Source organism: Phoenix dactylifera, chromosome 2 (genome assembly GCF_051530095.1).
Source record: "Phoenix dactylifera cultivar Ajwa chromosome 2, Ajwa_hap1_PhDact_Kaust_v1.1, whole genome shotgun sequence".
Taxonomy (NCBI): domain Eukaryota; kingdom Viridiplantae; phylum Streptophyta; class Magnoliopsida; order Arecales; family Arecaceae; genus Phoenix; species Phoenix dactylifera.
The window spans coordinates 45768621-45840186 of record NC_143191.1 but is presented as its reverse complement, the minus strand read 5'-3'; the positions used below and the strand labels follow the sequence as shown (position 1 = coordinate 45840186).

At 44.7% G+C, this 71566-nt stretch overlaps 3 protein-coding genes and 1 long non-coding RNA gene across 5 annotated transcripts; 2 read left to right on the top strand and 2 right to left on the bottom strand.

Moving 5' to 3' along the window:
* The first annotated feature begins 15841 nt into the window (after positions 1 to 15841).
* Positions 15842 to 17488, top strand: LOC103699556 (transcription factor IBH1-like 1). Of its 2 annotated transcripts, none has more exons than XM_026801920.4 (3): positions 15842 to 15983; positions 16276 to 16833; positions 17067 to 17488. In XM_026801920.4, exons 2-3 carry the CDS (start codon positions 16281 to 16283, stop codon positions 17078 to 17080), a joined length of 567 nt encoding a protein of 188 aa, XP_026657721.4. In that variant the 5' UTR covers positions 15842 to 15983; positions 16276 to 16280; the 3' UTR covers positions 17081 to 17488. The 2 variants fall into 2 exon arrangements, with proteins under 2 accessions (XP_026657721.4, XP_089785213.1); XM_089929087.1 differs by lacking the exon at positions 15842 to 15983 and adding an exon at positions 16085 to 16137.
* Positions 17489 to 19865: 2377 nt separating this feature from the next.
* Positions 19866 to 33534, bottom strand: LOC113461430 (uncharacterized). The gene is made up of 3 exons (XR_016399501.1): positions 33477 to 33534; positions 20110 to 20191; positions 19866 to 19969 (listed from the first exon to the last, which is right to left on the bottom strand). It is a non-coding gene; the product is annotated as an uncharacterized LOC113461430 (long non-coding RNA).
* Positions 33535 to 36319: 2785 nt separating this feature from the next.
* On the bottom strand, positions 36320 to 45555 carry CER3 (Fatty acid hydroxylase superfamily). Its single transcript, XM_008806680.6, has 11 exons — positions 44946 to 45555; positions 44618 to 44838; positions 44285 to 44517; positions 43899 to 44118; positions 42330 to 42451; positions 40633 to 40889; positions 40419 to 40526; positions 37479 to 37685; positions 37264 to 37374; positions 36989 to 37162; positions 36320 to 36794 (listed from the first exon to the last, which is right to left on the bottom strand). Exons 1-11 carry the CDS (start codon positions 44994 to 44996, stop codon positions 36639 to 36641), a joined length of 1860 nt encoding a protein of 619 aa, XP_008804902.4. The 5' UTR covers positions 44997 to 45555; the 3' UTR covers positions 36320 to 36638.
* Positions 45556 to 54283: 8728 nt separating this feature from the next.
* LOC149768358 (uncharacterized) lies at positions 54284 to 56126 on the top strand. The gene is made up of 2 exons (XM_089929086.1): positions 54284 to 54841; positions 54924 to 56126. Exons 1-2 carry the CDS (start codon positions 54662 to 54664, stop codon positions 55836 to 55838), a joined length of 1095 nt encoding a protein of 364 aa, XP_089785212.1. The 5' UTR covers positions 54284 to 54661; the 3' UTR covers positions 55839 to 56126.
* The last annotated feature ends 15440 nt before the right edge of the window (positions 56127 to 71566 follow it).

The window sequence follows — 71566 nt, the reverse complement described above, 5'->3', positions numbered from 1 at the left end:
CTCCTTCGGCTCAACCGGCGTGATCATCCTCAGGCCAGATTTGAAACACAACATATTTGGCGCTAAAGGAAGAGCCTGAGTCGTGATCATGAGGTTAAGAAGTCACGGAGCTCCGAGTGCATCGAGCAGCCGGGCCCCACTGCCCAGCCGCTCTCGCCAAAATCTACCCTCTGCGGGACCTGCGCCAGCGGACCAGGTTCCGCAAATCTAGCCAGAACGATTTGACTTGCTACTTCAGCAAGTCCAGATGCTGACCGTAGCTGTTCAAGGCCTGCAATGAAGCGGGGCCCAATCCGTGCCCCCTCTCCGTGGGTGCGAGTCTGTGGAATGCCACCTGCAGCGCCGATCCCCTGTAAGACACCATACGGTGGGCGAAAGGAAGCCCTTGATCTGAGTGGGGGGCATTTGTGAAGTCATCCCTTGAGCTCGGCTCGGGATGCCCTGCGGGGTCAACAGGGAGTTGAGGAAGAGCACCTCCCTTCGCAGGAATCTACAAGAAAGCCCCTGATCTGAGTGGGGTGCATCTGTGAAGTCATCCCTTGAGCTCAGCTCGGGATGCCCTGCGGGGTCAACGGGGAGCCAAGGAAGAGCACCTCCCTCCGCAGGAATCTACAAGGAAGCCCCTGATCTGGGTGGGAGGCATCTGTGAATTCATCCCTTGAGCTCGGCTCGAGATGCCCTACGGGGTCAATGGGGAGCCGAGGAAGAACACATCCCTCCGCAGGAATCTACAAGGAAGTTCCTGATCTGAGTGGGGGGCATCTGTGAAGTCACCCCTTGAGCTCGGCTCGGGATATCCTGCGGGGTCAACGGAGAGCCGAGGAAGAGCACCTCCCTCCGCAGGAATCTACAAGGAAGCCCCTGATCTGAGTGGGGGGCATATGTGAAGTCATCCCTTGAGCTCGGCTCAGGATGCCCTGCGGGGTCAACGGGGAGCCGAGGAAGAGCACCTCGCTCTGCAGGAATCTACAAGAAAGCCCCTGATCTGAGTGGAGGGCATCTACAAAGTTATTCCCTGAGCTTGGCTCGGGATGTCCTATGGCGTCAACAGGGAGCCAAGGAAAGGAACCCCCATCCATAGACTTTCTATAAACCATCCCCGATTTGAACGGGGAGGTGGAAAGTTCGACTGCAACCTAGCTCGATTTCGAATATCCCCTTTAGGGAAACCCCAAAGTTGGGAACCGTCAGAGTTCGCAACGACCATTTGTGTTGTAAGTATCCTAAGCTACAATGCGAGAGCTAAAACTCCGCCCAAAGCGCCTGGCGCGCACTAACCGACGAGCCTGGGGATAATGGATCGCAAAATTAAAAGCGGACGCCAATCATGCAAACTTCGGCGAACGTCCAGCACGGTTCCTCCCGCATCGGCGAGTATGAACCTAAGCAATGCGGTTCGGTTTCTTTTAAACGATCGAACGTAAGGCGGAAAAAATCAAATACATGATCAAGTCTTAAAGGCGGTACCACGCGAATCTGAAGTTATAGAAGAATTAAAGAAGGAAAAGTTTACTTCATTAACACCAAAAGGTGAAGGGCCAAGTATAAAAAGAATTGACCTCAAGGTCAGACAAAATATAGAAGGCCTCCCCAATCACCGACTCTACGAAAAACATATACCTAAAAGGCCTACCCGACCTATCCCACTTCGGATCAACGACGGGAGAGGTTTTGCTCTCAGCTTCAGTGGCAGGCGCCGTTGTGGTTTTCACAACATCTCCAATAAGGTCCACCACCCCAGTAGTGGATCCATTCGCCTCGACGTCATCATCCAAACATGGGTATAAGCTACTGAGGTCGACCCCGGGACAGTCTCTAGGCTTGGTCCTGGCAATTGTCGAAACCACGGACCATGGCATCAGCCGCCACCTCCGCCATTTCATCTATGTACTCCCTAGACTCGCGGAAGTTCTGAACGGCCCTCGAAACTTTCTCCTTAGCGAGCCGGTCGAGCTCCACAGCCTTCTGCTCGAGAGCCTCGGTCTTGCGCCCCTGATTAGCCAACGCAAACTCTAGTTCCGAAATGCGACCTTCAGCCGTCGATCGCACCTGAAGAAGCTCGGCCTCCATCTTCCGGGCTCGGGCGAGCTCCGTCTCGACTCGAGCCTCAGCCTCCTCTCTCCGTTGCTTCTCAGCAGTTATTTTTGACCGCAAATCCTCAATCTTTCTTCGGGAGTTGGTCGTGGCAATCCCTAGTATGTCGACTAAGTGCATCACTTGGCACAAAAGAACAAATGTAAGGCGAGGTCAAATACTTGCAAAAAAAAAAAAAAACCCAGCAACAACAATATCGCTTATCGAAACGACGGTGGAGTAGGATTCGTCAACAACTCCAGGTAGCCCGAGCTCCACCAGCTCGGCCCGATCGCACTAAAGTGAGGCCCAACGCACGACTTCACTCGATTGCAGCACCCTGTCATCCTCAAACAGCTAGCAATCAGGGCGAAATGGCCTCCTTCCAGACTCCGGAGGGATGGGCTAAACCTCGAACGGGGCTACGGTCGTAGAAGAAACCCGAGCTTTAAGCCCATTTTCAGGCTTGGCACCCGGTGAAGGTAACCGAGCGGCTCTCTTAGCGCCGCAAACCTTGGCAGGCGATGTGGCCACCCGCTTGCCCGCAGCCTTCCCCGCCACCTGCGGTGGCGGCCTTACCCCGAGTGGAGTAACCTGCTCGGGCTCAAGCCTAGCAGGTTCCGCAATGACAATCCCGAGACGGTGCCTCTCGGCGCCAGGTCCCGAAGCAGCTCGGGCTTTCTTCTTCGGCTCCGCCCGAGCTCCCTCAGAGGCTACCCCTTTGCTGCGAAACTTAGCCATTAAAGTTTCGGAATCCCAACGCATCCCTGCAACCTCTGGCAAACGAAATCCCGTCAAAATTCAATGATAAAAGAAAAAAAGGAAAGAACAAAATAAACATTTCGCCCTTACCCCTGGGATGGGCCGAGCTTAAGCCGACGTTTATAGGACTTCCTCAGTGAGCAGGTCAGGAGTCTTGGAGTTTCCTCCAAGCCGAGCAACGTGTCTAAAGTCGCCTGCTCGAGCTGTGACAACTTGGGCAGCCTGTTATTGACAATAACTCACGGCGTGTCCCAGACCGGCTCAAAACCCCATGGCCGCTCGGAGGAAATGAAGAAGAACTTGCGCTTCCACCCGTGGATGGGGGAAGGCGCACCTTGGAAGAGCGAGTGGCTTCCCCGAGGAGAGAAATACCACCACCCTTTGCCTGCAGAGTTGGCCTTCAGCATGAAGCACCTCCGAAAGACATTGACCGAAAGAAATAAATTATGTGCGAGGCACAAGACAAGGAAACCCACTATCATCCTCTATGAATTCGAAGTGAGCTGCGCTGGGACTAAGTGGTAAGTCACCAGGAGCTCATTCACGAATCCATGCAAGGAGAATCTCAATCCCGCTCGGAGTGTATCTATATACACCCCGATCCGATCCTTCGGAGGATCGTCGATGCGACCCCCGGTACCAGGGAGTTCCAAAGTGAACCTTGAGGGAATGAAAAACTGTCCCCTGACATGAGACAATTCTTCCCCGACCATACAAGAACTAAGACCATATGGGTCGAGGTTCCCACCAAGCTCCGCTTCCTCCGATGATGAGGAAACTCGAGCTTGAGACGGGCCTACGCCAAGCACTAGAGCTCTCAAAGGTGACCCCATTGCCTCGCCTACAGTAAAGGAAAAAGGAAAAGATCTCTGAGCAACCCACAAAGGGTAAAGACGCCTATCTAGGGGACTCACCAACAGTGCCGGCTCGAGCCTTAGGCGACTGAGGCGGTCGCCTAAGGGCCCCGGCCCAGGAAAGGCCCCCATCGGAAGATGCTGCAGCTATACAAACACTCATTCCTTCCATTCTCGTCTTCCCCCCTTCATCTTCCACTCTTATCTTTCATCCCTTCTCTTTTTTGGTTTTGGTCTTGGTTTTCCTTCCCTCACATTACTCCTGATCCAGCTAGGCCATCGGGAAGAAAGATAGGGGGATCGGAGATGGACTTCTTGGAGGGTGGAGATTCTTTTAATTTTCTCCTCTCGGTTTCTTCTCCCCTCTTGGGTGGTAGAGAGAGAAAAGGAGCTAGAGGGAGTTGAATGGCTGCTGTGCTGTGATGTTGCAGTTGCTGCTTGGGTACTCACTTGAAGGGGAGATGGTGGGATGGGACTTTTATTTATTGGATGGAGTGAATTTCCCATAATGCCCCTACTTTCTCTTATAGAGAGGTGCAATTTTTTTATTACCTTGACAATGAAGTGGCATGAGATAACCATTTCCTATTCGGCTTTTGCTTGACATGGTAAACACTATTGTCAAGCATTATCTTAGTTAATTAATCAGTTTCATGGCCCTTCTTTTCGAGCAATTACTTTTATTTACTTTCATTTAAAAATTATATTAAATTAAAAAGTTTTTTTACCTATTTTTATTAAATTTATATATCTTTATTGAAATAGTATACTTGATAGCTATCTATTTCTATATCATTTTTTTAAATATTTTATATTTATTAAAAAAAATTATTATTAAAAAAAAGAGGCCTCATTCATTGGATTTGCCTTAGGCCCCCAAATGTATTGGGCCGCCCCTGCTCACCAAGGAAAGAAGATGGAAAAAGGTCCGCCGGAAAACTCCGGATTACTCCGTGAACCTTCAAAGAGGTTTGAAAAGGAGGCGACGACAGCTAAAAAAAGGGAAAAAAATAGGGATCCCGGAGACCTCCTTCTTAGGGCTTTATATAGCCTGCTTTAGCGGCTCTGATCGGCTCCCTGAAACAGCAGGGCGGTCAGATCTCGCCACGCGGCAACCCCCGAGCCTGTCGTATCAAATCTTCCCCCAGGCTGTCATACTAAAGGATGATCATTATGACGGATGCTTTTAAAATTGAGCATTAATGAGGCCCCTCGTGTTCCGCCCAGCAACGCTTCGAAAGGGAGCACGCATGCAAGGCATTAAAGGAACTCTAGCGACCCCTTCCACTTCAACTGATGTAGCAACCCAATCCAACCCTTAAAACACATATCTACTCTGGTACGCGCATCTCTCTGCTTATCTAACTGAAGCACTGGACGATCAGGAGATGGACTACTTCCATCGTCCGAGCCGCAAGGCAGCTCGACCTCGGAAGTGGGGGGCAAATGATAGAGGAAAAAATGGGTCATCCAGCCCACGGCTAAAAGGCCGCCCAGTTTCGGCCTAGTAAACACCAACAACAATTGGATAAATCTTCACCTCGGCCCAGGGTCAGCTCGTCCTCAGAACTTCGCCGAAAACTTCACCAACTCCGAACACTCGCCGATCAAGTTCGGAGTGCCTCTAGACAAACACCGACCCGTTCCGACCAAGTTCGGGACGCCAAACCCCCAGCGATACGATCTGATTTTTGAGCTTGGGGCGCACCTCTGAGCACACCCCGGAGCCCACGAAACCGAGCTACTCCCAGTATCCGCCAAGCCGACCTCGTCAGACGCATAACGCAACTACTTAACGAGTTTGGCCTCGTCAGCGAGCGCGCCAGCGTATGAGCCCACGCCCACCTACGCGGCCGTACTCCATCACACTACCGCACCATGCCTTCATAACCGGCCAACAGCAGTCAGACGACACTTTGACTACTCTGGCCATACCCTGTTGTGACTGTCAACACCTTATCGTTCTTAAGAATGGGTCGTACCGCACGTCACCTGTCCATCTGGGTTGCACGCCACCCGGCTTAAAGCCATACCCCCTCATGATGGGGATCGACGGTACCTCCGTCACCCGGGCCACTCCACCAAGGCTATAAATAGCTCGGTCAAGTAATTCCTAAGCGGACTCTCTTTTGGCTAGGCCTACTAAACTCCACTCTATTTTGAACATCGGACGGTCCTCACCGGAACCCCACCAGTGAGGCTTTGTGTAGGTCCGCGGCCGTCACGCAGGAAGTAGTTCCTGTCTTCCCCTCTCTACACCGGCGGCTCCCTCGGCTCAACCGGCGTGATCACCCTCGGGCCAGATTTGAACCACAACAACATATATATATATATATATATATATATATATATATATATATATATATATATATATATATATATATATATATATATATATATATATATATATATATATATATATATATATATATATATAAGATAGAAAGAATGGCATATCTTTCATCGGCCTTAACCGGTGCTTGGACTTATGAAGGCAATGCCAAGATTAGACTGTCTTCCTACCAACATTTAATAGGTTACATTCATTGTTCTGAACTAAAAGCTGCACCGGATCCACCTGCAAAAGTTGTTTCCGTCCGACATACACGTGAAGCGTCTACACCCGGTTGGCCACTTGGCCAGTACCTTTTCTTAGCTCGACAAAGAAAAAACCGACCCACGTCTCAGCTTTGGACTCATTTCATGGTCCAACCAGATCCATCCGAGAGACCCATTGAATCAAAACCCACCCATCATCTAGAAAGCAAGTAAAATTACTTGCTTCAAGACCGTAATTGATGGACTAGCTTCTTGTGTTCAACATTAGAAACCAATCGCCTTATACTTTTTGGAGGACCTCACCATGGATAGGATTCTAGAATGCTTAAGCATCCATTAATTCTTGTCGACACTTATTCTTATATTAACCCCTCAAAAGTTTCTGATTACTATATATTGAGGCTGAGCTTCGATGTAATAGCAAGGTTGCTCCTTTGTGACCCGAAAATCACCGGCTTGAAACATTAAGTCTGATATTTCCCAAATCCTACGACGGCCGAGCCTTATCCATTTGGAGTGCCCTTCCTACTGGTGCGCTAATTCAATGGTTGAGACCTGATCCAGATATGTATCAAAGAGCTGGGCTCTTTGACCTGGACCTAACTAGCGAGTTTAATTGGGTTTTAGCTACAGCACCTTCACCCATTTGCAGCAGGAAAGCTACAGATAACAGAAATAGAGGAGATTTTAGTGGAATAGTTATATGAAATTGACAAGAGATGGAACAACATGGCTTTATTAGCCAAACCAAACTGGCTGTCCTATCACCGTATGCATGTCACTACCAGACACCTTAGTAACAGATCTTTTCCACATCTCTTTTATATCTTTAATTATTATTTTTACACATGTCCCTACAAGTGATTAATAGCCAAGATAGAAAGAAAGAGAGAGAGGATAAATATCTAAATTTTTGCTCAAAAGAAGAACATTAATTTTTATTTTTTAACTTAAAAAATAAAGTTGGATAATATGCATCAATAATCCATTGAGACCATGCATTGTGAAGACGGCGTAAATTGAATCCAAACCTCTTGCTTCAAAATAAAGAGATCTTACCAACTTGATCGACTAGTACCCTAGAATCGTTACCAGTTTCTACAACAATTTTGACAGCTCTCCGTGGATAAAATTTATTTATTACAATGATTCCTTTGATTTCTGCCATGCTAGCATTCTATGTGATTACAGAATGCATTTTTTTGAGAAAAAATGGGTAAGGTCTATTAAAATTTATTAGGATCATAAGTTATAGTAAAGGTGAAATTGAGATCCAAGTCACCCATTATGCATTTAAATATCTGTGGCTTTGTGCAAGGGAAGAAGACCTCTTGTCAACATTGAACTTAATGCTATGATACTGTACGTCTGCAACGGCATCTTTAATTTCAATTTTTCACCATTACTGAGAGAACAAATGCTTGCAAACCTTGAAAACTTTGATCGTGATAGACCTTATCAACATGACACTATTTCCATGGACCTCACCTAAGTCAGTGCAGGCGTTAGTGCAGTGTCTAAATTGTGAACATTTTTATGAGAAAGAGAGAGAGAATTGTGGAGTGGTAAGTGGTAACCGTGCCAGGTTCGGAGGGTCCTGGCATTTGGAAGCCTGATAAGAAACATATAAGCAAAAGTTTCGGAATGTGTGAGGGGATCAGCAGGCAAGAAATATTTGTACATAAAGCCATAAAAAAAAGAGGAGGAGAACTGTAAGATGCCCAGAAAAACACTCTAGGCTTGCAGGGAATGGTCCCCAAACTAAAGAACTCTACCCTGCTCCTCGCTTTCAATGGCATATTGGCATCCATGATAGCCGAAGCCAGCTGAGGTGCGTGCCTCGCAGACACACACCTTCAGGGAATTATAAACATGCGGATGGTTGGTGAATGGATGAGCATGGTAGAGAGTAGGGCTGCCACTCCTACCGACAATTTCAGTGCCTAACCCAATCCTGATCCGAATCCAATGATGAATGGATCATGTATGAGAATATCAAATTCACTAAAACTTTCGGATTAGGTTTGGATTCGAAGGTTTCATACCCAGCCTGACCATCTTACTATATACGAATATCTATACATATATAGCTACATATATTTACACACACACACATATACATATAGAAATACTATTATTAGTTCTATTTATTTTTTAATTGGAAAACCAAAAAAATAATGAAATGTTAGAGTATTTTTGGATATTTATATATGATTTTAACTAAAGCATATCTTTTCAAGTTTTCGTCCGTTATTATTATATGCTTGACCATCAAGTAGTTGTTGTCCGTGATTCAATTCTTGTAGCATCTATTGGATATTTCATTCATAATTTTCTAAAAAAAATAAATTGTTTAATATAATATTTGATAACCAATAAATACTTGGGCCGATCTTCGCCCAATACGGACTTGATGCACATTTTTATTATCCAAATTCGGACTCAACATGAAGAATGGGGTACCCTAAATCAATGCCTCTGCCTTGACTAATTCTTTTAATATTTTTGCTCTATTAAATTTTTCTTCTATATAGGATGAGAGGATATTATTGGATAAAATTCTATTTTTTTCTGAATGAAATACTAGTCATGAATAAACTAGTAATGATTTGTTTCTTCCAAATATATAGTTCCACTAATTGCATCTCCTCACCAACCTTGAGACCATGAAAGCATTATGACTCTCGCTCGAAGCTCGGCAAGGCCTTAATCCTTTGCAACAAGTATCTGATTCATTACAAGAATCTCTTCCACTGGTTTGATGGACGCTATGAAACATTTTAAAGCTTGAGCAAACAAAGGTTTAAAGGTACTGGATGGCTATGTCGAAGAGGGAGCGTTTTGATGGAGGGGTAGAAAGGTTTTGGGTTTTGGGTTTTGGTTTGAATTTAAAGCTATCGAGCTGTTTGCCGGGGGGAGCGTATTATCGGAGTCTTAGCGGTGTGCGTCCGTGCTCCCATGAGAACCAGCGGACCCCGCCTTTCACATGGACCACTATGTCCCACATCCTCCGCCTCCAGTGACCTTATGGTCTTAGAGAGCTCAAATACCCTCATTGCTTTAATTGATTGGCTTTTCCAATGGTAAAACTACGATTAGAAGTGGGTCGAGTATGGCTGGAGAATACTCGATCCCAACTTGTGCCGGCCTTGATATTGGACCTGGATCTAATTCAGTAGATGATCGAGTCGGTCGGATTAGGTCTATAGAAAATATATTAGACCCAGCAAGTCATTCAGATTGAGTTGGGATCATGTATCATTTAGACCCAACCTAAAATATTTGAATTCAGGTTTGGTCTACATTTCATTTGCTAACAAAATTTTATGAAGAAAATTTTATTCTTATTTTTGAATCAAATTAAAATTCGACTGCAAGAAAATTGTTTGCTAACATGGTCAAAATTCAATAAAATTGATTTTTATTTAGAACTATAATCTTCTTTAGAGGGCTAATTAGCTCAATACCTGGCCTTTCTTAATGTAAATAAAATTAATTTGAGCACTTTTCTCTTAACATAGAAAAGAAAAGTTGATTTGAAAAATTTTCTTTGGGTCAATTCAAGTTAGGTCGGATCAAAATTTATGAAATTTAGACTTGATCCAAAATATGGAATTTTGTAATCAAAACTTGCCATCCTTTTGTAATATTTCTATAAGTTACTCTAGAATTTGCAAAACCCTAGGCTAGATCCACTCCGGACCATTTCTTCCTCAGTTGGGCCATAGTGGGAAATAAGTTTGGCTAGCTCCACTTTTGACCAACCAAACACCTAAAGTAATTTTTCATAGCCGAAACTAAGTCGGCATGCACAAATATAAGCAACCAAACAAGTCTTAAAAGTATAGTCTCTTTTCTTGCAATTGTTGCTTTAAATGGTGAATATATAGAGAGCCTATTTTGTTCTAGTATTTGCTAGTTGATTTGATTATTTGTCTTCCTTCTAATCGCGAATACATTGTAGGGTTCATCATGAAAAGAATCTTTGCTCATGGAGCTATAGCCTTCATTAGAGATTAAAATCTAGAATAGAATAAGAATCATGTATTCGCAAGAATGTTAGATGATAAAGAAGCTACCAATTTCTAAGCAACGAGGAACATGATCGAAATATGCCACCGAAAGACTACCAAAATCTATTAAAAAAATAAAAATATAATTTACATAATAAAAAGAAATTGATAAAAAAAAGGGCAATGGAAGAAATGATTTTTTTGGTTAGATGCATGAAATTACTTAAACATTTCATTCAAACAAATGTAGAACCAAAATGGATGTTTTTCTGCTCATCAACGACTCTTTCCGCTAAGTTGAAACCAATCATTCAGACAGATGGGGTAGAAGCATTAGAATTCTTTTCCTAGGAATATTTTATTAATCCATTTCCTTTTGTACTCAATGATAGAGTAGTTGGCTGTTAACTAACTGATTGTAGGTCCGAATCCTGCTTGATGATATAAATAATTCTTATCCCGGACTCGGAAGAAATAGAGTCGGCCCCGGTTGACGCTGGAACCCGAGGGAAAATCAAAACCCCAGCTGAGATCGGAGCTTCAGGGAAAGCCACGACCTCAGCAGGGGTCAGGCCTACAAAAGGAGTCGAGAGCTCGGACCCTCTCCCCAATTCGGGATCCGATTTAGATAGCCGGATAGCTTCTCCGGCCTTCTGGACTTGGCCGATGGACACGGCCGCAATTAAACTAGAAGGACTCCCTCTTACTGCCAATAAAGACACCCCAACCGCCACCGCAAGAGATTGATCAGATCCGGCTTGACCAAGGGCGACGACCTCAATCGCCCCAAGCTCACTCCGCTCAATCCAGGAGTCAGAGCTAACTCTGATCTTCTTCAGCCTCCTTTCGAGCTGAGCCCCCTCCGAGGTGGCCATCTTCTTCCTATACTTGGTCATCAATGTCTTGGTGCTGAAAATCATTTCTGCAATATCTGATGACAAAAGATCTTATTAGAACTCAGCATGGGAAGGAAAAAGGAGCAACTAAGTTACTCTTACCTTCGGGGCAAGCTGGGCTCGGCCAAGATTTACTAAAGCCTCCTCACCGAGCAAGTCAGAGAGTTGTGAAGTTCCCCCAAGCCCGAGCAAACTATCTAAAATGCCCTGCTCAGATTGCAACAACTGTGGAAGCCTGTTATTTGCCGAGGCAGCAGAAAGCTCCAGGTCGGATTAAACCCCCATGACCGCTCGAAGAAAATAAGAAAAAACTTGTCCTTCCACCCATGGATAGAGGTAGGAATACCCTCAAAAAGCTTACGACCTCTTCAGGGAAAGAAGTACCACCACTCTTTGTCTGCGGGGTTGTCCTTTAATATAAAGCAACCTCCAAAGATGTTCATTGAGGGGGACAGACCATGTGCAAGGCAAAAGGCGAGGAAAACAATTATCATTCTCCATAAGTTCAGGGCAAGCTGTGTAGGAATAAGACGGTAAGCCATTAGAAGCCCTCATACGAACCCGTGTGCAGGGAATCTCAGCCCTGCTCGGAGCATCTCTATGTACACTCGGATCCAACCTTTAGGAGGGTTGATAACCCGTCCTTCGAGGTCCGGAAGCTTAAGAACAAACTCCGGAGGAATGAAGAATTGGGTACGAACCGTGCCCAAGTCCTCATCACTCAAGAGTGAGTAGGTCCCATGCGGACCCAGGCCCGCCTCGAGCTCAGTCTCTCCCACACCGGAAGAAGTCTGGACTCGGGACGAACCTGCACCGAACATCAAGGCCCTTGTGGGTGAACTCGTTGCCTTGATCACAGAATTACAAAAAGGAAGAAGACAAGAGACTCTTTGAGCGACCGAGAGAAGGATAAAATGCATACCCAAAAAGCTTGCCGACGAAGATGATCGGGGTAAAGAAGGACGATCGCTGGGGATTGTAAAATCTCTGATTTTGATGAACCATACGCTAATTGTCGAAGTGGACAAATCAATTTGGGAGGAATTCTCGGTGCAAAGGCTGATGAGAAGCTCCCAGAACGCCCAGAGAGAGGCTCAAACACCACAGCAATGGCGACCGAGAAGAAAGGAAGTAGAGGCGGAAAGGATCAAATAACGATCCTAAGGCCCTCTCCAGGTCTTATATAGCCCACTACAACCGTCTGATCGGATAGCCCAAGCGATCAGATGAGCTGAGTTCTGCCATATGGCAGGCCCCAAACGATCTCAACAATTTTTTCCGGATCGCGGCACCAAATGCTGATCATTATAGAAGGTGTTCCAGAGATCGGAATATTAATAGCTGGCATCTCGCATTCCATTAGGCGAGACGCTTCGGAGAATGGAGCACTAATAGTCGGCCTCTCGCGTTCCATCTAGCGGGGCGTTTCAGGGGACGAGGCATTAATTGTCGCCCCTTTCCATTCCATCCAGCAACCTCTTGGAAGAGAATGCACTCGTGGAACACAAAGAAGTCCCCATGATAGATTCTGCTCAGGGCAACGTGGCAGCTCAAGCCACCTAAGCCCGGCTCCGAAAACTTGACTTAAAGCTCTCAGCTACAAAATGCATCAAGTGTCCCCCACTCGGCATGCGCGTTTTCATAGGTGCTGGGCCACACCGCAGGACGACCGACAATCCGACTACTTCCTTCACCCGAGATGAAGAGCAACTCAACCTCGGAAGTGCGGGGCAAATGATGAGGGGCAAAATGGACCATGCAACCTACATCAAAACGGTCAACCAATTTCGGCCCAACAGACACTAATGCCGACTGGACATGTCCTTGGTCCGGCCCAGAACCAGCCCGACCTCAGACTTCGCCGAAAGCTCCTTCAACCTCGAATATTCGCCGACGCGCCCCGGCCAAGTCCGAGGCACCCTCCTTATTCGCCGACGCGCCCCAGCAAGCTCGGGCACCTTCTCCAATAACGCGCCTCGACCCTCAAGCTTACGGCACTTCACTGAGCACACCTCCGAGCCTGGGATGCTAGGCTGACCTCAGCATCCATCTAACCGACCTCGCCAAATGCTTGATGCAACCTCAATAAGCTCGGCCTCGCCGACCACCGCACCCATGTGCGTGCATTGCGACGCCGCCACGCCGTGCTCCGCCTACTGGCCCACGACAGTCAGGGGCAGCATCTTACCGTTTTCAAGAACGGGCTCCACCGCACGTCACAAGCAAGCTTAAGTTGCGCCCCAATTCTACTCATGATGAGAACAAGCCATACCCTGCTACGGCTGTCAATATCTCACCATTCCCAAGGACAGACTCCACCGCGCGCCATAAGCAAGGTCAGGCTGCATGCCACTTTCTCTTATGATGGGAACGGGCCATACCTCTGCCACCTAAGCACTCCTATCAGGACTATAAAGGACCCCAATAGGTAACGCCTAAGGAACTTTTGGCTAGACATACTAAGCTCCACTCTAACTTGAGTGTCGGAGGGCCCTCACCGGAAATACCGATGAGGTTTTATGCAGGTACACCGTCGGTCACAGGAGGTGGCTCTTCCTGTCTTCCTCTGTACTCTGACAACTCCCCTGACGCCTCCGGCGTGGTCACCCTTGGGCCAGATTCGAACCACAATAGGTCATGTATGACTCAAACCCAACCTAAAATATTTGGATTCAGGTTTGGTTTACATTTCGTTTGCTAACAAAATTTTATGAAGAAAATTCTGTTCTTACTTTTGAAGAAAATTTTATTGCGGAACATTTCTTCCTCAGTTGGGCCATAGTGGGATATAGGTTTGGCTAGCTCCACTTTCGACCAACCAAACACCTAAAGCAATTTCTCATGGCCGAAACTAAGTCGGCATGCGCAAATATAAGCAACCAAACAAGTCTTAAAAGTATAGTCTCTTTTCTTGCCACAGCTGATCAAAATTGTTGCTTTAAATGGTGCATATATAGAAAGCCTATTTTGTTCTACTATTTGCTAGTTGATTTGATTATGTGTCTTCCTTCAAATCACGAATACGTTGTAGGGTTCATCATGAAAAGAATTTTTGCTCATCGAGCTATAGCCTTCATTAGAGATAACAATCTAGAATAGAATAAGAATCATGTATTCGCAGAAATGTTAGATGATAAAGAAGCTACCAATTTCTAAGTAACGAGGAAGAGGATTGAAATATGCCATTGAAAGCCTATTTTGTTCTAGTATTTGCTAACTGATTTGATTATTTGTCTTCCTTCTAATCACGAATATGTTGTAGGGTTCATCATGAAAAGAATCTTTCCTCATGGAACTATAGCCTCCATTAGAGATTACAATCTAGAATAGAATAAGAATCATGTATTCGCAAGAATGTTAGATGATAAAGAAGCTACCAATTTCTAAGCAACGAGGAACAGGATCGAAATATGCCACCAAAAGACTACCAAAATCTATTAAAAAAATAAAAATATAATTTACATAATAAAAAGAAATTGATAAAAAAAAAAAGGGCAATGGAAGAAAGGATTTTTTTGGTTAGATGCATGAAATTAGCTAAACATTTCATTTAAACAAATATAGAACTAGAATGGATGATTTTCTGCTTATCAACAACTCTTTCCCCTAAGTTGAAACCAATCATTCAGACAGATGGGGTAGAAGCATTGGAATTCTTTTCATAGGAATATTTTATTAATCCATTTCCTTTTGTACTCAATGATAGAGTAGTTGGCTGTTAACTAACTGATTATAGGTCCGAATCCTGCTTGATGATTTGAATAATTCTTCATTAAAATATATATGTACATACTTATGCACATTATCTCAATAGAAAGAAAAATTGTGAATTTTATGGGATAATGAGTCTTGGTGATAGAGGGACCATAAAGATAAGAAATTGATGATGATATACATAAAAGAAAAAGCGGGGAAGGAAGAACATCGGGAAAAAGGGAGGAAAATTAAGGAAAAAAGGAGGCAGAATAACCAGGAAACAGAAACGAGGACAATATGATAACAGTAGTGATCCGTGTCGTAAGATGGCAACAAGGATTGAAAAGGATGGACCAAGCGCGCACTAGAGTAAAGACCAATTTCCACCATAGGTTTGGATGGAATAAAAGAAAGCAACGATAGTTAATCTTCTTCCATTTTGAAATTTCAGCTACTATAAGCGTACGTACCCACAGTGATACCAAAAAAAACAAAAAACAAAAAAACATTATAAAATCTATCCTCTAAGCTGAAGAGGGAAGGAGAAAAGATCACCCACACCCATCCATGTTTTCCGGATCCAGCTAACACGCTTTTCCCACAACCATTTTTCAAGTAAACATCATTTTACTTCTATTACACGCGTTTATTTCTTCTTACAACTCTCTATCTCATCCTAGCTTAAGTTAAGGCTTGTGCACTCAAGTATATTTACAGTAGAATGTTGTTCTTTTTTTTTTTTTTTGGTGTGGCTTGGGGAGGTGGGGCAAAGGCACCATGTGCATGCATGTGGTATGTCTCTTGGCACAGGGGCCTATCACCCTATATATTGCCTTTCTGCACATCCCTTCCTGTGAGTTCAACCTTTTCCTTGAAGCTTCAACTCTCTTTTCCGCTGGTTTCTTTTCCTTGCTACCCCATACATTCGTAGCACTAAGAACACTTCCTACCACCCTCCAATAACATGATCTCATGGCCTCAGTATATCCACAAGTTTATGTGACAAGAAGCCCAAACCCTCTCTCACAGGGACTAGCCGGCATGCATCTCTCAATGAGGTCCTACTGAATCAAAAGGCGTCCAATGCTTGAGCACCACCCATTACGTACAACCTCACTTTAATCCAACAGGTCAGTGTAGGAAGTTCTTGTCACAATATACTGCAGCTGCCTCTCAGTCTCCCACCCCCGTTGTGCAGTCTATATATATCATAGCAATTAACCTTAGCAAATAATCCAACAGGGGGAAAGAGAGAGAGAGAGAGACAGAGAGAGATGGTATAAGGTGACATACCATGTCTTCAAGGAGAACCAACTTCAGAAATCCTCCTAAGCTGCTAGTATCGTTTGTTTCTTTCCTCCCTCTATAAGCGACCATAACATCTATCGTTTGTTTCTTTCCTCGCTTCTTTTATCCATTCAGGAACCATGCATGCCTCTAACTCATTCACGCAAATCTTCCTGGAACACATGTTGTTGGGGCTCCAACATGGTGGAGTTGCATCCAAGAGCATGAGCTTCCTGCAGAGGAAGAGAGCCATCAAGCTCACGGCTGACGTTGCCATGGCATTTGCTAAAGATGGTGCGCAGTGGAGCCATGCCCTTATCATGAACCTGTCAAAGAAAAGTAAGAACAAGACCCTACTAAGGAGCATCCTGGGGAGTGAATATGAGAGGCTAACCAAGCCACGCCTCTCATGGAAGATGCTTAGAGCTAAGAAGATCTTGCAAAGAAGCTTCAAGGTGGACTCAAGAATAAATAACAAGGGTGCACGTCGATTGCGAGGTGTTGACGCAGCAAGTGCTCACGATGGAGCTGTTGTTACAAGGACCAAAGTGCTCAAACGCCTCGTGCCAGGAGGCGAGCACTTGGACGACTCCACTTTGTTGCAGGAAACCCTAGACTATGTCGTCTCCCTTCGAGCTCAGGTCGATCTAATGCATCTGCTTATCAAGGCCCTGAATGTTCCAAATCTCAAAAGTAAGTTGGTCAAATGCGAATTCCTCCCCTCTCCCAATCCCACTGAGACCCCATTACTTTAGCACAAAGATCCTCGGTCTTGGACGTACAGCCTTTCAAAATTTTCAAACTCAATAATCTGATGATGAGCCCAGGTCTTGTATTACAAGTCAATACTAGATTTAGGCATTGTTAAGTATTTTATTCATTAATCCTTTTCTTGACACATTCTATTTCTATGTTTTGTTACACAGATCATGCACTCTAAAGGAGCACTGCAAAAAAGTGGAGAATTCCTATTTTGACAAGTAGGCACTTACAATATTGGGGAGTTAAGGTGCCTCTGAGCAGAATTCTGTCATTAAAGACTTCAAGAGCACTATATAGACATGGAAAGTACCGTGACCATGTTTGCTTGTTGAAGCATGTTTGAGGGCTGTACGATTTCTCCTCTGCTACATTCTATGAAAGTACGGAGAATATTTATGTACGATGGTAAGCCAAACTGAATAACATGAATATTGGCTGCACATATTATTAGACTGGAGAGAGAGAGAGAGAGAGAGGGAGAAAGAAAGTGGTGGTTAGGGGCTTCAGAAAGTCCATAGACTATCTTGATGCTGTAAAAAAAGGAATATCGTGTATGAAATGTATAAAGTATAATTCCTTGGATAAAGAAGCGTATCAGAGTATCTATAAGCAAGAACCAACTGCACAAAGCATTAAATTCTCTCCTGAAAACCTTAGGCATTTTAATGGGTAATAACATGTGTATGATGGAGAAGATACTAATGGATGTAATGCCACAGAACTGTAAACATCTATGAACCGTATGAACCGTATGAAAGTATAATTCCTCAGAAACAGAAACATATTGGGTATCTATAAGCAAAAACCAATGGAATGAAGCAATAAAATCTCTCCAGAACACCTTAGGAACATACGTACAGAGAAGATACTATCAGATGTGATGCCTTGGAGCTATAAACATCAATTAACTGTTTGCACCAAATGTTTTGAATTAGAGGTCTATCAAATGAAGGAAATAGGTCTTTTCATTTTTCTCTTCTTCAAGTCTTCCCAATTCCCAATTATCTTGATAGGTATCAAGATAAGAATCTTCGTAAACTGGGCTATCTTTATAGCAGATCTCTTTAAAGTGAAAGTGGAATTCCTCCCTTGTTTTTTCCTTTCCATTCACTCGGATCTCTTTCGTTTCATCTATTTTTTCCGGATCTTCCTGTTCTTCCGAACAAAGGGAAGGGTCTTCTTCGGCGGATCCCTCTTGTTCCTGTTTAGTCTCCTTCATTTCCTCCAATATTCATTTAACCAAACATACACTCGATGAATCACAAGGTTTTCAGATCCAGAATTGATGCGAACAAGAAGGCAGGTATATGTTGGTTTAGGTAGGAATCGGGCTCGATCCTGTCTATTCCAAAGACTTTGGCTGAGCAGAATGATCAAAAAGTGTTTTTGGTCGGGGAGAACCGATGGAACTAATTAATATAGGCTTGACTCCTAGTAGAAGCACTGCTTCTTGCATGACTGCATCAAGGCACAATTAGTGAACAACAGTTGCAATTAGTGAACAGCAGTTGATGCATAGTATCCTGATGATGTACTCGGTAGTTTAGCTATCACATGATTAGATTTGAGAAGTTATCTCATGTTGTCACTGATGCTAAAGTTTGAGTAATCTAAATCACATCAAAACGATTGAAATTACTTGCGTTCAATATGAGTGGGTCATATACTAATGATGGTTAAGTTGAATCATATAATTGAATGGTCAAGGATCCCTGCCAACATTCAATGCAAAGGTGTTTGTCCCTTGCAGCAGCTGGGATTGAGCATCACCCACCCTCAGCGTTGATAGCTGCATGATCTGATTTGAGTATTGCAGTCTGCCATCAGATGCATGATAAGAATGATATTCATACAGCATTATGAACCTTAGATCAAATTCTTTCATAACTCAAATGAAGTAATTCTTTATAGGACCACATGGACCATCAAAAGGTACCATTAGGACCGCAGCCTTGAGCGGTGGACATGGGTTCTGTTGGCCCACATTTAACCTGCTGAAGGTGCTTGACTAAAATCAAGACATGTTTTCCAAGCTAAGCTCAGGCTTGAACACAAAGAAAATATGCAATCATTGGCTTTCTATTCCTCTCATGCAACTTAAACTAGCCTATAATGAAAGATGCTATAAAAACACATCGAGCAATTATCCCATTCAAAAAGCCGATCAGCTTCTACAGAACAGGGTAACTCAATTAAGAATCAAGAAAGCCTGTGCATAAAAGATGACTGCCAGAGAGATGAGGATGTTCATGAAAGTGTGTTCCACTAGTTGGAAAGATAGGATTAGTAAAGAGCATAGAAAGGTTGCCTGATAGATCAGAAATTTAGGCACATCCAATTGAAGTGGCCCTACTTCGAGGTGTGAATCACTTAAACTATTTATTCCCCACTACCCCTATATTAATGAAAGAATAGAATTTTTGACTTTGACCTTGCGAGCACCCACTCAAAATAGGGTGGGCGAACTCTTATCTCCCTGATCTCCGGGACCGCAAATTAAAAACTCATCTTCCAAAGGCCAATCAAGACAAAACAACTAATAAAATCCAAAGTAAAAGTGCTAAAAGCTTCGGTTTCCAGCTAACCCCTGGAAATGAGAAAGAAGTAGACCTAAGAGTTGTTCAAGGAATTGAAAAGGTTTCATATAATATATAGTGATTCTACTCTTTAAGAGGATTGACGGGCACAGGTAGAATTCATGGCCAACCCAAAATAGATGCGACAAGGCATGTTAGCATGGTCTCATTTTTATGTTGCTCATAGTTGCAAAATGCAACAAATAATAATTGACTGGCAAAAAATAATAATAATAATAATAAAAGGAAGCGACAGTTTATACACCTACTTTCCTCAGTATACGGAGGCATGTCCTAATAATGTCTTAGAATATAAGGCATGTCTTAGTCATGATTTTAACAATCATAAATGCATAGAACCAAACAAGGACAGACAAACAACATGGCTACAGAAGAATCACCTTCCCAATTTCATTAGCTAGTAAATGTAAAACTCAGAGCATGGTCCATAGACCAACCCATCCGTAAAGATGGTTTGAGAGGCAATTCAGCTGTAACATTACGACAATCAAAATCAATAGCAAAAAGAAAAATAACAGCAACAAAGGCAACAAGAAACAGGTAGACAAATTAGAAGACACAACAACAGGAGAAAAGATGTAGTCTGATAACGAAGGTAAAGTAAACACACCAAAGCTCAGGTCTCCCAGCATGCAAAGCAAAAAATCACTTCACCAGCAGCCTCTGCAACTGCGCCATAGGCACCACTCGCTCTGTCAAAAAGAAAGTATCGACAACAGTATTTAGCATCTGAAGAGACTCTCTGCCAAACTAAATTTTATCAAACAAGATCAGTAATAAATTTATAAAACTAACATCATTACTTTTTAGAGGAGGTCAGCGATTGAACAAATTGAACATTATCCTGCAGAAGGGGGATGTAACAGAAGATTGACATGTTACCAGAGCCAACGAGTAAAATCGCCGAAAGCAATGAGATACAATTCTGACTACAGATAAATGCAATGAGATACAATATCAAATAGTGATATACGGCAAAGACATGACACACATAATGAAGTCCAGAATGGATAACTCGATATAATTTGAGTCATTATTTGTTAAAAGCGGTTCTCTGTGTAGGAGTTAAATAGATGGGATGACTACTACAGGACAACAGAGATCAATTGGTTGAAGAGTATATCAAATTGTCAGAAACAGCTGGGTACACAAAGAGCCCTTGGTTGAAGATCAGATTGTGTCATTAGAAGTCTAGTTGAAGTTCGAAATCTGTTTGTTGATAAGAGACTGGATTACACTGTTTTTAATCTGGTGAGAAACATTCAAGGGAAATATTCATGGACCCCATTTATCCTCACCATTTTGGATGCACTAAAACATAATTGAGTCTTGCCACATGATAGATAATGGGGAGTTGGCCACCAGTTGTTCGTCGCCAGTTCTGTTGCTGAGATCACTAAAACTCACTCAGTTTATGTGCCAAAATTGATTACTTTCAGTAAGTGAGATGCCAACAACTATCTATTTTACTCATAACCACTGCAATAAACTGTCATGAGTAAGAACTATTCAAAGAAATTTATTTTAATGGCATATTAATGTAATATTTGATAAACAATTTCCAGTTACTTAATATCTCATTATATCTTTCCAAATTCTACTCCCCCACAGTGATCCAAATTGTTGATTAATCATAACTTTCTTTTCCTTTCCTCCAAATATGCATTTGCACATGCCTTTATACTAGTTTACCAAAAACAATATAGTTACTGTTCATATACAAAGTGACGGGGCGATAAAATTCAAGGCATATTAATGTAAATATTTGTTAAACAATTTCCAGTTACTTAGCTCCTCAATATTTATCTCTAATGGCCTGATCATTTTGTCTTTCCAAATCCTATTCCTCCAAAGTGATCCAAATTGTTGATTAGTCATAACTCATAAGTCTCTTTTCCTCCTCCAAAGTGATAGGATGATGAACTTCAAAGAGTATCACATTAATTAACAATATCAAGGTTTTACTGACATTACTTCGATCAACAACAGAAAGAAGGATCTATGCAATTATTTAACTGATCATCTAATAAAAACTGTCATTATAAAACACAAGCATCCTGCAAAATGGCAATCACAATTCATTTCAACATGGACTAAAATACAGTGCACCATGCCTATGCTGGTTGCAAGTCTAACTGGGACTGTAACAGATGGCATGCACAATACAAGGGTATATACCCCTGCATCATGTCTGGCACAGTATGAAATGGAAACCTCAATCCATGTCTATCATAACTTTGTACAACTTTTAGTAACAATCTGCCTCAGAAATTGCTTTCATTTTAACAAAATATCAAACAAAAGAGTAGGTTTTGACTTTTATTCTTAATCATTCTATTGTTGAACAACAAAACATAACTTTTTACATGGAATGTCTGCCTTCATCTAGCACAATATACATTCATTCTAGAAGGCATCTTCGTTTGCAGTAAATGAATAGATAAAAGTGACGTAATCAGAAGATTGCTCCCAAGGATCTAACACATACCCTCCATGTTTATCATAACTTTGTACAACTTTTAGTAGCAATCTGCCTCGTCATGCTCTATTCATCCTCACCAGAAATTGCTTTCATTTTAACACAATATCAAACAAAAGAGTAGGTTTTGACTTTTATTCTTAATCATTGTTTTGACTTTTATTCTTAATCATTCTATTGTTGAACCACAAAACATAACTTTTTACATGGAATGTCTGCCTTCATCTAGCACTATATACATTCATTCTAGAAGGCATCTTCGTTTGCAGAAAATGAATAGATGAAAGTGACGTAATCAAAAGATTGCTCCCAAGGATCTAACACATACCCTCCATGTTTATCATAACTTTGTATAACTTTTAGTAGCAATCTGCCTCGTCATGCTCTATTCTTCCTCACCAGAAATTGCTTTCATTTTAACAAAATATCAAACAAAAGAGTAGGTTTTGACTTTTATTCTTAATCATTGTTTTGACTTTTATTCTTAATCATTCTATTGTTGAGCCACAAAACATAATTTTTTACATGGAATGTCTGCCTTCATCTAGCACTATATACATTCATTCTAGAAGGCATCTTCATTTGCAGAAAATGAATAGATGAAAGTGACGTAATCAGAAGATTGCTCCCAAGGATCTAACACATACCCTCCAGGTGTACACTCTAGACATGTGCTGTAACCTAGAGGAGCAAAGGAATGACATCTGGCTTTCTAAACTTCGGGTACTTTAATTTCTACACTGACATCAAAATATACCAAGATAATTTTTTGGATGGTGATGGTAATCATCATTAAGTAACAAACAACAGCTCTAATTAGAAGCAATTGTCAATGAATTTAACTTTGGTTTCTTCCAAGGTTCGCCGTCTCAGTACCGGACCCTGTACCGGTGCCACACTAGCACAGTGTCAGTATGAAATTTTTTTGGCGTACCGAGTATCAGTATGCCACCTATATCGGATACTGGTACAGAACCGGTACAGTACGGTATACCCCGTACTACCTGGTTCAGGTTAGTATGGCATACTTTAATTTATCCAGTCAATCAGATTGCTCATCTTCATAGAAACAACTTAAAGTTTAAAATATTTAGGTTTCTAATCTCTAAAGCAAAGCCTACTAACTATATCTGCAAATACACATGCAATCTAAGGTGAATACTGGTCCTACTAAGAGCAAGGAAGAGACGTTCTGAACAACCAAAAAGAAAAAGGATAGCTGAGTTTGTCACAATATGCAAATTCAGCCAAGCAGTTAAACTGGACCACAACCATAATTAGAGAAACTTTATCCTACAAAAGCCATTGACCCCCTTTTCCCACTCCAAACAAGCTACTAATAGCAAAGACAGCTCAAAAGTATGTTTCTAATCTGCCAATCTTCCACCTTTGATATGCCATGTCTTTTTTTCTTTTCTTTTTTTTTTTGGGGGGGGGGGGGGGGGGGGGGGGGGAGGGGGGAGCACTATAGTTATAGGTATAGAAATATAAATAGAACCTCGCGCAAAAAGGCTAGTCAGAAAGTATTCTTTGGATTCATTGGCCTTGCATATATATCCAAAATTTATCTAGTGTATAACTAATATGGGATTAAACGTACGCCTGCACGGGTCCTTATATACTCCCCTCATTTAAACTCTAACATCCTCAGTAGGATAAGGGTCTAAATCCAATCAAATCTAATCACAAACATCACGATCGATCCGTGATCAATTCTATAAGGCCTGTATTACAGTCTTCCCTAGTCCATATGGCTTGGTTTGCTCTGAAACCATTTATAAATGACCCAAGACCTCACCTAAAATGACTAGGTGATATTAGCTGTATTCCATGGCCTTGTACAAAAATCTAAGATCTCCGCAGTGCACAACCGTCGAGAGACTAAATACATTCCCATACAGGTAGAAGACAAGCTTAAGGCCATCTTCTAATCAATCCCTAATTGAGATAAAACCCTATCCTCATTGTATGTTTGTTTTATATTATGACAATGACATAGATTTAGGCATAGAATTATGGAAGGTTTAGAGAAAATTCTAGGGTTAGGGTTAATCTTAGAACTTAAGAATTAGGGATTAGGGATCCATGGGGATACCTAGAAAAATTTAATTGGGTTAGATAAGCTAATTGAGCAATTATACTTATGGAATTGAGATTATGGTAGCAAATCTTACTTCCATAAAGTAAATAAAATCTATAAATTGCTAGATACTAATGTTAGTCGATTATTAATAATTAGGTGTTATTGACTTGGCTGCATTAGCATATTCAAGGTAAGTATCCCCACCACATGCTCTCTTTTATTTTTTTTTCCTAGTATGAATGTGTAAGTGTACCTATACATTATGAAGAATAAGATCGTTTATAATTCTCCTCATGTGTATATGATTTCTTATCTTGCATGATTTTTTATAATATCCAAATGTTTGATACTTTGCCTTTCTGAGGTTACTTATGTGTCAGGTCTTATCCACTGCCATGGTAACCTGTATATGTACCATCATCAACCTACCATAGATATTTAGCACATTGTTGCAGGCCACAATGTGATTCATTACTTACATGACCCATCTTGAGTCAGTAGAAGTTTGGCCAAGATGAAATATAGGATCAGCCACAATGCCCTCATACTTTTTGGCTTTCTCTATCATTACTAATGGACATTAAATTCACTCCTTAATTTTGACTAAAGATGATATGAGATCAATCAAATGATCCATTTGCACAATATGACTTCCGTAGAGAGTTAAGAACGTGAAATGAGTATCCTTGCATGTTGTTAGTAAAATTCAGAACTTGCTGATCTTTGTTCTACTTAAACGGGGGAGCGTGACCAGACCATCACCATCCCTTGCATATCTTATCATTTCTACAATAATTATACATTACTAAACAGTGACTTCATCCTACGAGCTATTCCAAAATCATTTTGTCCACCTCAATAATCTCCCAGATTCATCAGTCTTCAACACCATTATCTAAGTCAACAGTCTCAGCCTTGCAATGGATTTTCATGTTTCCTCTACTTGTCTCTGCAGTGGTATTGCTGCAAATAGCTAATCTACCTTCAAAAAGCAAATAAAAATGGACTCAACAAGTATGATCTTGCTCAAAGTTCTGCAATAAGTTCTAGCATCTCCCAATAGGGCCAGTGCCGAGCAGAACCTGTTGATTCAACAGAATAAGAGAGGGAATGGTTCTACGATCTATTCAAATCCACCGCAGTTATAAGAGTGATGCACAATTATTTCGGCAGATCTACCTCATAACTGGATGAATAAATGTTTGGATTTCAGTAATTATTCTTTAACAGGAGTTCCTGAATGTCAAAAAATTATTCCATAAGTCCCATAATCAACATCATCAATACTTTGACTCGTTGGCAACCATCATGTAACCTCATATATTCTCACCTTTTTTGATTATTAGCATTTTTTCCTTAACTTCAATGCCATGCCACTGTGCCTTGAGTGAGAAAGGCTTGCTGGAAAGGAATTCTGAAAATAACAACTCTGCCTTTCATTTCATTCATGTACCAGTTTTATATGCTATCTTGGAACATCCCTCCAAGCATAGATAAGACAAAACAGTACTAAAACACATTGATGGGAGTCTAGTTACAAGTTCCAATTTAAAAATACCAAAAGACACTTAGGGAAATGAAACTATGTGCTGGAAAAAGACCAAATTAAATGCACTTCGCTGGGCGCTGCTAGTCCAGACATGCAATAGTAAAAATGCCATAACTTTATCTAGGGATCTTCAAATGGCACAAAATCAAGTGCGTTGGAAACTAGAGGCGTAGAGCTTTCCAATGGTATATGGCATGCTGGCTGATTAACCATATATTGTTTTCAGAATTAATTCAAAACCAACTCTGTTATGCTGCCAGGATCAAAGAATGACTTACTAAACACATGAGTCGACTCATGAAAGCAAAGAGTCGACCCCTGCTTCACATGAGTCGACTCTTGAAAGCAAAGAGTCGACCCCTGCTGCACATGAGTCGACTCGTGAAAGCAAAGAGTCGACCCCTGCTGCTCCTGCATCATTCTCCCCAACTTGAAAAGAACTCGCCTTCCAGTTAGAATTTAGGTCTTCCCAAAGCAGATGATCCAGTTTCTTGAGCTCCTCACTTGAAATCCATGCACCCTCAGAATGTGGTTTTCCTTGCCAATGGACCAAATATTGTGTATAAGTGCCATGCCGAGTCGTGATAGATCGTACATCCAGAACATCAATAGACTCACGTGGAGGTTTAAAGAGGCGGCACTCGAAGTCTTTTGGTTGAAACACAATCTTCTCCTCATCTCCATAATAAGGATAAAGATCACATATGTTGAAGGTAGGACTAATTGAAAATCCTTCAGGCAGTTCAATTCGGTAGGTATTTGGACCCAACTTCTTCAGAATCCGACAAGGTCCAAACTTTCTCTGTTTCAGTTTATTATAAGTACCTGTAGAAAATCTTTCCTTCCTCAAATATATCATGACCAAATCTCTTTCCTTGAACTCTAACTTTCTTCGATGAACATCAGCTTGTGACTTGTACATTTGAGTAGATTGCTACAGCTGATGTCGAACTTGTTTATGGACCTTCTTTATGTGCTCAGCAAACTCTTCAGCTTCCATACTCACTCTTGTTTGATTTGGTAGTGGCAAGAGATCAAGAACATGACTTAGATTTCTGCCATAGACAACTTCAAATGGAGGCTTTTTCGTTGATCGACTGGCTGAACTATTATAAACAAATTCAGCTTGAGGAATGACAAATTCCCACTTCTTTGGGTGCTCTCCCACTAAGCTTCTCAGTAAGTTCTCCAGGGATCTATTCACTACTTCAGTTTGTCCGTCGGTCTGAGGATGGTATGCACTGGAGAATTGCAATCGAGTTTCCAAAAGTTTTCACAACGTCCTCCAGAAGTGACCAATAAACTTTACATCACGATCTGAAGTTATGGACTTTGGAACATCATGTAGACGAACAACTTCTCTGAAAAACAAAGTAGCTATGTAAGATGCATCAGTAAAGCTCTTACATGGTATAAAGTGAGCCATCTTGGAGAATCGATCCACCACTACAAAAATGCAATCAAACCCACGCTGTATTCTAGGCAAACCAAGAACAAAGTCCATTGATAAGTCTTCCCAAGGAGCATTAGGGACTGGTAAGGGCTGATAATAACCAGTATTTTGGACTCCCCCTTTGGCTTTTTGACATACAAGACAATTTTGCACAAACCGAGAAATATCACGCTTCAGGGTAGGCCAAAAGTATCGCAGCTTCACAAGAGCTTCAATCTTGTCCCTTCTAAAATGTCCACCAAGTCCGCTAGCATGTAATTCTGCAATAACAAATAATCTCCAAGATCCTTCTGGCAAACAAAGTTGATTGCCTTTGAATAAATAGCCATTGATCAGCAAATAGTCTTTACTCTTCTCATTATTCAAATTCTGCAACATCCTTTTAACGAATGGATCTGCAACATAATAATTTGGTAAGATATCAAAGCCAGTAATTTCATAAGAAAGTGTTGTCAACAAACTATGCCGTCGACTCAAAGCATCAGCAACTTTGTTTGATGAACCAGCTTTATGGTGTAGAACAAAAGAAAACTTCTCGGGTATGATACCCAACCAGCATGGCGAGAATTCAGCTTCTTTTGGCCCTTCAAGAATCTTAAAGCATCATGCTCGGAATAGAGCACAAATTCGACACCAATAAGATAATGTTCCCAATGCCGCAAGGCTTGAACAATTGCATATAGCTCCTTGTCATAGGTTAAATATTTTAGCTTTACATTACTGAATTTCTCACTAAAATAAGCAACAAATCTTCCCCCTTGCAAGAGAACAGCTCCTATGCCAACTTTGGAAGCATCACACTCCACTTGGAATGGCTTAGAGAAATCTGGTAATGCTGAGATCGGTGCTTCAACAAGTTTGGACTTCAACTCTTGGAAACTTCTTTTAGCCTCATTGGCCCATTGAAATTCCTTCTTCTTTAGAACATCCATCATTGGAGCAGCAATGGTACTGAAGTGTCGGATGAATCTCCTATAGAATGATGCCAAACCATGAAAGCTTCTTACGTCAGTCAGACTTCTAGGCGCAGGCCAATCAAGAAGAGCCTTTACCTTCTTGTCATCCATCTTCATGCCATCTGGAATGAAATTCATTCGATGCTGAATGTCTCGAGGTGGTGGTAAACCAGCAGAAAGTTCAGCAGGAGCTAAACCTTTGAATCTATCCAATAAGCCTCGAACTTCATCTGGAACTTCTGTTTCAAGTTCTTCACTATTTTTTGCAGCAACCAGAGCATAAACAATACCATCTTTTTTGTAGGACTCTTCAAATTCCTTATAAGATAATAAGCTGATCTGGTTTGAAGAAGGCACACTATTTGGAATGTCTTTCATAGGGGTCAAAACATACTTCACTTTGTTGTGGATAATAGTGTAAGTGTTCTTCCTCCCATCATGATAAGCATTCCTATTAAACTACCATGGTCTGCCAAGAAGCAAATGACAGGCATCCATGGGCAGCACATCAAAATAAATTTCATCTTCATACTTGCTAACAGCAAACTTTATTTTGCATCTCTGAGTCACCATGATTTCTCTACCCTTTTTGAACCAGAAAACCTTGTAAGGCTTTGGATGGTGTTCACAAGAAAGCTTCAGCTTTTCTATCACTAATTTTGACACCATGTTCTCACAACTTCCCGAATCAATCATCAAGATGCACTTCTTTCCATAAGAAAGACAATAGGTTCGAAAAATGTTATGCCTCAGCCATCTATTAGTCTCTTGAATAGTCAGCACTTGTCGGATTACAAGACTTTCTGCATCACAATCACCTTCATAATATTCTTCATTAAGATCAGCCTTTGGTTCTTCATCATAAATTGGCTCTTCATCTTCTTCTTCCACGAGATGCAATTCAGCTTTCTTCTTTGGACATTCATAGGACCTATGCCCAGATTTACCACACCGAAAATATTTGTTGGAAGTTGAATGAAACTTCCCACTCTCCTTACTCCCTCCACCCTGATGTTGGGTTTGTTTTTCAGAGGTAGGAGCCAACTTCTTACCCTTCTCTTTCTCCCCTTTTGACCTTTCACCCTTTCGGTATGAACTCCATTTTATTTTCTCTTCTGCCTTCAACGCCTTTTGATATGTTTCCTCCAGAGAATTATGCGAATGCATCATCAGCTCGCCTTTGAGGTTATATTTCAGTCCACTCACATATCTGGCCACCAATTGATCATCAGATTCTTATAAGTTCACACGACACATAAGCTTGTAGAATTGCTCTGTATAATCACCAACAGATTGCTCCACATGCTGATGCAACTGATGGAACTTTTGGTAGAGAGTTTGAGAATAATCTAAGAGAAGAAATTTCTCATCAAGCTTCAATTTCATCTCAGCCCAAGTATTGACTCTTGGGATTCCTTTTTGATCTCTGCCACGCTGATATTGTTGCCACCAGATTAGAGCATGACACTTCAGCTTCGTAGCCACGAACTGCACCTTTCTCTCATCTGTAAGAAATTTTCAATCAAAGAAAACTTCTAAAGATGCCATCCAGTCATAATAGCCATCAGCATCAAGTTTGTCATCAAAGTCTTGCACTTGAACTTGGTTGCTTCGATCAGTATACTCCAAAGCACGGGTCAAGCCTTTCATGGGTCATTGATCAGCAACACCAGGTTCTGGAACAGAACTGGAAGAAGATGAACGGACATTTTGGCTGTGGTTGTTGAAGAAGATATTGTGTTCACTTTCTTGACTTCTATGGCTTCGAGTGGGTGAAGCTTGAATCAACTGATAGAGTTTATTTACCATGTCTATCAGTGCTTGATTCAATTCTCGTAATGCAGCAAGTTCAGCTTGCACTTCATCACGCTCCGTATCCCTTTGACGTCGTGGAGGATTCCTTTGATGCTGTGGAGGCATTATAGAGGATCCGAAGATACAAAGAAGATCGAACAATTTCGAAATAAAGGACACCACAGTTGGAAAATCTGCTCTGATACCAATTTGATGCAGGTTGAAACTTGCAAGTCTTGGCCAAAGCTAAAGGATTCAACCAAGAAAAAAAGATGATCCGAGGATGCCACTCAACCAAGGATAGCGGATGTCACTCGACGCTACTAATCGCAGATGCCACTCGATGCGACCAAGCCACACGCTTGATTGGGAGGAGGATGCCACTCAACTCACAAAAGCAAAAAAGGCTTGCTGGAAAGGAATTATGAAAATAACAACTCTGCCTTTCATTTCATTCATGTACCAGTTTTATATGCTATCTTAGAACAACCCTCCAAGCATAGGTAAGACAAAATAGTGCTAAAACACATTGATGGGAGTCTAGTTACAAGTTTCAATATTTAAAAATAAAAGACACTTAGGAAAATGAAACTATGTGCTGGAAAAGGACCAAATTAAATGCACTTCGCTGGGCGCTACTAGTCCAGACGTGCAGTAGTAAAAATGCCATAACTTTCTCTAGGGATCTTCAAATGGCACGAAATCAAGTGTGTTGGAAACTAGAGGCGTAGAGCTTTCCAATGGTATATGGCATGCTGGCTGATTAACCATACATTATCAGAATTAATTCAAAACCAACTCTGTCATGCTGCCAGGATTAAAGGATGACTCACTAAACACATGAGTCAACTCATGAAAGCAATGAGTCGACCCTTGCTTCACATGAGTCGACTCTTGAAAGCAAAGAGTCGACCCCTGCTGCACATGAGTCGACTCTTGAAAGCAAAGAGTCGACCCCTGCTGCTCCTGCATCATTAGTTTTGGCCAAAACAAGTTAGTTTCAATTGGAACATCAACATAGGACCAGTTGGTTACGGTCAAAATAGCTGAACATACCAAAACTTGGGCAAATTGAGAAATGATAGCATCCAAAATCGGTCATCTAGAGACAATACCTCAAATTGTGGGCAATAAAACTAAAAAAAGTAAACCAAGAATTGTTGTGCCAGAATTGGAGCCCAAACGGTTGCCCGGTGGCAGGTTAGTAAGCCCCCATGTCGTTCCGTGCCGGCCCATATTAACACATTAAAGGGGTGGGTAAGAGAGAGAATGGAAGAGAGAAAAGGAGAGAGAGAGAAGGGGGAGAGAGTAGGCTGACGGAGGGCCGTGGAGCCGCGTGGATGAGCGGAGGAGGGGCTCTATCTCTGTTTTTTTTGTTTCGTTCGAAATAGAAATCTCGGAGGAGGCCCCTTTTTATTTTCGAAGTTTTTAAGTAAACAAACTTCTTGCCGACTTCCTTTAATTTTTTTTATTTTGAATTACGCGACATTGGCAAGGGGTTTGCCAATTCAATTAAAAACTTCAAAAATAAAAAGGGGCCCCTCCGGGACCTCTATTTCGAATGAAATAGGAAAACTAGAGGCAAAGCCCCTCCGTCCCTCCGTGCGGTTCTCCGGCCCTCCACAACCCTCCGTCGGCCAGCCGCCACCCTCCCTCTCTTTCTTCCTCTCCCTCTCCCTCCCTCCCTCCCTCTCTTTCTTTTGGAGATAAGGAAATGGAATAGAAGAGAAAAGAGCGTGAAAATTCACCAAAAAAAAATAACTTTCTCCAAAAGATCTCCAAAATAATGTAAATTTCTCGCTATCATAGCCTAATTAAAGAAAATAAAAAGACTTTAGCTAGCTTATAATGATCCTATGAGTCCAAACTTGCTCACTTGAAGAGAACTCTAAATCAATCAAAATCCCTATTGCAGAAGAAGTTTAAGCTATCCTCTGTAGATATGATCTAAGACTTCCCTTAAGGTTGTCAACATCCAATTAAAAGATTTTAGGACTCTAAAAACTACACTTGATAAAATTGCAAAAATAAAGCTAAACCTTCACTAAAATCAAAACCTATTATCAACAATTTTCTCTATTACACAGAGATCAAATCTAGTTATCTCAATCTTTTATGTTACCACGGAGATGATAACTATGGCTTCAAATATTACAAGAATGGAATGGTATGAACAGTAGCACTGGTACATAGTATTGGTAAGGGTTGCAATACGGTACCATGTGCTGATACCGGTACTATATCATTCCATCAAAAAACTGGTACGAGGTTAGGTACTGGTATTTGAAACCTTGATGATTGCTAATGATATTTGATAGCAAAAGAAAGTCCAAGGCATGTTGATATGGACCTGGGAGTAAGAGTGAACTATTTGATAGAAGGAACCATGGTCGGCGGAACCGTCCCAAACCCATTGTCGACTTCACTTAATTTTTTTAATGGGTTTGCCGACCTTCACTTAGAATTCGCAAAAATAAAAGCGGCCCCCTCCGGGCCCTTGTTTCGAACAAAATAGGAGACCGAAGGCAGAGCCCCACCTTCGCAGCTCCCCAACCTCCGCTCCTCCGTGTGGAGGCTCCCCAGCCTCTGCTGACCGGTCCGGCCGGCCTCTCTCCTCCTTCCTCTCCCTCCCTTCCTCCCCCACTCTCTCTCTCTCTTCTTCTCTCCCATTCTCCCTCTCCTCTGCCTCTATTGTGTCGGTACAGGGCCAGCACGGCACAGCGCGGGGCCGTACCGACCCGTGCCACCAGGCAATCGGTACGGTGCCTGGTACCAGCACAGCAGACGTTGGAAGGAACCATTAGTTTTGTTTTTCCTACAATTCAAAAATGGAATAAGAGCAAGATGTATTGTTTGATAAGTGGTTTAAACCGCATAAGTTAGTCATAAAACTTCTAAGAAATGGACATCAACATGGACAAAATGCAACAAGATGTCCCTAAATACATAGACACATTGACATTAGACAAGTGCAGTAGATTGATAGAGTAGATATAAGCCACAAATCGAGCTAGTAATGCTTGTTCAATTAAAATATATGATTGATTGGAAGTAGAGTGATATGGTGCTTCCAACTAGAAATCAACCTTCTCCCAGCCGACCCTTGCTCTCTCTCTCTCTCTCTCTCCCTCCCTCCCTTCTTCCCTGCCCTCTCCTTTTCTCTGATTTGAGGTTGCCTGTATGTGTAATCCTACTGGATTGCACATGATGATCCAAACAGGCCTTAAGCATGCGACAAATTCTCCAACCATGGACATCACCTTTTCCTTTTCCCGTGTTTTCATATTCATTCCCAGGTCACATTAGAACACCATATATGTGGTTGTATCCCACGTACAAGGCACCACGAGTTCACTGTGGTCCAACTAATTCATGCCAATACTTCCAACTAAAAATCACCCAATACCAAAAAAGATATGGAGGAAAACACAATATTTTAAATTCCATAATTCCATATCCATCACATGCTGAATTCTTTTCCAGAACTATCACCATTCTTCATCTTCTATTCATCCAAAACTGAAAACTAAATATGAAAAGGAGAAAGAAAGATGACAACTTTCGTATTGTTCAGATCTATGTTGAAAAAATTCTCAACAAATGCATCTCAGTATGAAAAATTTAATGCAAGAACTACAAGAAATCAAGAAAAAGAGGTCTAACCTTTTATATCTCACACTAGTTTCGCACAATGCACCGTAAGCCCTCTGACCTTCAGCCAACAAGAAATCTCCCCATTATCAGCTCACCTTTTCTTTTTAAAAAAATATCCATAAATCAGCTAATCAGTCAAAATGGAAACAACCATATATATATACACGTCATCCTTAACGTGCTGAATTACTTTCTCAACAATCTACAATTATTAATTGACTCTCTCACAAAATCTAAAGATTGACGAAAACAAAACAAACCAAGAAGATAACTTTTTTGTGGTTTGACACTTTATTCCAGAGAAACCTCAAGAAACCGACGTCAAGGTCGTAACTTTGAAGCAAGAAACCCAAGAAATCACGAAAAGGGATCTGACCTGCAGTAGGAGGAGAGCGGACGTCAGGTGAAGGGGGAGAATCCAGCGGCGGCGAATCGATCAGAGGGGCGTACATGTAGGAATCGGAGACTAGGTAATCCTTCACCGCCTTCGCAAATCCTCTGCTTCTCCTTTTCGTCGGCTTCCTTCGAACTCCCAGCCCTCCCTCCTTCTCCATTGCTCTCTCTCGATCTCGACTTGATCTCGATCTCTACCTCCGAAACCCCAGACGGTCCTTCTTGGAGTTCTTGGAAGAGGGGTTGGGTGGGATGAGTGGCAGGCGGAGTCAAGCGAGATTTACGGGGGATCAGACGAGGTGGCCATTACGGCAATTGGGATATATATGAGAGAGAGAGAGAGAGAGAGAGAGAGAGGCGGTTTAGGCGGTGAAGGTCTAGTCCACGTGTTGTCTAACGGTCGAATCACAAACTGGGCTCTTAACGGGCTCTTAGTGGAGCCCAAATCTTTCATCTAATGGACTACACTTGTAATGGGTACCAGTGGATTTTATACAACAATTTCACATAATTACTTATTTTATAAGAAAAATACAATTTTTTTAAATAATACATATTTAAGGCTTTGTTAATGACTTTGTTAATGATTTTGTCATTGGATCTAAGTATAATGAAAACGACAGTCTAAACAAGCATTCAACACAGATATATCTAGCAATTTTAAATTACTTCATTACCTGCCTCGCCTTACACTTGGATTGAGAAACAAAATTAAGTTGGCAACCCTAAATGTGTATCTTACGTAAAAATTACAAAATTTAATCTTTTCTTATAAAATCGATAATTAAGTGGATTTTTTGTGCGAAATTCACTTCTCTTATTTAGACATATAACCATTTTTAATATGTTAAGAAAAGAACCTAGGTTCAGATTTTCTTTTCATATCTAAGCAAACTCTCAAGTGAATTGATTGCATGATGTAGTTGTACAATTATTAAAAGAATGTCATTACATTTTCCAAAGAACCTTCTAGAAAGGATGCCACTCTAGTTTTGGCGTGATGCATGGTGTTTAACTTGTTAATTTGAAGCCAAATTACCAAGTTTATCCTTGAGGTTCATTAGAGGGGGAAAAAAAAGTTGCAACCATTTCAGAGAGATTCCGGAAGGATATGAAGCATTTTTGTTAATAAAAATTTCCCACGTACCTTTATTTTATCATTAGGCTACAAACAATCTATTTTTATATAGTATGATTAAGAAAAGACATGAAAATATTAGAAAACATATAAGAGCTATTGGAAGCAATAAAATTTTGATGATGTCTTTTGAATTATTATCTTAACTCATATACAACTATAGTCATGAAAATTAATTTCACTAGTAAATATGTAATCCGATACCTGAAACGTAAGCACTCTTTCTAGCAGTTACATGACCAAATCTATTACATCACTTTGATTTTGGACTCTATATATAATATGTGACTTGTGCCAATGCATGTAGGGAGTTTAAAGTATGCATAATTCTTCAATATCACTGTGGGCTCGTTTGGTTCGCAGGAAAAAAAGGAGAAAAAGTGTAGTTAACGGAAAAGTAAAGAGATGCCTCTTATTTAGTTAGAGTTTTCAAATGAGGAAGATGGAAAAGTTGTATTCCGTGATCCGAGAATCGAAATATTTTTATTTTTTTTCAAAAAGGCCCTTCAAGAATCTTTATTTGATCCAAAGCAGTAAAGACCAAATTTTTATTAAAAGTATAATAGAAATTATACATAACTTTTTCAAAAAGTGGATGGTTAACTAAACATAAGCCCTCTGAAAATCTATCACTTTCTCATGGTTAACTAAAAATGCCAAAAATACTTTCTCGGGCATACTCTTTTATAGAATCTACTTTCCAAAAATTATATTTCTATAAGGAAAAATGCTTCCCGCGAACCAAACTAGCCCTGCATTCTAAAACTCTAGGACATTCAGCAATATCAAAGATGGTATTACTTGCATGGCGCATCTTAGGCCACTTTTTTTCTTTGTTTTTTTTTTCAGGTAAGGAGATTGCGGCCCTTGAATGTGGGTGTTTAAAGGTTTGCACGTTACGAGATGCATATCATGCATCCTCATGACCAAGCTCACACCCTAAGCTAAACCTATCCACTTTGAAATTTCTTGAACTAAGGAACCAATGGGAGATTCTCTTGCATTTGATGCGATGATGAGCTCCAACATCCACGTCCCCTTGTCTCCTGACCACCTTTCCATCTCTTTCTCTGGGCTGAGAGGGCAATGCCACAAGGCACCATCCTTGTTCAGCTCCCACATGATAGAAAAACATACTAAAATTCAAAAGGAAACAAGTTGGGAGATCCTTTGAGTGTTGGAAAAGCTTTTGCTTTTGATTAGGGTATGTAAAAGCTATTCTGCTAAAGTGCAACTCTGATGCAGTTTTATGTTTGTCTCCTCAACTATCTCCTGTTCAGCTCTGTTTTAACTTATGCTCTCACTTATCATTAACTCCGTATAGCCCTAAGCACTGTATATTCTTCTGTGTATACATATTACTTCTTGCTTCAATAAAGTTTAGTGGCTAATGGGATTTGCTTCTTAGCCTCTATTACATCAAAAACACTCTCTCTACATATATAAGCCCTCTCCATGCATAAATAAACCACACTTGGTGAGAGCCCCAATAAGATAAGATTTCCTAAACACAAATCACCATCCATATAATTATTATGTATAAACAAATTGCTATGAATTTGCTGCATCAGGAGAGAATAAAAGAAACAAAGGGGAGATAAATGTAGGCAGGGGATTTGGTTGGTTTGAATGATTCTATATCAAGCAGGTGCGAGCCCATGCTTCAGAGCAGCTCTCCACACGACATCAATCCGGTCCACATCGATCGCACCGACCTCATGATGCGTCCATCCTTCCAAGAAATGCACCACGCCTCCGGCATGGCAGGCATGAACCATGCCTCGATCCATCGTGTACTGTTCCATTAATCCCCAGAGTAGACAAGCACAATCAGTTCTCTCAATCACACCAAGCACCATTAATTAGTACCATCATGTGTCGATAATTCAATCAAAAGACTCATTTTAAATCTAGGAAGATCTTCCAACCATATGAATGAACTGAAGGAAGAGAAGCTGCATGTGAATTATGATGAAAGAAACTGCTATACCTCACACATTCCCAGTCCTTGTACATCCTGGGGAAGCCTCATGGCAGCCAGCTTTCCATAGGTGCAGTCCCTCCTGAAGCCAATAATAGGAGGAACCACAAACTGGTGGAAGTGCGTGCCTGGTGGTGCCCACCGCTGCTCCCTTGGTGATAGCCACTTGCCAACGATCCATGTCTGAAGTCAGAACCCAAGGCAATGAATCATATAGTCTGGTCATGGAATTAGCCATTCAAGATTAACATGATCCATACAAATATCCAGTTAACTAAGTATACCTTACAATTCTGTGCTGCTTGGTATTTTGTGACTTGAACAAGATAGTGTTGGCACTCTGGCGGGGCTTCCTTCTGAATTTTCTGAAATCTTTCCGCTGATAGTGTTAACATCTGCCAGGGTCATCAAAGTTTGATGCTTAAGAATGAATACTTGGCCTTCACTAACAATAACTTAATTTGGAAGCAATTCAGCTCTAGATACTTGAATAGCTTACCAAGACCCGGATCTTTTTCCGACATAGGTATAGTGCAATTGCCCTTCCTAGCTTGGATGTGGCACCAGTTAAGAAGATCTCTTTTGCATCCTTAGGAATCTCGTTGAGGATGACAGCAGCTGTTAAGGTGTTACCATGGACGACTCGCACTTTGAGATCTCGGTGATTGCTTACGAATAGTGTTCCACCTCCATTGAGAGCTTCATTCTGAAAAAGAGTTGCTCCATTGTTAATGATCAGTTCTCATGGTTCATGTAGACTGTCAGGTACATTAAGAAGCATTTGTCGATGGCTAGAATTCTTCAGACTTCAAGCAAGCTCTTTGTTTGGTAAGTTTGAATTCATTACCTAATTTGTATCAGAGTTTGCAACATGTTTTTCTTGGTTGCAAATCTAGTTTATTTCCGAGTGGGGCATGGCTTCATCTCTTAAGAAAATTAGAGTCCCTATCGAAATTAAATGTTTTCTTTAGCTTGGTCTGAGGAAGAATTTAAACACCAGAGAGTTTCCCTCCAAAAAGCTTGATGGACCCTTGGGTGGTTGTGAAGTCTCATCAGAATCTGAGAAGCATTTATTTACCATCTACCCCTATTATGCATCTATCTAGGCTACTCTTTACTCCTGGCTTAGGGAGAAATTATTTTCGGCACTACATGCGCCGCCATGTGGATGTGCACACCACCAATCACCAAGGTGCATTACTGTATGTTCCATTCATTATGCACTTATCTCGGTGATTGGCCCACAGGAATGCACCGTAATGATTGGTAGCGTGCATGGCTGCACTCATCTCGTCTATGCTTTTTTCTCTTTTTTTTTTCAAGAGCGGATGATTCATACCGTTCTAACATGGATAAATTCAATAAGATTATAAAATAATAAGTCTTGGAGCGCTCTAAGCAACTTTCCTTCTCCAACCCACAGGATGCCCTCGAAGTAACTGGTCATATACGAAGCCACCTAGTCCGCATCCCCGTTTGCTTCTTTTCTTGGAGGCTAACTTATTTTCATAAAGATACATAATCTGCTATTCTAATGCTTATTGGGACCTTGGCATGGTCTCTTTGGACTAAAACAAACAAAAGAATCTTCCTCCAATCAAGCACCTCACCATCTTCAATTGCTATAAAAGCATTCAGTCTTTCAACAGCTAGCCGATCCTTTGCAGCAGCAAGGAGCTACAAGGTTGTGCCAAGGTCTTGGAGAAATCTAAAGACTTCTTCCTCAGTTCGGAATAGTGGTGATGCTTGCCTTGTCTCCTAGTAGTCTACACTGTGGGAATCCAATTACGAAGCCCCTGGTGTGACTCTCTATCCCATTTTTTGGACGCAGCTGTTCTTTTGCTGTTTTTCTTAAGATACTCTTAGGTTCATGTTCTTGCCTTGTGTCTTCTGTTTAGTGTACTCCGTTTCTTTTTTTTGTTGCTTTCCGGGTCACCTACAAAGATACGATCTTCTCACCTAATTTTGTAAATTTTACTATACATTTTCTTTCATTCTTTTAATAAAATTTGGGCGATTGGGATAGGTTTTTTCATACCCTTATCTCCCCTTACATCAAGAAAAATGTATCTAGTTCGAAAATAAATTGCAGCTTTTATATGATCAAGATGGTAGACAAAGGCAAAAGAAAATAGTGAGATTTTAGGGATTGAAAATTCAGCAATTTTCTTTTTGTTCTCATTTCGTTCATGATGAAATGCGAGGTGGGCTCTGCAAAAAAAAAAAATTCCCCCTAAAAGTCTACAACTCTAAAAGGTTTGAGATACGATAAAGCACTTTCTATTATTATTCACAAATCCTTTACGTGATGAGGAGGAATTTGGAAGTCCATTCCAACTAATGATTAATAATACAAACATCCTATATCCCAACTACATAATAAATGACATAAACCCTGCTATCCTTGATAAAATTGCGACCAACCTGCACCTTATTGACTAGGTTTTCAATATATATCTTCGGCTATAGCCCCACATAAACCTAGCCGTCAAGTTGGTCACATCTAGTTCACATTTTAGACCCAAAGCATGCAAGGGTCAACCCCCCTTCGCGCCAGACCAGTCCCGGGCAATGAGTCCAAAATCAGTAGCATATATTCTAAGAAAAGGAAAAGAAGAGAAAAGCTTTGAGTTTGGGCAAAAAATTTAAATGCATTAACCAAAACCCGATGTGGTGCCAACCAAGGATTCAAGTCACAATTGAATGTTCCATAGGACATAAGGACCATATACCATCTCAAGTATCAGAACAGGACCATTTCATTGTTGTCCCAACATTCTGATCAGATGAGACATTCCCTATTCTTAGTATTGGAACAAGATAGGATGACGGACAATTTTGTTTTATAGGAAAACTGGCTCAATCTCGTCCCACATAATTTAAAATCTTGGTGTCTACCACTTGGCTCTCACCCAAATGTCTTCAATATACATCTTCCGCTATAGCCCCGCATAAACCTAGTCATCAAGTTGGTCAAATCTGGTCCACATTTTAGACCAAAAACATGCAAGGGTTGTCAACTCCCCTTCGCGCCAGACCGGTCCCGGGCAATGATTTCAAAGAAAATTTTAATGTGTGCACCTAAACCCCATGTGGTGCCTGCCAAGGATTCAAGTCACAACTTAATGTTCTATGAGACATCAGAACTGGATACCATACCGAATATTAAGACAGGACCATTATGCCGTTGTCCCAATATTCCTATCAGCACATATCGAGACATCCCCTATTTTTAGTATTGGAACAAAATAGGATTGACGAAGAATCGTGTTTTATAAGAAAATTGGCTCAACCTCGTCCCACAGAATTTAAAATCTTAGCGTCTATCACTTTGGCTCTCACCCAAATGTCTTCACCTAGAGTTAACCTCATCCAGAGGCACCAACGCTTTCTCTTGGAAAAATTAAGGAAACACATATAAGAAAAAAAGGAAGCTTACCTTATTCAGTGCTGCAAGGCTGAGAACTTTAACACCCATTTTGTCAGCCCTTAGAATGGCCAGCTCAATCTGGTCATTGATGCCATCTCTACCAAAGGGTAGGAAGTACTGCAAAAGAACATACCAATGCAACCCCAATTTAGCTTCAACACTCCAATTTTGTTAGTGAATTGGTAATTAACTACGCTGGGAGAGCTCGGATTTTAGAGCAAACCTGGAACCCATACCGTGGGACCGCCCATATTTGGTGCAGCCGACCCCGGAGCTTGTAGAATGAGATCAAGAAGGTTTTGGACCAAGCCCACATTACGAGCATCGTTATGAATGCAGCAGGCCATATCACCAACAAGAAGGGCTTGAACGAGTACGGCATCGACCCAAAGGTGCGAAAAATAAATGGCACGTGGATGGAGGAGGACACATCCACCACATGGGCGAGGAAGACAAAGTCAGGAACTTCATCATTCTTACCTGCATCATGACATATTATATTAGACTGGATTTATGGACCCAGCGTATCTTTCTTTATTGTTTGTATTTACAATCCTATCAAGGGTTCATCTGATGCTATGCAAAGCTGGAGTTACATGGGATGGCAATGGGTTAGATAGGGCATTATCCATACTTGCCTCGCCCTAATCTCAGGGCAAGATAAAGTGGCTCGACTCTCAAGGTGAGGTGCCATTGGTAGAGTTAGCTGAAGCAGATTGAATGGATTGGATCAAATAAAACTATACAAAAATATTTTTCTAAATATATAATTTAATTTTTTTTATTTTGTAAGAAGGATTTGTACAAGTTTGGAACATGTTTCACCATTACCTATACTTTCTTTGGATGGGATGGAGTAAATTGTGCTATCTCTAATTAATGATGGTTCCAAAAAGTATGAAGGTTCCAACGAGCACTACTATTGTGGCATAAATGGGCTTCATGATTTAAGCGACTAATAAAGATTAGGTTGCAATTTAATCTCCAAATACATGGTCATCTAAATGCCATGTGGCTCCATGTTTGCCTTGCACAACTCCATGAAGCTTAATGAATGCATTCGCTGTCCCAACTCCCAACTGCATGCATGAACTCTATACCATGACTAATTTTATATAAGCACCATCAAGGTGCCTTAATTCATGACCCGTAGAAAATATCTTACAAGGACGAATTCGAGATATCAATTTAATGGTCTCCATCTCTCAACCGTCCAGAAAGATGGGGTGCATTTAATACTGTACAAAGACTCTTATTTGACTTACCATGTCTAGGCTTTGAGCTTTCAGATAAATGAGTTCTCTTTTTGTCTCCTATCTTCTTCTCTCTTTTTTTTTTTTGATGGAAATCTTTTCCATCCTACCATGGGGTTCACCACGCACTGAACCATCGGCCAGCAGGACTTCATTTTAACGATGAAGTTATGACATCGGTCACCAAGTAATTTATCAGGCGTCTATTGTACACACAGGCATCTATGTTTCACTTAGATGACTAGTTTCAAGTGCCAAATTATCAAATCCGGATATGAGATATTTCAGTAACTTTAGTATAACAATTTAAGGAGGCAATGCACTGAACGCTTGAAGCATGTACCTTCTTACCAATTGTTGGCGCTGTTTGAGAAAAATGGACAAAGATTTGGATGACATATTTCCACAGTTTTAGTTGTTATTTAACAATTTAAGGGGCTATGCAAAAGAACATTTGCAGAGAGTAGGAAGAACTGCCAATTTGGATGTTATAATATCTGTCTTATTTGGATGGTGAAGGCTAAAAAAGGTTTCAATAAAAATGATAATTGTTTATTTCAAAGATTTAAAGTTTTCTGTTAATGGCTTCTTTTTTTTTTGTGTGTGTTAATAGCAACATTAACAGCAGCTAATTTCTCAAAAAACATCAATAGCAACTAGAACGTACCTTCGTTTATCTCCTTGTGCAACTCCCATGATTTGCTATTAGTCGTCCCTCCCAAGGCATCAAAGAGAGGCATAAAAAGGCAAAAATTGGAGTTCTTCTCCCTGTGGTGAAGGCTATGGTACCTGCACTAACACACTATTAATACTCCCTTGAGAAGCAGTAAAAGATTCATTCGAAATCAACAATGAGAACATAAGCTCTGCCAAACGAGGCCTGAAACAGAGTACGGATAGAATGTCAAATCGGTCACAATATCAATATACAATCTAAAGTCAAAATTTTTATCCAAAGATATCACTCGGCCTTCTAGTTTGCCATAACACGCCCTTTGTCATGTGAATAAAATCAGATCAAGAAGCTTGGATTGGTGAGATGATGACACCATTTGTTTCAAGCCAATTAATTGTTGATAGATGCCAGGTTCTACAAATTTTGGCACACATTTCCTAGTGCTTCTAAGCACTATGTTTTCATTTCCATCATATTATGCACATATGAAGTTTATAAATATAGTTTATAGGTTCCTACATGCCAAGAACTATATGTGGGTTAAACCATCAATTAAAGTAAACCTATTCTATGTTTAGTGTTTTATAAATCATGGAGTAAAACAAGAAACGAGATTAAGGAATCCAACAACAAAGATAATCTAATATTTCATAATTTATAGTTTCCAGTTTTTCAACCTACTTTTCTTGCTAAACAATTTCATAATTGAAGTCAGTTCAACCATATGCTAACATAAAAACCACATAACTTAACATCTGATTGGGTTGGATCACAATTCAAAAAACTCAGATCCGACCTGAAATATGAAATAGGTCCAAATTTGAAATCCAGATTGGATCTAAGCGGCTTGGGTCAAATCGAATGATGGGTCAACCCAATCCATTTGCAACCTTAACTATAATAATTAAGGATCAAAAATCTATAAATACCTCCAAGAAGGATTGACCAGCTAAGGTTTCTGCAGTTTCACTTTTCTGCCCTCATGTAGGTCAAAAGTCAAGGGGTATTGTCCATGCCCCAGAACTGCCCGTTAAGGCTTGTCCATGTGTTGAAGTAAAAGCAGCGACGCCTATAACCTAAAAGAAGATTATAATTTATAAGCCAACTACTCTTGACTTGATGGCTTGAAAGCCATGCAAGAGGGATATTCTTTTTTACCTCCTAACCTCGTCACTAATATTAAATCTCTTTTATGATGACTGGTCACTAATATTAAATCAATAATTAACCTAAAAGTGTGGCAACTATTGTGGCTCCGTGGGCAGAAAAGGAGAGGGACCTTACAAGAAAAAGGAGGCATAGGAGCCCAACCCCACAAGGCAGCTCGATGCCAACCTCAGTGAAAGTGGTGGGACTGCCATTGCCATTGGAGAGATTGCCTGACCTCTATTTATCTCCCAATCATGGAAGGCCCCCAACAAAAGCAGGACCCATGGAACATCAATGTGCGCATAGAACTGAAGAAATCTAGAGAAGGGTAACCATATCCAAGTATATCCAACCAAGCAAGACCATGCATGGAAGAATATAGAGGTGAACGGACGGACGATGATCACTTACGTTGGGGTGTAGATGAGGTATCTAAGGAGGGGGAGGGCGTCAAAGAGCCCATGGGGGAGCACCTCGACATTGCAGTGCCCCATGCACCTTAAAAAGTCGAAGAGCAGGACATAGCCATAGACCAAGCCAGCGGAGCCAGTTCCCAGCAAGCAGGCTCCAAGGATGGGGACGCCCATCACCGCGCACAAGAAGAGGTGCTCCAAAGGCGTGGCAAATCCAGCTGCACCACATGGGAAAGCCATCAGACCGGACAAAACCAAACAGCTCAGCACCATTTAATCCAATTTGGATGCGTGTGTGCGTGCGAGAGAGAGAGAGAGAGAGAGAGAGAGAGTCGGAAAGAGGGGGGGAAAAAAAAGTATGGCCTCTTTGCTATGTATCTGTACCTGTGAAGGACTGGGGCACCGGAATGGAGTGGTGGAAGGAGTGGTAGTGAGAGAAGAGGTAGCCTGTGTGGAATGCTCTGTGCACCCAGTAAAACAGAGGCTCTGAGACCCCAACATGGAGGAGTAGAGCAACGACGGCTCCCCTTGGATCCCATAGAGGCAGATTTCTGATTGGTAGAAAGCTATAATAAACCAATGCTCCGATGAAGGATTGAAGGATTAGGAAGTTGTCCCTGAAAGAGAAGGAGCGCACGTCATCAGTGTGCAGGATTGGAACTTTGTGTTACATTTTGTTACTCCTCATGTTGAGGATGGTGATCCACTGGAGAATACCAGTCCCACTCCTTGTCAATCTGCTTGAAGTCGACTCCATCGCTGAGAACTCGGCGCCTTCGGGTGAGGAAGAGCATGTTGTGAAAGGAGCTCCAAAGCTGGTGGATGAATCCTCTGAGGGAGCAGAGGATTAGTATATGGAGGCACCATTGATCTGCTTTGCCTTGCTCCCAAGCACTTGAATAGATCACCTTGGCTACTAGTGGCCCATATAGTAGATACTGCAAAAGTATTTAAGCCATAAAGATAACCACAAGTAAAGAAGTAAGAGAGCTGAGCATGGAATTAGAAACGGGAGAGAAGGGACGACTGGGATGAGAATCCATGCCTTGTAGACACCCAAGTTATCCCAAGGCCAGGAAGACAAGAGAGCAACCATTTCTCTTCTTACAAGACACAAGGAGTGGGATTGTGGACTCTTTGAGACAGGTGTGGTTACAGACCTCTCCCCATTTACAGTTTTATCTAAGGCAGTGAGGAGGGATCTCAGCGAAGACCAGCAGAATGAATAAACGAATGGAGCACCTAATATATAAGGGGTTGAAGACCATACTTCTATTCAAGAGTCAGAGAGGAGGGGTGGAAATTAAGGGGCCAAGGAAAGTAAAGAAAGTAAGCCTCTAAGATGTCCCATGGTCCACCTCTATCTCCCTCGCTCTCTCTCTCTCGTGTTAAGTAGGGCACAGCTCGAAAATTCAACGTAATTTATGGTGATATTTTTAGTTACACCACATCTACCGCTGTGGTGGCGAATCAGTCGAACACATCTGTGTTGCTCTCTTTTCCCTTCGGTTTCTCGGTTTCCTTTCTGTCCATCTCTGTGCGTTGGTTTGTAGTTGGACTCTGGTGGATCTTATCCAGTCAATAACTTCTCTAATTTATGGGTATCTCTCCTCCCTGTTCTTTAATCACTGCCTACTTCAACCTATAACACTGTTGCAGTTTTCTGGTTGGGCAGTGCTATTGTAGTCCAAGATTCCTAGCAAAAATCTCCCTGACATGTCAGCCGCCCGGAGATAAATTGAATCCAGCCTGTCTCTGGACAGACACATCAGATCACGATTCAAAACTTTTACAGTGGTTTCTTTAATTATCGTTGACCTCCGCGTCAGCTATAGATAAGAGGGGAACTTTCATTATGAAATGTGAAGATAATGGCATGCCTTTTGTTTTGTTTTTTCATTTTAATACTCAAAATAATCAGTGATAATGGATAATAAGAAATGCCTAAATGAGTTATGAAAGGAATTCAGCTAAATTTGGTGAGTATTCAAACTGATGAAATTGTTCAGCTTGTTGAATAATTCAACAGATTTACTTACAGGTTACTATTTTTTGTAAAAAAAAATTATTATTATTATTATTGCAAATTTTTTATTAATAGTTCATATGAACTTTATTTTTTTAATAAAAGCTGGTTGGCTTTGCCTCCCTCTTCATCAAAAGAAAAAAAAGATAGAGATCCAGCATGGATGTTAAACAGGATGAGGGGTTGAGAATTTTTCATGGTCCAGCAGGTTGGAGGTTTTGTTTTTTTTATTTGATAATTGAAGTAACCATCAACATTTCGTCTAAGCCACGCAAGTGCCATTTACATCGATTTCTTGAAATATATAAATTTATGCTGAGAAAAAAGTTTTTATCTACGATGTATTAATTAATGAGTAGGCCATAAATTCTTTGATTAATTAGAATATGGATCAACAATATATATCAAACTTAGCAGTCCTATTATAAATATTTTAATTTTTAAATTGGAAACTAAATTTTTTTGTACAAATATCTGGAGATTTACTAGCTTGGTAAATTAATATCTTCAAACTCCATAATCTATTTGTGAAACTAAATCAAATGAATGTGAGGTATGATATTGGTAGCCACTATTAGGTGTCTCGTTGATTTAATATGGAAGATAGTGGAATGTATCCAACGGTTCATAAATGTATATAGGTTTTCCTTATTCTTTTTCTTCTTTCCTTGGAGTCGTAAGATGGTGACAACACTAGTTGAAGTTGTGGTCATCTTTTTTTATAGTGGTAAATAGGTCATCTTGGACTGTTTTTTTTTTTTTGTCTTAGGCAAAAGAGGAAGAAGGAGGAAGGGGGAGCCCACCCCCATGTAGCAGCCCCCACTAGGCCCTCTCATTGTCATGAGAATATTCGATGCGGACAGAAATGACAGCGTGTTGGGTACCTCGGCCGATTTTACTCATATCCTTCCTATGCGTAGGTCCGACTCGATTACTCCTTTGGGCTCCAGCACGAATACCACGTGTGAGTATGTTACATCTGGCACCACTGAGGCTACAAGAAGAATGATACGTTTTTTTAGATTTCGTGTCCGAATAGAAAGTATTCGGTCTCCATAATTTAATCAACGTTGATGTAATTCAAATTCGAAATCACTTGGTTGAACGTTAGTTCATGCTTTCATCGGGCTACCACTTCACCTTGGACGTTTCCTCAAAGGAGTGAGGTCATCTTGGCTTACCTCTCATTTTACTTGTGGCCACGAATCTAATGCATTAATGACTTTTGTTGGGTTCTTAAAAAATATAGGACAATGGAAATACGTGTCGTGTCCAAGAGAAAGCATTAATGGCTATGATTCTTGTTTATATATGCGCCCGTAGGCTGAGTGCGTTTGTCGGTTTGTTCTTTTCTTTTTTAAAAAAAAATGGGCACACAGAAAACTTGTTTCCACTTTATTTTTATATTTTTAATAATAAAAAACATGCTTTGAAATTTTTTTGTTTAATAATAAAACCGTAAACCCAATATAGAAGATGAAAGCATAAAACCAAGCGTATATCAAAAAAGTGGGAAATGGGAGAATGGTTAATCGGAGATAATGCGATGGGAGCTGCTCAAATAGGAGACTAACAAATGCCGGGAACTGATGGATGCTACTACTCCTGAGAGAACGAATGAACGGGCGCACAATAGGAATGAATAACTGGACGAACGCCGGCAGAAGATAAATGTTGAGAATAAATGGACAAATATATATTGGATTGGGCATTTGAGGGCAGCTTCATCCTACTTTGTTCTCCACCACTGCTCCACAGCATTGCACCCCAATGATCTCTATCAATGCTCGATCTGCTCACTCCTAGGTCTCCATGCACTAGTTGAGGAGGAAGAAGTGGCAGGACTAAAGAGGATGGTGACAAGACAGTGGAGGAAGAGGAGGGTGGTAAAGGCTTTCAAGAGAGGAAAGGATGGTTCCAAGATTGGAAGGTCCGGCGGAGGGGATGAGATAGGAATGAAAATCCATTTTTAGAAAAAAAAATGGAAGTAAAATTTTTTTCACTCTAATTTTTCAGAAATAATAAAAATTTTAAAAAAAGAAAATAAAATAAGTAACTAAATATGTATTTTTGCATTGTGTTCCATATTTCTGTCAAAAAAAAAAGAGCCAAACAGGGCTTTATTTATTTATTTTTTTTGTTGTTGTCATAATTTTATTCTCTCTCATTTGAACTAAAGTTTACCTTTTTGAAGTATATTTTTCTGTTAAAGGTAAAGGTATGTACGTAGCATCTCACAGATGGACAATAAGTCACTTTCAATGTGGGTCGGGGTTCCGAAACCACAAATGAAGTCTCAAAATGAAATGTATCATAGAAGTAAAAGTTGGTGAGCGGAACGTAAGAAGCGGACTAAATCCAGCCAAGAAGGAAACACCGCCCTACCTCATTCTGAGGGCACACGTTGCCTGTTTAATACCAAACTCATCCTGGTCTTTTAAAATTCCTACAAGCTCTTGCGGCAAGCTCACAGCAAGCATGCTACATCCACATGCCAATTGAAAAAAAAACAAATGAAAAGAAGAGAAAAGAAAAATCTCGGTGGTTGATCGCTGGCACTACAAGTGGAGTAATGCTGATCGAGAAAACACCTTCAAGGCCATAAATTTCCATGATTTGACGGCCAATAGATGGGGCTTGGAACTGCTTCCAAGGGAATGCGTGAAGCTGGTAGATTGGGCTGGTCCTGAGTCGACATCAGAGACCTCTAGCTTTTAAGTGCTTCCCCAACTGCCAACTTCATGCCAGCCCGGCCCTGGCCTTATTGCCTTAAATTCTGGCCACTAATGGCCGGCCATACAATGTCATGCTTGACTATATTTGAAGTTGCTGGCAATGAAAAGGAGGGGCTGCAGAACCATAGATAATAATAAATTTATCCCATATGGTGGAGGTACTTCATTTGAATCCTTATGGTGTTGTCACCACCAAATTTTTCGAAAATATGATGATCACTTTCTCATGAGCACGGATCCTATGTGCAGTTTGCACCGTATGGCATCGTACAGTGTACCATAGTCAGGGATAAGACATACCATATATGATATCCAAGATATTACCGTTGTACAGTACTCTACAATGCAAATAGTGCATCTCGAGGATTTTGAATCCACGTACACTCATCTCCAAATTGGAGGGGAGAGGAAGAAAGTCCAAGCAATGGAATGGTGGTTGGTAAGGTAACTGCCCACCAACATTACTGCATTAGATGACACTGCATGCATCGATGTGGTCAAAATATAAACAGCTCGCAGGCAGGCTCACAACTGTTGCGCTCTCTCTCTCCCTCCCTTCCTCCCTCGTCCTAACAAGCTTAGATTAGCAATTGGCCACCAGCGTGGTAGCCTAGTGGTACTTGGCGTATTTTCTATCCTCATAATTCCAAGTTTGAGTCACCGCGACGTCGATTAAAATGTAGCTTCAGCCACTGCTTGGACATGGAGCCTAGAAATGCTTATTGGACCTATAGTAGCTTTGGTGGTGCCAGGTGTGACGTACTCACACGTGGGATTCGAACCGGAGCCCGGAGAGGTAGCCGTGCCGGGCCCACAGATAGAGAGGGTATGAGTAAAACCGGTCGGAGTGCCCAATACACGGCCATTTTGCCCGCATCGAACACTCTCACGCAGGAGTGGGCTTGTCCTTTCCTTCCTCTCTTCCCCTTCTCCCTAAGCGAAAAAAAAAAAAATGTCACACGGCTTTCTCTCTCTCTCTCTCTCTCTCTCTCTCTCCATCGCCCTAACAAGCTTAGATTAGCAATTGGCACACGGCTCTCCAATCTGGATGGTGATTTGTCCTCAAAATTTCTCAATCTCTCTCTCTCTCTCTCTCGCACCCACGCACACTGCGCGCACGCACATTAAATATTCCTCCTGCCTTCACCTTCGAATTAAACTCTGCTTTACGGTGATTTTATCTTAAGACACAGGATATTATCCCTTCATTTTATATGGATGATGGTGCTTAGTTATTCTTAGTTGGTGGAACAACTTTTATTGATGAATAAAATCTCAACCTGCTAACTAGCTATATGGAGGCATCTTTCCAAAACCAATTTTTTAGAAGGACTATGGCGACTTAAGTCATGAAAATTTGAGACAGTAACATATTTGTGATGCCTTTAGATGCTCAGGCTGCACGCATGATAGAGTCAACAAGTCCATATCTTAACTGAAAAGTTCGGGTATTTTTTAAAATTTTTATAACGATGGGAAAAGCTCAGGTATTTCTTTGACCGACTGGTCAAAATTGATGATGTGCCAAAAATTATGACGGTATAACAAAGATTTTATGCAAGTTTCCTGCTCAACGGATGACTGCATCTCAAGAAGGTGGAAGCATCGAGGGAAAACCAAAATGGCAAAAGAAATGATTGATGCGGACACCGATTGCCTTCTTTCAAAAATACCTTAAATAGCCACCAAGGTGGTAGCCTGGTAGTAAGAGGGCTTGGATTCCACCTGAGTTGTCTGGATTCAAAACGCGCAGGCGTCGATTAAATCAGAAGACTGGATGCCGCACGTCCGGATGGCTCTACTAAGGTGGCGCTGGGGTGACATACTCATACGTGGATGGCCCAGTGAAGTTTTCCACGGATTGGAGAGGGCACACGAAAACTTGCAACCCGCATCGAACATTCCTTGGTGGAACGGGGGGCCCAATAGAGGCAACTATGTGGGTGGGGTTCTACCCCTCCCCCTCCCCTCCTATTATGTACCAAAAAATAAAAAATAAAAAAAATACCTTAAATAGAAGGCCCTATAATCCTTGCACACTAGGTCGGGCGCTGAGAGTTGCATCACAAATAGGGAATGGCGAGACATGAAGGGCCTAGGGACCCCTAACCTACCTTAATTAAAGAAAAGTCCTTGTAATCCTCCAAAACCTAATCCAACCGGTCATGAGAGTTGCATGACAATTTGGCAATGGTTAAATTAACATGAAGGGTCACCATCAACCATACCCATTTTTTATGTTTTATTAGTAACCAAATGATATCAAGACATGTCATATTTTGTTACTTCAAGAACAGATGCATCATATTTTTCCCAGTTAGTTTCTTCAAAAATTCTTGGAAAATATTTGTATACAAATCAATTATAAAAATAAATTGGATTCAAATTTAAGTATCTCAAGAACACTTCAAAACTATAATAGAACAACAATCTCATGAATTAACCCTACAAGAAACCATCTAATAAATGTTGTTAGATGTCTAGAAGAGAACAGGAAAAAAAAACTATACAATGTTATTTGTTACCATGATCAATTACTGAAATTATTAGTAGTCCGAGCAATTCAATCTAGCAGACATTTTTTTTTCCAAAGAAATAATCTATGTGCATATGCAATGCTGAAACTAATTGAAACCAAATAACTTAACCAAGGATCTAGCTAATGAATCTATGTCTTGTTTGTTTTCCATCGTTGTTGCTGGTTCTTTATTTTTCTGAGCAAAAACTTGGTAAAGATCGCCATTTCATTCTAAATAAAATGAGTACAAACGTTAACGAAAGGAAGAAATCAGAAAAGAGAAAAGAGGATGAGAAAGAAAAGGAAAAAAAATGCACAAGAAGAGGCAGGAGAGCCCAATGGGTTGCACATGTACAAAAAGCCAAAGTTCTACCTGCACTGACTACAGAAAAAACCTAATATTAAGCAAAATAACCCAGCCCAACTCAGAGTCAATCATAATTCGAAACCTGACCACGTTTCTTTTTATCATGGAAAAAACATATCGATCATAAAAAATTTCTAACTAGCCTTTTATTATCACAATAATAAAGAGCACGGAGACCCATAAATAGAGATAAAAATAGATAATATCAATCCGAATATAGATAAAAATTTAAGCATCGGGCTAATATCTATATCTATATCTATATTCATAAAAAAAAAATGGCTATAAATATAGAAAGACAACTGTATCCGAATATCTGATTTTATTTGTAATCCTATTTAATTTTATATAATACTAATAAACTTTTAAGAAATATAAATAACAACATTAATATACTATTAACTCGATTTATTATCCACTTAATAATATTTTTGATTCTGTGGTCATAAAGTTTAATTATTCGATTTCTATCCATATTTTTAGTATCCAATTTATATCCGTATCTATTTAACATAAATATGGATATAAATTATTTCATCCAATTAACATCCATATCTATATTTATATTTGTTGCTGGTGGTCCAAACCGTGAACGATTGGCACTGCGGTGTGAACGGGGTTCCGTCTGAGTTGTCTTGGTTGGTGTTGGTTGCGCTCCACCTTCCGCCAAGAAACCTGCAAACAAGCCTTGCACCACCACCAGGGTGGTGATGGCCCTCCGACGGTCAAGTCAGAGGAGATTGGAGGAGGAGGAGAGGTGATAATCGCAAGTAAGAGAGTGCTCTGGGAGATATTGCTCACCTCCCCCCTTTCTCCTCCCAGCCGCATATATACCTGGCTGGGGGGTCTCTCAGGGGGGTTCGTTATCGTGGGGCACGATGGTGTGGCCACTGACATGGCCGTTACAGGGCGTCGTGGAGCAGCACCGGGTACGGCCACGTCAGGGCATAGTTTGGCTCCGCTTTGTACGGCTGATGCAGGAGATCGTGGAGCAGCAGCGGATACAGCCGTTGCAGGGAGTAGCGGAGCAGGAGGCCGCGGCGTGCCTCTGGGGAATAGCCTGTCGTTATCAGGAGATCTCCGACTCGGGGTCGGAGCGCTGGATCAAGGGGCAGCCGATTCGGGGTCGGGCTGCGGAGCCGAGGATGTCCGACTCGGGGTCGGATTGCTGGATCAAAGGGCAGCCGACTCGGGGTCGGGCTGCGGAGCCGAGGATGTCCGACTCGGGGTCGGATTGCTGGATCAAAGGGCAGCCGACTCGGGGTCGGGCTGCGGAGCCGAGGATGTCCGACTCGGGGTCGGATTGCTGGATCAAAGGGCTGCCGTAGTCTTCCTGGGCGCGCGTGCCGGTCACGTGGGGCATGGCGGCTTATTTCCCCCGTAACAGTAGCCCCCCACTTCCGAGCCTGGAACCAGAAGGGGAACAGGTGAAGGGAGTGATGTTTCGGGATTGCCGCCGTTCCTCGGAGAGGCGCGCGCGCTTTGAGCTCCCCGCCCTTTTTATGGCGTATGGCGGTTATTGCCGACCTGGCAGTCTGAGGATTTCGGCGAACATCCTTCCTTAATGGTGTCGATTCGCCTTTGGGGCGCGAGCGACCCTTCGGCAGCCAGGCGTCCTCTGGCGTCATCGAGGCGTCACCTGCCTTTCCGCCTATTTAATCGGGGGCCTTTCCCCGTCCGTCTTCTTCTTTACAGATATTTTCAAGTTTCCCCTTTGCGCTGCTGTTGCTGCCGTCGGACTGTTCACTTGTTTCTCCTTTGGCGCTCTCGGAGCCGTTCTTACCTCTTTTCCGGTGAGTTTTCCCCATTCTTCTATTTAGGGCTCTCCATACTTTCCCCTCTTATACTAGTGTACTCCAGTCGCTCCGGTCTTTCCCCCCTTCCTGTCCCCGTCCTGACCGTAGGTTTATTGGCCATTAGGAATGGGCGAAGTGAGAGCAGACCAAATTAAGTCGGAGCTGGTCGCCACAGACTTAGACAGACTCGTGGCTCGGTACCACCTTCCCGAGGCCTGCAACGCCACGCTCCCGGGGCCTGAGGAGAGGATGTCCCATCCTCCTCCAGGGAAGATCGCCATCAATGAGGGCATTCTCCAGGCCGGGTTCCGCTTTCCCCCTTCGGACTTGGTCATGCAGGTGCTACGGGGTTTAAGAGTGGCACCGACGCAACTGGTGCCGAACTCGTGGCGGGCCCTGACGGTCTTCCAGGTTCTCTGCCGTATGCACGAGATCCCCGCCACCCTGAATGTTTTTTGGGAGTTCTACAGCCTGAGCGGCCACCCCCAGGACAAAGGGTGGTGGTGCTTCGCAGCGCGGCGAGGATGCGGCCTTGTCAAGGAGGCTCCTACCTCCATTCACAAATGGAAGGAGCGCTTCTTTTTTGTTGATGCAGATCCCTCTTGGGAAATCAGGGCGACCTGGGAGACCCCGATGAAGTCTCCGATCGGCCTATCGAGACTGTCAAGGGAGGAGTCCGATGGCTTGGCCGCCTTGAAGGGGTTGGTTGCCGAGGGCCAGCTCCCCCCGGTGGCCCGCCTTATTTCCGAGGATACTTTGGTGAATGTCGGTCTGAGCTCGGTCCCCACCGACCGTGAGTCCGCCACCGATTCTTTCTTGACTTTTTCCCTTCTTTCGTCCCGTTCTTTCCTTTGGTTTCTCCGTCTCTGACTATCCCGTCCTTTTTTGCAGAAATCGACGACGTCATGCGGTCGGTGAAGACAAAGGCTGTCGGTAGGGCGTCCCTGCTGGAAGCAGCCCAGAGGAGGAAACGAGCTCTTCCGAGCGGGGCCCCACCGGCGAAGAGGTCCCGTAAGGAGGTGCCTCCGACGCCGACCGACGAGTCCGGGCCCACCGATCAGGGAGACGTCGTGGGCACGGACCGGCAGCTGACGCTGTATCAGCCCTCCGGTGGTAAGATTGCCGCTACTCCGGAGGTATCATCCGAGCCTGCCCGAGACGGACGGGTCGGACGTGATCGGTCCCCGACCCGGCCTTCGACTCGGTCGGCTCCTGATGACTCGAGGAGGGACGCGCCGAGGCCCCGACCGAGCGGGACCTTATCAATTCCTGGGGTGACCCCCGCCCCGAGCGCGATCGGCCGGACTCTTCCCCAGGCGATGGATAGGGGTAAGGCTGCAGAACCACCGTCCGGCTCTGGGGAGAAATCGGGGTCTGCCTTCACTACCGATGGCGCCCGAAATCTCATCGAAACAGTGCTGCTGGAGAAGGACCGTCGGCGGGTCCGGGAGTTGGAGGTCTCTGACGTTGGGGCTGCCAGCTGTGTCTGTCTTATGTCGGTGAGTGTTCTTCTGGCCGCTTTTCACCATTTATTGGCTCTGTTGTTCTCCGCCTGACTCCCTTATTTTTCCTATTTCTTAGCTCGCCCAGTACATGATCCGTCTGGAGGAGTGCTACAAGGAACAGGCGGGGCTTCTGGCGAAGGCCGAGGACCGGCTGAAAGCAGTGGAAAAGGGAGGCCAGGCTGTGGCAGGCAGGACGACCGGGGACTTCGAGGCGAGGCTCCGGGAGGCCGAAGAGCGGGCACTCGGCTTTGCTGCCCTCGAGAAGCAACTGTTGGAGGCTCAGGAGCAGCTCAAGGTTGCCTCGGGTCTCGAGGGCGAGGTCAAGAAGGCGGATGAGCGGGCCGAGAAGCAGTCTCGGAAGGCTGCCGACTACCGGGAGAGGTGGGAGAAGGCCCAGCGGTCAGCCGACAACGCCCGCAACCGAATCCGGTCTCTTGAAGCTAAGCTGGGCGAATTGGAGTCGGCCTTCGAGAAGTCCCGTGCGAGCGATCAGGAGCTTCATTCGCGCCTGACGGAGGCTGAGGCTGCTCGCATTGCTGCCGAAGCGAAGCACAAGGAGGCTCGGGCTGAGCTGCTGAGGGTCTCCACCGAGGCGGAAGGCCGGATTGTGGCGAAGGTCTTGGAGGCGAAAGCCCAGATTATGGAGCGGGCAGAGGCGGCGCTGGCCGAGAGGAGTGCGGAAATCGGGCGTCAGGCGGTAGAGGCTTATCGCCAGTCCGCCGAGTTCGCTCATGATATGTCGGAGGCAGTACAGACCTATCGTCAGTCCGACGAGTTTGTCCGTGACGCGTCGGACGCGGGGGCCGAAGCCTTTATCTTAGGCTTCGAGGAGGGCCTGGCAAGGGTGTCGGCTAAGTACCCCGAAGTTGACCTGAGCGAGATTTCCCTTCTCGACTCCTCTCCGGCGCCATTGCCTGCTGGTTCTCCTGCTGCTTTCCTACCTCCTGCGGACGAGCCCGACGTTCCCGACCCGGGAGTTCCTCCAAGCTGACCTCTTGTACCTTTCGTTGTCTTCTCTTTTTTTTTTGTATACCGGGGTTTTGCCAAATTGTATGGGCCTCGGCCCTGAAACAATGAAAATTAATGCAAGTTGAATGTTTCTTCATCTCGCCTTCGTCCTTCTTTTTCTTTTAACTCTCGGTAGCGTCTTGCTGACTCCTGGCTCCCGAAATTCTTCCGGCGCTAGGCCAGGCATCCGAGGGTTAGGCCTCAGGAAACTTTTCCGGCGCTAAGCCAGGCATCCGAGGGTTGGGCCTCGGGAAATTCTTCCGGCGCTAAGCCAGGCATCCGAGGGTTAGGCCTCAGGAAACTCTTCCGGCGCTAAGCCAGGCATCCGGGGGTTGTCAAGCCTCAGGAAATTCTTCCGGCGCTAAGCCAGGCATCCGAGGGTTAGGCCTCGGGAAATTCTTCCGGCGCTAAGCCAGGCATCCGAGGGTTAGGCCTCAGGAAATTCTTCCGGCGCCAAGCCAGGCATCCGAGGGTTAGGCCTCAGGAAATTCCACTCGTTGGTCGACCAAGGCTGGCGCATGCCGAGGCAACTGGTCGGGGCTTTAGGCTAGTCTGCTCCCGGGATGGTCATCGGGTTAGCCTGGCATCCGAGGGCCGAGCCTCGGGACCTTCCACTCGTTGGTCGGCCAAGGCTGGCGCGAGCCGAGGCGACCGGTCGGGGCTTCAGGCTAGTCTGCTCCCGGGATGATCGTCGGGTTAGCCTGGCATCCGAGGGTTGTCAAGCCTCGGGACATTCCACTCGTTGGTCGGCCAAGGCTGGCGCAAGCCGAGGCGACCGGTCGGGGCTTCAGGCTAGTCTGCTCCCGGGATGATCGTCGGGTTAGCCTGGCATCCGAGGGCCGTCAAGCCTCAGGAAATTCCGCTCGTTGGTCGGCCAAGGCTGGCGCAAGCCGAGGCGACCGGTCGGGGCTTCAGGCTAGTCTGCTCCCGGGATGATCGTCGGGTTAGCCTGGCATCCGAGGGTTGTCAAGCCTCGGGACATTCCACTCGTTGGTCGGCCAAGGCTGGCGCAAGCCGAGGCGACCGGTCGGGGCTTCAGGCTAGTCTGCTCCCGGGATGATCGTCGGGTTAGCCTGGCATCCGAGGGCCGTCAAGCCTCAGGAAATTCCGCTCGTTGGTCGGCCAAAGCTGGCGCAAGCCGAGGCGACCGGTCGGGGCTTCAGGCTAGTCTGCTCCCGGGATGATCGTCGGGTTAGCCTGGCATCCGAGGGTTGTCAAGCCTCGGGACATTCCACTCGTTGGTCGGCCAAGGCTGGCGCAAGCCGAGGCGACCGGTCGGGGCTTCAGGCTAGTCTGCTCCCGGGATGATCGTCGGGTTAGCCTGGCATCCGAGGGCCGTCAAGCCTCAGGAAATTCCGCTTGTTGGTCGGCCAAGGCTGGCGCAAGCCGAGGCGACCGGTCGGGGCTTCAGGCTAGTCTGCTCCCGGGATGATCGTCGGGTTAGCCTGGCATCCGAGGGTTGTCAAGCCTCGGGACATTCCACTCGTTGGTCGGCCAAGGCTGGCGCAAGCCGAGGCGACCGGTCGGGGCTTCAGGCTAGTCTGCTCCCGGGATGATCGTCGGGTTAGCCTGGCATCCGAGGGCCGTCAAGCCTCAGGAAATTCCGCTCGTTGGTCGGCCAAGGCTGGCGCAAGCCGAGGCGACCGGTCGGGGCTTCAGGCTAGTCTGCTCCCGGGATGATCGTCGGGTTAGCCTGGCATCCGAGGGTTGTCAAGCCTCGGGACATTCCGCTCGTTGGTCGGCCAAGGCTGGCGCAAGCCGAGGCGACCGGTCGGGGCTTCCGGCTAGTCTGCTCCCGGGATGATCATCGGGCTAGCCAGGCATCCGAGGGCCGAGCCTCGGGACATTCCACTCGTTGGTCGGCCAAGGCTGGCGCAAGCCGAGGCGACCGGTCGGGGCTTCAGGCTAGTCTGCTCCCGGGATGATCGTCGGGTTAGCTTGGCATCCGAGGGCCGTCAAGCCTCAGGAAATTCCGCTCGTTGGTCGGCCAAGGCTGGCACAAGCCGAGGCGACCGGTCGGGGCTTCAGGCTAGTCTGCTCCCGGGATGATCGTCGGGTTAGCCTGGCATCCGAGGGTTGTCAAGCCTCGGGACATTCCACTCGTTGGTCGGCCAAGGCTGGCGCAAGCCGAGGCGACCGGTCGGGGCTTCCGGCTAGTCTGCTCCCGGGATGATCATCGGGCTAGCCAGGCATCCGAGGGCCGAGCCTCGGGAAATTCCGCTCGCTGGTCGTGCGCTTGTCGCTCGCTGCCCGACAGGGTTTCTCCGTGGCCAGCCGCGATCATGTTTCTCCTTTTCTCTAAGCGTTGCCTGGGGGAACACGAGAAGGGCATTAAACGCTAATTAATGCGTTACCTGGGAAATCGGATCGCCAGCTGCTGCTTGCGAGGAGTGTTAGTTGAGCGGCCGCGATACGCGGGTTCTTCGAGGAGGATACGGCCTGGGCGCGAGCGGAGATATGTGGACCTAGGGGTACATGACACCCGGATTGTCCTGCACAAAGAATGCGGTTTAAGGAGAATGACGCTTAGGAAATCGCGGGGAGATACGCCTCGGGAGCCGGAACGGCTCCGGTTTCAATGCGCCTGCATTTATTGGAGCCACCCGCATCGGAACGACCAGGGGGCCGCAGTTTGGCTATAAATACAGGTGCAGGTACGATGGAGTTTGCCAAGCCGGAGCTGTTCAGGTTGCCATGGATCGCGGACCTCCTCCTTGGCATATGACTGAGAGACTCCTGTTGAAGGAAAGGGGAGACGCTCCCCTTGCGACTTCAGCCAACTAGCCGCTTCATCTGGGATCAACAAGGAGGGTCTTCCCGGCGGAGCTCCGCTCTAGGCGTTTCATCCGGGATCACATCTCCCCTCCTTGAAGTTCAGCCTCCCGATCGAGCTCTGCACCAGACGCTCAGTCCGGGACCGCGCCTCCATATGCTCTTCCCCCTCGTATTCCTTCTCTTTCCTACCACTGGGGAGGATGGGAATATCCTTTGGAGGCGGCGTTCCCCTGGGGGCAGCGGGAGCTTCTTCTGCGGCGGCTCCTCGTCTTTTTGGTGAGGTGCTGGATGGCGCCTCCGGTTAGAAGCACCCACTTCCGGTGGGATTGCAGCTGCTTTGGATTGAGGGTTTGGGATCCTCGGTCCTCAGCTCCACGGATTCTCCACCTCTTCTTTGCTTTCTTTACTCCCTAATTCCCCTCTGGGAATTCCTTGTAATCACACGAGCACGCCATTGTAACCAGAAATTATTGAAATGAAAAGTGTTGCACCTTTTCAAATTGTCTTTCTGGCCTTGTTGTTCTACTGGTAATACATCCGCAGGTTAGCGGAATTCCAGCCCCTTGGAATTTCTCGGCCATCTAGGGCTTCCAACTGGTAGGAGCCAGGTCGGTTTACCCAACGAACTTTATACGGGCCTTCCCAATTCGGCGCTAGCTTCCCACCTTCCGTAGGTTGAGATGCCTTAGCTCGCCTCAGCACCAGATCTCCAATTCTGAAAAGCTTCGGTCGGACTTTGGAGTTGTAATATCGGGCCACCCTCCGCTGATACATTGCCATCCGAACCTGCGCCATTTCCTTTGCTTCTTCCAAGAGATCCAGGTTCCCTCGGAGTTGCTCCGAGTTGGCCTCGGGTCGGTGTGCGGCTACCCGAGGTGAGGGAAGTCCGAGCTCTACGGGGACAACGGCTTCCGTGCCATAGGTTAGGCTGAAAGGCGTCTCCCCGGTAGGAGTCCGATGCGTGGTCCGATACGCCCAAAGGACATTCTCGAGTTCCTCGACCCAAGCTTGCCCCGTCCGTCCGATCCGCGCTTTGATACCTTGGAGGATTGTCCGATTTGTGACCTCGGCCTCGCCGTTGGTTTGGGGATGCGACACGGACGTGAACCGATGTTCGATCCCGAACTCCTCGCAGAAGTCTCGGAAATGCTTGTTATCAAACTGTCGACCGTTATCCGAGATGAGGACCCGAGGTACCCCAAATCGGACAATGATGTTCTTCTTTACGAACTTCCGGACTTGCGCCTCCGTGATGGTGGCCAGTGGCTCTGCCTCCACCCACTTGGTGAAGTAGTCGATGGCGACAATCAAAAATTTCCGCTGGGCCGAAGCGATGGGGAATGGTCCGAGGATATCCATTCCCCACTGTGCAAAGGGCCAGGGGGCGGTGATTGGCGCCAAGGGAACAGAGGGGACTCTCTGGATGTTGGCGTGGCACTGGCAGGCGTCGCATTTCCGTACGTGATCCTTTGAGTCTTCCAATAAGGTCGGCCAATAGTAGCCTTGCCTCATGATCTTATGTGCCAGGGACCTAGCCCCCAGGTGCGATCCGCAGATGCCTTCGTGGACTTCGCTGAGGGCGTAAGCCGCTTCCGAAGGGCGGAGGCACCTTAAGAGGGGGGCGGTGAACGAGGTCCGATACAGCCTTCCTTCGTAGAGTACGTAGTGGGTGGACTTCATAACAAGTCGCCGAGCTTGATCTTCATCTTCGGGGAGGATCCCTTCGGCGAGGTAAGCTACAAGCGGGTCCATCCAAGATGGTTCCGGATCAATTGCCATTACCGCTTCAGCCTCGCCGATGCTCGGGGCATCTAGGGTCTTCAGGTATATCGCCCTTGACAAGTTGTGTGCCTCAGCGCCCACCAAGCGGGACAACCTGTCGGCCCTAGCATTTTCGCTCCTTGGGACCTGCTGAATGTCAATACTGCCGAGGTCGGGAATGAGTGCTTGCACCTTCCGGACGTAGCTCTGCATGGTCGGGCTCCGTGCCTCGAACTCCCCTCGAACCTGCCCGACCACCAGCTGGGAGTCGGTGAAGACCTTCAGACGCCGGATGCCGAGCTCCTTGGCGAGTTTGAGTCCCGTGACTAGGGCCTCGTACTCCGCCTCATTGTTGGTCACTGGAAATCCGAACCTCAAGGCATACTCGGCTATCACTCCATCGGGATTGGTAAGGACCAGCCCAGCCCCTCCACCTTCAGGGTTCGATGACCCGTCAATGTGGAGCGTCCAGATCGGGAGATCGAGGCTGGGTGTTTCCGGCGGCCTAGGTTCCGTCTCCTGCACAGTGCACTCAGCGAGAAAGTCCGCGAGCACCTGGGCCTTGATGGCGGGCCGGGGCTGGTAGCGGATGTCGAACTCACCAAGTTCTACTGCCCACTTCACCAGCCGTCCCGCATTCTCAGGATTGCTGAGGATCTGCCGCAGTGGTTGATCGGTCAAAAGGGTGACAGAATGAGCCTGGAAATAGGGGCGAAGCCTCCTGGTCGCAGTCAGCAGCGCGAAGGCGATCTTTTCAGCCTTCGTGTACCGCGTCTCGGCATCCCGGAGGACTCGGCTGGTGTAGTACACGGGCTTCTGAAGTTTTGCCTCTTCCCGAACCAGTACTGCGCTGACTGCGGTTGGGGAGACCGCCAGGTAAAGGTAGAGCATCTCCCCCTCTTGCGGCTTGGACAGCAGGGGAGGAGACGCCATGTACTCCTTGAGCTGGTCGAACGCCACTTGACATTCAGCCGTCCAGAGGAAGTCTTTCGGGCGCTTCAACACCTTGAAGAACGGTTGGCAGCGTTCGGCCGATTTTGCCACAAATCGTCCGAGCGCGGCGACCCTCCCAGCGAGCTCCTGAACCTCCTTCACTTTGGTCGGAGGGGACATATCTTGGATGGCCTTGATTTTTGGCCTCGATCCCCCGCTGGTTGACAATGAAGCCGAGGAACCTCCCGGCCGAAGCACCAAAGGCGCACTTCGCTGGGTTTAGCTTCATACGAAACTTCCGCAAGGTGGCGAAGGTCTCCTCCAGATCCGCAATGTGCTGATCCGCATGGCGGCTCTTTACCAGCATATCGTCCACGTACACCTCCATGTTCCGGCCGATCTGCTCCTTGAAGATTTTATTGACGAGGCGCTGGTAAGTAGCGCCAGCGTTCTTCAGGCCGAAGGGCATTACCTTGTAACAGTACAGCCCCCTGTCTGTTATGAAGGCCGTTTTCTCCTCGTCCTGTGGAGCCATCATTATTTGGTTGTAGCCGGAGAAGGCGTCCATGAAAGACAGCAGCTGATATCCGGAAGTCGCGTCGACCAGTTGGTCTATTCGCGGAAGCGGGAAGCTATCCTTGGGGCACACCTTGTTTAGGTCGGTGTAGTCGACGCACATCCTCCACTTCCCGCTCGCCTTCCGGACAAGTACGACGTTTGCCAGCCACTCGGGGTAGCTCACTTCCCTTATGAAACCTGCCTCCAAGAGTTTGTCTACCTCCTGGTCGACCACCCGGATCCGATCCGGGGCACAGTGTCTCTTCTTTTGCTTTACTGGTCGGTGGGTCGGGTCGACGTTGAGGGCGTGAGAAATGACCTCCGGGTCGATCCCAGGTACATCGGCCGCCGACCAGGCAAACACATCAGCATTGGCTCGGAGGAACTCCACTAATCGGAGCCGAGCTTCCAAGTCGAGGTTGGCACCGACCCGGACCGTGCGGTCCGGGCGGCCTTCTTCGAGGGGAACTTCGATTACGCCCTCGGCCGGCTCCCCGTGCCGCAAGGCCACTTCGTCTCTGGCGTCAAGGGACTCGACGCTTAGGGCCTCCATGGGCTTCTTCCCTTTGAGAGTTGCTAGGAAACACTGCCGTGCGGTTGGTTGGTCACCTCGGACCTCTCCAATCCCGGCCGCCGTGGGGAACCGCATGAGCAAATGGTAGGTAGAAACCACCGCGCGAAGGGCGTTCAGTCCGGGTCGTCCGAGGATAGCGTTGTAGGCCGAGGGGACACGGACGACCAAGAACCCGAGTCGCACCGTGGCTTCTGCGGGTGCAACGCCCGCAGTCACAGGCAGCTCAATGACACCTTCGGCCGAGATAGCGTCTCCAGTGAATCCTATGAGGGGGGTGGATGTTTTGTGCAACCATTGTCGGGACAAGCTCATCTTTTGGAAGGCCTCGTAATACAAAATATCAGCTGAGCTTCCACTATCCACAAGAACACGCCTTACATCATAGTTTGCCATAGTGAGAGAGATCACCATGGCGTCATCGTGGGGAGTCTGAACCCCCTTTACATCTTCATCACAAAAAGTGATTACATTTCCGACCCGCTGCCTCTTCGCGACGGCCACTCCTGATGCTTCCGCCGAGCCCCCTGCGTTCCTCACGGGCCGAGAGCAGCCCCCAGTGATGGTGTGGATCACTCCCGCAACGGGTCGATTCTGCTCCCGAGGCTCCTGAGGGGCCGGGTCGACCGGACGCGGGCCTGCCGGGGGACGTCGGTCGTTTACATATCGACCGAGACGCCCTCGGCGAATGAGAGCCTCGATCTCGTCCCGAAGCTGGAAGCAGTCTTCGGTATCGTGGCCGTGGTCTCGGTGGTACTCACAGTACGCCCGAGAAGGCCTCCTCCCAGGGATCTTCTTCATCTGCCTCGGGACCGGGAGGTCCTCCCGCCCCTTGACCTCCATGAGGATCTGGGCCCGGGGGGCCAGGAGTGGGGTGTACCGGTTGAAGCGTCGGTGCGGAGAACGAGGGCGTGTGGCGCCGTGGTTCCTCGCTGGTGACGGGCTTCTGCGCCGGCGTTGAGGCGTCGGGCTCCTCCTCTGGGGTGCCTCTTTTCGCCTTTTCTTCCCGGGCTTTAGAGGGGCCTCGGCGGCCTCCTTGTTCCGGTGGGATGCTGCCTCCTCGGCGTCTGCATACTGGTTTGCCCGAGATAACAGCTCCGGGAAGCTCCGCGGCAGGCGTTTGTCCAGGGAGAAGGTGAGTCTGCCCTTCCGGAAGCCACGCTTCAGGGCTGAGAGAGCCACTTCCTGGCTCAGGTTCCGGACCTCCAGTGTAGCCTTGTTGAAGCGGGTGAGATAATCCCGCAGGCTTTCTCCCTCATTTTGCCGGACATCAAAGAGGGAGTCGGAGACCAGTCGCCGCCTGCTACTGACGGCGAAATGGCTGATGAAGAAGCGGGTGAACTGGTCGAAGGACTGGATGGAGTTAGCCTCCAGGCCGGCGAACCATGCCCTTGCCGGGCCACGGAGGGTCGCCGGGAAGGCCTTGCAGAGGAGCGGATCCGATGCTCCATGGAGGAGCATAAGAGTCCTGAAACTCTCCACGTGGTCCCGCGGGTCCGCCGCCCCATCGTAGGGTTCGATCGCCGGCATTTTGAACCCCGGCGGGTTCGGGGTCCGCGGGATCCTCGAGGCAAGCGCCGGCTGGGAGGAGATCTCCAAGTCAGCGAAGGGATCTTTGGAGTGGCCCTTCAGGACCTGGAGTTGTCTGTGGAGATCGTCCACCCGCCGGTCCAGGGAGCGCGACCGGTGGGTGGGGGACAAGGAGCGGCGCGAGGGGGACCGACTGGAGTGCGGGCCCCTCGAGGACTGGGGTGTCTGAGAACGCGCCCGGGTCCGCCGCTCGTACCCCGCACAGCTCCGATGAGAAGGTCCTGGCAGAATGGACCGCACTCGAGAATCCTCCTCGCGCCGGCGCTCCTCTCCATGGGAGAGGAAGGAGCGCGGGTTGTGAGGAAGAGGCGAGTGCTCGGGGGGCAGCGGCTCCTGAGCCCGTTGCGGCACCCGAGAGATCACACCCTGCAGATTCTGCACTGCCTCCGCGAGGGTGCGAACCTGCTGGGCTAGCTGGTCGAACTGAGCAGCTTCGACCGTCTGAATGGGAGAAGGGGCGGTGGAGTGCTGCTGAGAGTGCGTTGGGGACGCAGCAGCCTCTCGGCCGGAGGCGCGAGAGGCTCCGCGACCGGAAGCATTGGAAGCTCCACGACCACCTCGCCGTGCCATTACGATCGTTCTAAGATTCGGTCCCTTTCTCTAGCGCCAACTGTTGCTGGTGGTCCAAACCGTGAACGATTGGCACTGCGGTGTGAACGGGGTTCCGTCTGAGTTGTCTTGGTTGGTGTTGGTTGCGCTCCACCTTCCGCCAAGAAACCTGCAAACAAGCCTTGCACCACCACCAGGGTGGTGATGGCCCTCCGACGGTCAAGTCAGAGGAGATTGGAGGAGGAGGAGAGGTGATAATCGCAAGTAAGAGAGTGCTCTGGGAGATATTGCTCACCTCCCCCCTTTCTCCTCCCAGCCGCATATATACCTGACTGGGGGGTCTCTCAGGGGGGTTCGTTATCGTGGGGCACGATGGTGTGGCCACTGACATGGCCGTTACAGGGCGTCGTGGAGCAGCACCGGGTACGGCCACGTCAGGGCATAGTGGGGCTCCGCTTTGTACGGCTGATGCAGGAGATCGTGGAGCAGCAGCGGATACAGCCGTTGCAGGGAGTAGCGGAGCAGGAGGCCGCGGCGTGCCTCTGGGGAATAGCCTGTCGTTATCAGGAGATCTCCGACTCGGGGTCGGAGCGCTGGATCAAGGGGCAGCCGACTCGGGGTCGGGCTGCGGAGCCGAGGATGTCCGACTCGGGGTCGGATTGCTGGATCAAGGGGCAGCCGACTCGGGGTCGGGCTGCGGAGCCGAGGATGTCCGACTCGGGGTCGGATTGCTGGATCAAAGGGCAGCCGACTCGGGGTCGGGCTGCGGAGCCGAGGATGTCCGACTCGGGGTCGGATTGCTGGATCAAAGGGCTGCCGTAGTCTTCCTGGGCGCGCGTGCCGGTCACGTGGGGCATGGCGGCTTATTTCCCCCGTAACAATATTCGTTAAAAAAAAATAAATATAAATATAGTATGCTAGAATTTGGTCTGTGTCTGATTTAATTTTAGTTTTACCTATAAAGGGTCGAACTTATCTCATTGACAGCAACGGATGAGCAAAACATCATTAGGTACATGTAGTTGCGAGGCATCAACCATGTCCCTGCAAACAAATAGGACATAAAAAGTCGGTGCCATGTCGGGACATTATGGCCCAATGGGAGAGAAACTTGAGATTTTATCCGTACAAAAAAAGCGAGACAAAGACACCGCTATGAATCGTAACCCAAACAAAAATATATACTTAGAAAAGGAAAATACTCTCATGTAATGTTGTTATGAAAGTAATCTTAAATCGTATCATGGAAGGATTGATGCTTCACGTCTATTATCCCCATCTCATCGTGTAATTTTTACTCAAACCAAATCCGCCGCTAAATCGGTAGACCAGTCCAACTGTAAAGCAACATGCACAAATATGAGTATATTGTGGGCTTTTCTCTTTTCTCCAACTCTATGCATGTTGCTTCATGATTGGACTGGTCCACTAGCTTGAGTGGTAGATCTTGTCCCACCAATAACCACTCCATCTCATGGCTTTCTCGTGCTGGATGGCATAATTCCCTAGGATCAGAAATAGTTTGCCTCCTTGTATACCATGATCTGAATACATGGATGGATGATTGAATGCAGGAAATATGACTCATCTAACAACTTCTATGTATCCCACCCTCTCCGAATCGTACTCTAGGAGACCCAATCTGGTTTCCTTAGTGATATGGTTGGGATATTAATCATATTGAAAAGATATAATAAAAGGGTTGGTATCCTGTTAACATTTTGAAACTAGAGGCTGGGGTGCAAATTTAGGAATAGCATCCAAGCAGGATTGTATAAAACCTGCGTAAGACCATATTAAATATAAATATAGATTTTTCTCAACTCAAAAGGATATGTTAGAAATACTGCGCTATAGCAACATCTAATGACTAGTGCCCAAGCAAATCCTAGCAATCCTGGCAAAACTTAATATCAGGATATATTCAGTGGACAGTGGAAACCGAGGAAAATATTGGTAAAATTTCACTTGCTTGCGAACATGTGATATTGGATGGGATGCAAATAATTCAGTAAAAATTCTAAAAAAAAATACTCAATGTGAGAACCTGCAAGATAAATTCCCCGGAGAAAACCTAAGTATAGAATTCGTTGTATCTTACCAAGATTGTTTATAGAATTCGGACCTTGCTAGCTAAGCATAAAGCTCTAAGCAAAACGAGTTCAAATACCTTGTTAGATTTCAAAATACAAAGTAGTAAAGAAAATGCACTTTATTCATGTTGAAAGGCTAAGAGCCGAGTACAAAAGTAGCCGACCTTGAGGTCGGGCTAAATACAAAAAGGCCCAAGTAGCCGATCTAGCAAAAGCAAGAGGGAAAAAAAACAAGTAGAAAAGAACTGACATCTTGAGCAGCTTTTGACCCGATCACAGTAGCGGCCTCTGCAGCGTCCCAGACCGTCACCTCGGCAATGAGCTCGCGCACCTGGACAAGCTCGTTCGCTCCGGACATCAACTATCCTAGCGTCGGTGGGACGAGATGAAGCGCATTTTGTAGCGAAAGTTCTTGGTGACGCCGGTGATGAGATTCTTCGACCTCTCCTCAGACCAAGCTCCATCCAATGCAACCACCTCATTGTGTTGGGCCATCAGGATCTTATTACTGAAGATCATCCCTGCAACTTTTCACAATGAAGATGGCAGCCGAAAAAAAGGACGGAAGCCAGAGAAATCGAATGGGAGCCCTAAGATCCCCCCAAGACCTTATATAGCCTACCTCAATGGCTCAGATCAGGTTAACCAAACGCCCAAGTAGCCGGATCTCACTGCGTGGCAGGTCCAGAAGCTCCCTCAGTGGATCTTTCTGAATCATAGCATTGAAGACCAAAACGGTCATGAGAGCCGCTTCGGAGAACGGGGCATTAATGACTGACTCCTCGCGTTCCACCCAGCAACGTCTTGAAAAGGAGCGCATATGCAACACTTTAAAGAGCTCCTGCAGCCGCTCCCGCTTCAATTGACGTGGCAACCTGATCCACTCAAGCTCGGGTTGCAGAACTCGGCCTGAAGTAATCAGCCCTCAATTATGCGAAGTGTACCCAGCTCAGTGCGCGTATCCTAATAAGCACATGGTTATGACAGGACGACCATCTGTCCAGCTACTTTCTTCGCCCGAGCCGAAGAGCGACTCGACCTAGGAAGTCGGGGGGCAAATGATGGGGGGCAAAATGGATCGTCCTGCTAACAACATGGGACCACTCAATTTCAGCAAAATAGACATCAGCACCGAGCAGGCCAGACCTCGGTCCCGCTGAGCACCAGTCCGACCCCGGACCTTACCAAAGGCCGAGCCGACCTCTGCCAGACCTTTCCTCTCAGGGCGCCCTGCAAGATCGACCAAGAGTCGAAGAGGCCCTGTCGACCGCAGGTATCTACAATGACGCCCCTCGAGCCGGGCTCGGGGCCCCCTGCAAGATCAACCAAGAGCTGAAGAGGCTCCGTCGACTGCAGGTATCCATAATGACGCCGCGGCCCGAGCTCGGGGCACCCTACCGAGCTGACTTCAGAGCCGAGGAAGCTAGGCCGACCTCAGAGTCCGCCAAGCTGATCTCACCGAATGTGTGTCACGGCCCCCCAAGTCGGCCCGACCTTAGTGTTCATCAAGCTGACCTCACCAAGTAAAGGTTGCAGCCTCCAAGCGAGCCCGACCTCGCTTACGGCCGCATGCATGTGCGTGCCTATGCACGCCCCTACATCCGCATACGTGGCCGTACATTACAAACTCACCGCGCCATTTGTTGGCCACTCTACGACATGACAACCAGGCTCCATATCTTGCTGCCAAGGGCCATACCTTGTTAACGCTGGCAATGCCATACCGTGCGCAGGAACAACTCGAAACCTGTGCCCAAGCAAGTTGTGGCCACGCGCCACGTGGCCTTCGCCATTCCCTCCCATAATGAGGATGGGCCATACCTTCGCCACCTGGGTACCTCTGCGGGGACTATAAATAGCCCCATCAGGTGATGCCTAAGGACTTTTTTTTGGCTGTTACAGATAAGATTCACTCCAACTTAATCATCGAAGGGCTCTCAACGAAACCCCACCGGTGAGACTTTATGCAGGTCCATCAGCGCGCAGAAAGTGGTGTCCCTACTTCATCCCGACCGGCGTTGCTCCCCCGACTCCTCTAGCGTGGTCACCTTTGGGCCGAATTTGAACCACAACATCCGTCAAAGAAAATGGATATAAATTTAGAAAGATAATTATTCGATCTATATCCGAATATCCGATTTTATTTGTAACCCTATTTAATTTTATATAACACTTATAAACTTTTAAAAAATATAAATACCAACATTAATATACCATTAACTTGATTTATTATCTATTTAATAATATTTTTGATTCTATGGTCATAAAGTTTAATTATTCGATTTCTATCCATTTGTTTAGTATCCGATTTATGTCTGTATTCATTTAAAATAAATATAGATATGAATTATTACATTCGACTAATTTCGATACTTGTATTTATGTTCATCAAAAAAAAATAAATATAAATATAGCATGCTAGCATCCGATCCGATTTAATTTAGTTTTACCCATAAAGGGTCCAACTTATTTCATTGACAGCAACGGATGAGCAAAACATCATTAGGTGCATGTAGCTGCGAGGCATCGACCATGTCCCTGCAAACAAATAGGACATAAAAAGTCGGTGCCATGTTGGGACATTTATGGCCCAATGGGAGAGAAACTGAGAATTTTCTCCGTACAAAAAAAGCGAGACAAAGGCACACCGCTATAAATGGTAACCTAAACAAAAATATATACTAAGAAAAGGAAAATACTCTCATGTAATTTTGTTATGAAAGCAAAGTTATCTTAAATCGTATCATGGAAGGATTGATGCTTCACGTCTATTACCCCCATCTCATCGTGTAATTGTTAGTCAAATCAAATCCACCGCCGAGTCGGCAGACCAGTCCAACTGTAAAGCAACGTGCACAAATATGAGTATATTGCAGGCTCTCCTCTTTTCTCCGGCTCTATGCATGTTGCTTCATGATTGGACCGGTCCACTAGCTTGAGTGGTAGATCTTGTCCCACCAATAACCGCTCCATCTCATGGCCTCTTCGTGCTGGATGGCATAATGCCTTAGGATCAGAAATAGTTTGCCTCCTTGTATGCCATGATCTAAATACATAGATGGGTGGATGATTGAATGCAGGAAATATAACTCATCTAACAACTTCCATGTATCACACCCTCTCTGAACCGCAGTCTAGGAGACCCAATCTGGTTTCCTTAGTGATATGGTTGCGATATTAATCATATTGAAAAGATATAATAAAAGTGTTAGTATCCTATCAACATTTTGAAACTAGAGGCTAGGGTGCAAATTTAGAAATAGCATCCAAGCAGTATTGTATAAAACCTGCCTAAGACCATATTAAATATAAATACAGATTTTTCTCAATTCAAAAGGATATGTTAGAAATACCGCACAATAGCAACATCTAATGACTAGTGCCCAATCATGAGTCAACGACATCTCTTTTTGAAAGAAATTAGATAAATCCTAGGAAAAATCAATATCAGGATACATTCATTGGACAGTGGAAACCGAGGAAAATATTAGTAAATTGCACTTGCTTGCAAACGTGTGATATTGGATGGGATGCAAATAATTCAGTAAAAATTCTAAAAAAAAATACTCGTTGTATCTTACCAAGATTGTGAAAAACAGAATTAAAAGCTGGACTGCATTACGTTATTTTCCCCAATAACAAGTATATATATAGAAGGTACAAGATCACGTGGTTATTCCCATTAGAGTTCTATTCTAGAGTTACAACCATAGAGTCATTCAATTCCTAAGAGAGGGGAACATTATAATCATGTGGTTATAACCGTACAACAATCAATAGGTATTCTGTTCGAATCCAGTGGTTATAACCAAGAGATATTCTGTTCCTATCTAATACTTGATGAACGGCCAGATGATGGTCAAAAGCTGAAGAAAAGTCCGATGAACAATTTCAAGCTCAATCTAAATTTGGAGTTACCCAAATCAGACACCTATAAACTTAACATTACCATGGAAGATGGTTATATGACTTTGAGCGAATTAGATGGCACATTCTTTTGTTAGTGAGATGCCTAGAGTTCAATCTTAGATAGTTCGATCTTGGATTGTAAACTAACAAACTTCTAGCTCGATTATGCAGGATCTAGATGCCAAAATTGACAGAAGAACAAGGATGACGAACAGGCATTCTAACTCCCTCTTATAATTCTTTTTTTTTCTAAAAAAAAAGGAAATCACACTCTAATTGGTGGGAGCTATTGGACTTTTAAATCTACCTTTTGGAAATGAATAGTGTTTGAGCCACCTCCAACTAATTGGGGGAGTTGACTTGGATACCATGAGCAAGTTCTTCATCCAGCCAGTCATTAGTGTCCCAACATGAATATCCAAAGATTTTTTTATCATTATTATTAAATTTAATTAACTTTTAATCATTAAAGTTTTAATTAATGTCTCAAGAAAAGAGTGAAACACGTGCTTGTTTTGGGTCCAGTTATTGCTCGTCGAGTCGTAGGCTCCGTGGCGGTCTTATCATGCCATCATTACATGCATTATTTGTACTTTTTCTTGGTTCGCATGCATTATTGGTACTTGAAAACTAATCAAAAACTATATATCAAATTAGCTTACCGGGAATTAAATCGACGGCAGCTAATTCATGTCGATTGACATGGTTTTGGTGGTCAGCAGGCGTCGTTTATGGTTCGGTCTTGTTCCAAACTTGTACAGAATTCATGCGCAGTTCAGGCGTGATAAAAGCTAGTGTAGCTAATGATAAAAGCTAGCCTATGAGCAGGTATTCCAAGATTTGACAGTATCCAATTGGGAAAATGGGAACATTTGGTGAATTGCTGAGTTGGATTGTCAGCTTTATGATCCAGCTAAGTACTTGATCAATTTGATCTGGGTTACCTATTCTTAGGAGCAAACCATAGAGAAT

What these genes read in the sequence shown, in the direction of transcription:
- LOC103699556 (XM_026801920.4), top strand. Translation starts at nt 16,281, where the DNA reads ATGCATGCCTCTAACTCATTCACGCAAATCTTCCTGGAACACATGTTG.
- CER3 (XM_008806680.6), bottom strand. Translation starts at nt 44,996, where the DNA reads ATGGTTGCTCTCTTGTCTTCCTGGCCTTGGGATAACTTGGGTGTCTAC. An exon ending in GGTGCCCCAGTCCTTCACAG is followed by an intron (nt 44,119 to 44,284) that starts GTACAGATACAT and finishes CATGTGGTGCAG; the next exon opens with CTGGATTTGCCACGCCTTTG. An exon ending in GCACAAGGAGATAAACGAAG is followed by an intron (nt 40,890 to 42,329) that starts GTACGTTCTAGT and finishes GTCATGATGCAG; the next exon opens with GTAAGAATGATGAAGTTCCT.
- LOC149768358 (XM_089929086.1), top strand. Translation starts at nt 54,662, where the DNA reads ATGGATAGGGGTAAGGCTGCAGAACCACCGTCCGGCTCTGGGGAGAAA. An exon ending in GCTGTGTCTGTCTTATGTCG is followed by an intron (nt 54,842 to 54,923) that starts GTGAGTGTTCTT and finishes CCTATTTCTTAG; the next exon opens with CTCGCCCAGTACATGATCCG.